Source organism: Pogona vitticeps, chromosome 3 (assembly GCF_051106095.1).
Source record: "Pogona vitticeps strain Pit_001003342236 chromosome 3, PviZW2.1, whole genome shotgun sequence".
NCBI lineage: Eukaryota > Metazoa > Chordata > Lepidosauria > Squamata > Agamidae > Pogona > Pogona vitticeps.
Window position 1 is genome coordinate 205,987,497 of NC_135785.1, and position 72,089 is coordinate 206,059,585.

General features: G+C 40.7%; 1 long non-coding RNA gene across 1 annotated transcript; it reads right to left on the reverse strand.

Moving 5' to 3' along the window:
* Positions 1–40,554: 40,554 nt before the first annotated feature.
* On the reverse strand, positions 40,555–48,448 carry LOC110076996 (uncharacterized). The gene is made up of 4 exons (XR_002300218.3): positions 48,199–48,448; positions 47,184–47,282; positions 43,120–43,185; positions 40,555–40,852 (listed from the first exon to the last, which is right to left on the reverse strand). It is a non-coding gene; the product is annotated as an uncharacterized LOC110076996 (long non-coding RNA).
* Positions 48,449–72,089: the final 23,641 nt, after the last annotated feature.

Below are 72,089 nucleotides of genomic sequence, written 5' to 3' on the forward strand. Positions count from 1 at the left end.
ACTGAGTCCAACCTCCTGCTCAGTGCAGAAATCTAAGTGCAGGGACTACACTGTGATTTATCCCACAGTTTATCCCTCTGTTGGAATGGTAGAGCACCAATTTATCTCCCATCTGGGGAAACCCGGGGAAACAACGATTTCTTGAGACTTCAAGCTGGCAGCCTGGGTTTGTACAGTCCTATGAAAAACTACTTCTTGCTGACCACCGTTCAATTCATGTGCTGAAAAAGGTATGTTTATCTAAGGTAATGTCTGGAGACCAAGAGAAGGGATGTGTTCCTCAGCTAAAATAGAACAAAGAAGTGCAAGAAGTGGGAACAGGCCTTTCTAACCCTAAACTGACAATGTTCTGTATGAACTCAAAGCAGGAATGTTTGGCCTTTCCAATGATTTTGGCTTCCAGAAGCCTATCAGCATGATCAATGGTAAGGGACTTGTAGTCTAAAACATCTGGGCTACATCGAAAGAGGATAGAAATAACACCAATTTAATCAGACTGTGTAGCTTACCATTAGGATAAGCTTGCTCCTTGGATTGATCTTTGAACCCCCAACTGGAAACCTTGATTAGATCCAGGACCACCTATTTACCATTATTAATGATGTTTGCTGACATACTTAATTGCAATGACATTATGCAAATATAGCAGTGCCCATGACACAATATATTTTGTCCTCATAATGTCTTATTGTATGCCTTTATACCCTGGTGCAGAAGATGTAAGATTCTGTTGACAAATGATGCGAACTACTATAATAGAATCAGGATTCTATAAATGTGTGGTAAGAGACAATCATGTCCATCTTCTCTTAATTTACTGGAATCTATTTATTTTTTGAAATGGGGCCTGCAATATCAAATGCTAGAACTGTTTGTTCAAGTTGGCAACAGTTTTTCTATGCTTAACCATTAATCATTCAGTGGTGCAGAAAAAGACATGGAAGCAAAAGAGGGAGAGCAGCACATGGTCATCACAGACATAACAAATAACGTACCAGGAATATGAGTCATGGGCCTACGTCACTGGTTATTTATTTCTAAGACACACACTGAAGAAACCCACTTAAAAAAATTGGCCAGCATTTGTATGACATTGTGAAATGTTCACAACACCACCAAATTAGTCCAGTTATTATGATAAGAAAAATAATGATTATTCTTCAACAAGTAACATGTGTGCATGGTGAACAACAGCAGTAAGTATTTGGCTGGAAAAGATAGCAGGTTTGTACTGTTGAGAATATTTTAACAGCCAATTTAAATATTTTTTCTTTTTGAGATAGCTTGATTTGGCAGTTAATTTTGAAAATGTTCTTGCACTCAAACAAATCTCCCCCCACTGAAGTTAGTTAAAATGCTGTTTTCGTTTGTCTGCTGAAGGCAAAACTTTAGATCATGCACACAATGTCCTCTTCAGTTTAAATATGTTTTGTGATGAATTGGGCTGTTATTAACATAGAATTAAATACTGAAATGTCTGCTGAGGTGCACCAACGCTTCCACTCCCCGCACCGTCACTCAAATGAGAATCATCATGATTATGTGCCATCAACTTACTTCTCACTTATGGTAACCCTTTTCAGGGTTTTCCAGACAGAAAATATTCAGAAGTGATTGAACATTCCCTTCTTCTGGGGGCACCCTGGAACTGTGCAGCTAGCTGGAAGCAAAGTGGGGGAACAGAACTCCCAACCTGCAGCTCCAAAGACAGATACCTAACTAACTGAGCTATCTGTCCAGCATATGAATGGGAATAAATGGAGCCAGAATTATTGCAATGTCTCACGGTATCTTCTTGTTGTTGTTTAGCCGTTAAATCGGGTATGACTCTTCGTGACCCCATGGACCAAAGCACGCCAGGCCCTCCTGTCTTCCACTGCCTCCCGGAGTTGGGTCAAAGTCATGTTGGTACTTTCGATGACACTGTCCATCCATCTCATCCTTTGTCGTCCCTTTCTCCTCTTGCCGTCACACTTTCCAACATCATGGTCTTTTCCAAGGAGTCTTCTCTTCTCATGAGATGGCCAAAGTACTGGAGCCTCAGTACCAGGATCTGTCCTTCCAGTGAGCACTCAGGGTTGATTTTCTTCAAAACGGATAGGTGTGTTCTCTTTGCAGTCCAGGGGACTCTCAAGAGTCTCCTCCAGCACCACAATTCAAAAGCATCAATTCTTCAGCGGTCAGCCTTCTTTATGGTCTAGCACTCACTTCCATACATCACTACTGGAAAAACCATAGCTTTGACTATGCGGACCTTTGGCAAGGTGATGTCTCTGCTTTTTAAGATGTTGTCTAGCTTTGTCATTGCTTTCCTCCCAAGAAGGAGGCATCTTTTAATTCCGTGACTGCTGTCACCATCTGCAGTGATCATGGAGCCCAAGAAAGTAAAATCAGTCACTGCCTCCATATCTTCCCCTTCTGTTTGCCGGGAGGTGATTGGACCAGTGGCCATGATCTTAGTTTTTTTTGATGTTGAGCTTCAGATTATTTTTTGGAGGTTCATGCTTGTTCAGCCACAGATGCTGCATGTTCCCTTCCCCCATCTCCCCCGGCTGGATCCTCCACTAACTAGCCGATACACACTCCTCTCCTTGGAGTATGGGCTTCCCTGCCCTGCCTCCTTGGCTGATAACCCACTCAGATAAGGAGCCAGGACAGGCAAGCCCGTGTTCCTGCCAGAGATTGGTGGAAAAGCTGAAGAAAAGGAGAAGAGGAGCACGCTGCAACTGGCGAGTGGGTCATTGGCCGGGGAGGCAGGGGAAGAGAACGCACTGTGGTGCCATACATATTAACCAGCACAAACCTCTGAACCAAGATTCGTGCCGATCTCTGATCTCAATAATTGTACAGACAATTCCATGAATCCCAAGAGCATCAAGCATGTGTTACCCATACAGTCCTTCCTCATGTTGGTTAGCAAATATCATTTTGAAAGTGAGCCAAACTGGGTCCGATAGCAAGTTTGAAGTTAGAAGGTGATAAAATATTCTCTCTGGATACATTATTTAAAACTGCTCTGATTGCACAATCAACATGCAAATGAAGCTTTGCATTTATCTCACCTTGAACCATCACCAAACCAAAAGCTAGCTAATTTGCAATTTATGGAGCTGTGAAGCATCATTGAATAATAGTAAGATGTCTTTTATTTCTTGATTCATTTTCTACTTCCAATTTCTAGTTCAGTCATAATGGAGGTCTGAAACTTTTTTGAGATGGAGCATGGTGACCAGATGCTTAAAGGGGAGAATATGAAAATCATACTGAACATGATTAATCTCTTGACCCTAGTACTTCAGAATCGTACCTCAGATTTCTAGTGTAATCATCACAAAGGTTTAGAGGGGGAAATATATCATTTAAAAATTTATGTAAAATATTCTGTTAAAGAGAAAGCTTGAGAAGTCTCGATGGACTGTGACCATCACTATGCTTTCAAAAAAAGTGAGAAGAATGGATTTCTTGAAGCGATTATGACAGATAATCAGTTCCAGTCTCATGAGACCTCTTTAGAGCATTCACAGTATTTTTTACTGTGAACTAGAGTACTTCAGTTCTTTTGATATCTTTATGTAATTCTCAGTACTCTTTATTGGGTTAGACCTCTTTAGAAAATTTTCCATATCAGTGAATGTGAGTTTTATCACTTTGTTTAGCTACAGAATAGATTAAAAATCGGTACAATGACTAGTAACTGAGTTCTCAGACACAACACAGGGGGCTGGCTAAATTGTGGTTTTATGAACAATTAATTCATCCTTGACTTAGTGATGGCTCTGCTGATAGAGAACAAGTTTCTATCTTCAATATTTCCAAAAAGGAGAAGGAGGTAGGCTGTCGGGGTGGCTGGCTGTGTGTGTGGGTGGCTGCCTATCTGTCACCGATCAGGGGGTGTCGGTGGTGGTGGTGGTGGAAGGCTAAGGTAGGGAGAGGAAGGGGTGGGAGGGTAGACTGTGGGGTTGAGTGGCTGTGGGGGTGGCTGCCTATCTGGCTGGTAGGCAGAATGGTGTTTTTTTTTTTGTTTTTTAATACGAAGGATGAATAAAAATTGGCAAATATTCATCCCTTTGTATTCGTGGGGGTCTCTGGAACCCACAGATATGAAGGGATGAATATTTAATGAATCAGCTATATTTGTCGAAAAAGCTGGTCCATTTCTATATTCATCCCCATCTCTACTCAGAATGGTGATCGTGGGGAACAATGAGGAAAAGGAAGAGAGAGCAAAGCGGGTGGGGATGAATGGAAAAGATTGGCCTAAGAGGAGGGCAGTCTGGGTTGTCAGTGAGACCTCAGGGAGCAATTCCATATGTGAGTGGATAGGTAGCACCAGGATGCATCCTGATACATTGAAGAACAAAGACCCAATATGGGTATTATTTATTCAAACTTCAACAACAACAACAACAACAAAAACACAACATGTTGACTTACAGCAACCCCCAGAAAACCTGGGACAACACCACAGTGTGGATGAGCCCTTTATAAGGCGTGTTACTGGGAAATTTCAGGGAAGTTGTGTGTATGTATATAAGAAAACACTTTGGAGGATAGAAATGAGTACTCTTCATTTTACAAATGCATCATTTGGTTTTAGTTAGCCTAGCCCAAGTTACTGGTGAGTATGCAGTATGGTATGAGGTTTTAATTTTTATCATGAGGCAGCATTGGTTTAAAAATGTTTATAAACATGGGTGTCTGTGTGAGATGTTATTTCTGCAGCAAATTTATTCTGCAGGTTAGGTGTGTAGTTGCCGATTATACAGCAGCACCTAATGTGGTCAGAGCTTGGAAACATTGCCTCTTTGGACTACAACTCTCAAGGGCTGGTTTGGGAATTTGGAAAGTTGTAGTCAACAATGTTTTCAACCTTTTTATTCGTGACCTGGTTCAGAGGGTGTAGGGAATGCTAATCAGATTTGCAGATAACACATAATTGAGTGGAATTCATAACACCCTGGAAGACAGAAACAACATTCAAAATGATCTAGATAGGCTTAAACACTGGGCTGAAAACAACAGAATGAAATTTAGCAGGGATAAATACAATGTACTGCACCTAGGAAAAAGAAACCAAACACACAGTTACGAGATGGGGAATGCCTGGCTCAGCAATACTACGAATGGGAAGGGTCTTGGACTCATCGTAGATCACAAGCTAATATGAGCCAGCAGTGTGATGTGGCTATGAAAAAGACATATGCTATTTTAGGATTCTGATGTTTAACATGTAACCCCAGATTGTTTTCCCCAAACCAAGGGCTCACGCTATGTCTTCCCACCAGCAGATAACAATTGGGACATTCCCCTTTTTTTTCACTGCCACCAGTGGATTTCCTTTATCCACAACATATAAAGAACTTTATTCAGACACTTGTCAGATTGCTGCCAACAGAACTGATTTACTGAAAGGTGTTGACTTTAATCAGAATCACATATGTTATTTATTCAAAGCATATAATCAAGTCATTCAAATATCATATATTTTGCCACCGTCACCACTTGCTCTATCTATCTGGACCAGCTTATCTCTATTATTATTTCTTCTCACTCTCTCACTGACTATCTCTCTATCTCTCTCAGCTTCTTTCTCTGCTTCCCTCTCTACCTATTTCATTTTCTCCTTGCCACCTTCTTATATTCTGCTTACTCCACCCCTCCACACTCTCATAGGCTCATGCAAATGAGGCCCAGACTGTGAGTGACAGGAGTGATGTGGAGCAACTGTCACAAGGATGCATTAACATTGACTATGCCGACAAAAGTTGCATAGTCAAAGCTATGGTTTTCCCAGTAGTGATGTATGGAAGTGAGAGCTGGACCATAAAGAAGGCTAACCACTGAAGAATTGATGCTTTTGAATTGTGGTGCTGGAGGAGGCTCTTGAGAGTCCCCTGGACTGCAAGGAGATCAAACCTATCCATTCTGAAGGAAATCAACCCTGTGCTCATTGGAAGGACAGATTCTGAAGTTGAGACTCCAATACTTTGGCCATCTCATGAGAAGAGAAGACTCTCTGGAAAAGACCCTGATGTTGGGAAAGTGTGAAGGCAAGAGGAGAAAGGGACGACAGAGGATCAGATGGTTGGACAGTGTCATCAAAGCTACCAACATGAATTTGACCCAACTCCGGGAGGCAGTGGAAGACAGAAGGGCTTGGTGTGCTCTGGTCCATGGAGTCACGAAGAGTCGGCAATTACTTTACAACTAAACAACATGAATATAATTTTCAAATCCTGTGAGGTACTAGTTCCCCTTTATTTGGCACTGGATAGGCCGCATCTTGACTACTATGTCCAGTTCTGGGCACTGCACTTAAAGAAGGATGCTGACAAACTGGAATAAGTTTAGAGGATGGCAACAAGGATGATTAGCGAGCTGGAAACCAAGCCTTATGAGGAGAGACTGAAAGAACTGGGCATGTTTAGCCTTGAGAAAAGAAGTCTGAGGGGAGATACAATAGCACTTTTCAAATACTTGAAAGGTGGTCATTCAGAGGAGGGGCAAGATCTGTTCTCAGTCATTCCCGAGTGCAGGACACGTAACAATGGGTCCAAGTTACAGGAAGCCCAATTTCAGTTGAATATCAGGAAAACCCTCCTGTTAGAGCAGTTCAACAATAGAATCAATGACTTTAAGGCATTCAAGAGAAGACTCTCTTGATCTCAAGACAACCGCCTGGCAAATATCCTTTGATTTGTATTGAGCAGGGAGTTGGACTCAATGGCCTTTTAGGCTCTTTCTGACTTCATGATTCTATGACTCTATAAACTCTAGATGTGGGTAATAAAATATCAGTCTGTATGTTGCTGCCTACTCATGACCTACACTTTCATGGTGCTGAGGTAGCAGCCCTGGTGCTTCTGTTACAGCCTGAGTCCCTCTGTTCTATCCAGCACTGCTGTGTAGCAGGTGTCCATCTGAGCTGCTCTGCACAGCTCAGATCTCGTACATTTCCCCCTGTCACATACAGCACTGATGGTACCTGTCTGTCATGGGTTTGGAGGGAAAGTTCCATCCTATGGGGAGTGGAAGGCGGGACATCAGGGGGAGGAGCTGTACTGTATATATATTTGGAACTGATGTGGAGAGTTAGGAGTGGGAGTCTGTGTGTCAGACTGAGTACAACTGTGTGTCAGTTAGTACATACCTGATAGGTTCAGGTTTCTTTATAGGTAGCCAGAACTGATAGGTTCAGGGTCTGTGCTTTACTTTAAAGTGTTCTGGGGGAACCAAACTGTTGTATGTATATGATTTGGACTATGCCACGTTACATTATCCTCTTTACCTGATCTTTTTATTTACCCTGTTTGTTATTTCAATAAACCTTGTTCTTTGGTTTAGTAAAATCCATTCCTGGTCTGTGTGACTCCTTATAGGGAATGGTTGGTGGCAGCTTAATTATAGGGTGGTATACTCCAGTAGGTCTGGGGTTGTCACATTGATTGGTGTCCAGCGTGTGGGATACGACTGGTCCAGTTGTCCAGTGGTTCAGCAAAGCCTTGGCAAGTGTGCCCAGAGCAAGGGGGGGTCTAGTCAGGGAAAATCTGAGAGCGCGTAGGTAATCTTCTAGGCTTACCTCACGGGGAGGTACGCTAGTGGAAGAACGTGCCAACTCAGATTGGGGAGACTAGATTAGGGAGCTCTGAGGCAGCCCGTTTTGGCGGGAAAGGGCTGAGGCAAAGCTCTGTGAAGTAACAGTGATTTAGCCTGTCTGCTGAGAGGCCTAGCAGAGGGGGTGAATTCTGCCTGGCAACAGTTGCAAGTTGGTGCTGAAGGAACAGCAGCAATCTATAGAAGGCTGTTTCTGAGGCAAAAGAAAAAAAGTCATCGTTTTATTTTGAGGCTTGACTTTTGAAGGCAGCCTGTTCTGGGGGGGATTATGCCCTTGACTCGAAGCCAAATGGCAGAAATGGGTGAAGTGAGAGAACCACAGGTAGACCAAGGTTCTGAGGAGGAATTTGGCTCAGTGCAGGATGAGAGCACGGGAGAACAGAACCCAGAACTCAGAAAAATGCTCCTAGCCCAACAGCATGAATTTAGGATGAAACAATTAGAAATGGAGAGGGAGAGAGAGAGAATGGCGTTTGAAAGGGAAGAGAAACAGGAAAGGGAAAGGGAGAAACAAAGACAATTCGAATTGGAGAGAGAGAGGATGGCGTTTGAGTTAAGAAAATTGGAAATGATGAACCAGAACAATAATAACAATAGAGATTCTGAGGGGGGCCAATTGTCTAAAACTGACCTGAAGAAATTCCCTGTGTACAACAAGGGAGATTGCCCTGAGGTGTTCTTTTCCCTCGTGGAAAGAGCGTTTGTGGACTTCTCAGTAAGGGAAACTGAGAAGATGACCATTATGCGATCTTTAATCAGTGGCAGCCTGGCAGAAGTCTATGCAGAGATGCCAGTGGAACTGCTGAAGGACTTTGCTGAGTTTAAAAAACTGGTGTTTGCCCGGCATGGGATAACTGCTGAACAGCTGAGGCAAAAATTCAGGTCACTCACCAAAAAACCAGAGCAGACTTTTACCCAAGTGGGGGCCCAACTGGTGAGGCTGCTAGAGAAATGGCTGTCTCAGGAGGGGACAGAGACCTTCCAGCAGCTCAAAGACCTGATAGCGCTGGAACAGTTTTATTCAGTCCTGCATGGGGAACTGAAGTTCCAGGTGAGGGAGAGGAAACCGAAATCAGTGACAGAAGCGGCAGAGATCGCAGATTTTATTTACCAAATAAGAAAGCCCTTCGGTGCTGAGGGGAAATCTGTAGGTAAACCCAAAGAAACCTACAGCAAGTACTCTCAGGGACCAGGGAAAAACCAGCAAGGGGGAGGGGCCCATGTTGAAGGGAAGCCCTCAGACATGAAACCACCAAGACCTCAGATTTTGGAGGGAAAACAAAAACCAGATGAGAAAGACTCCAAGTACAGCAGAAAATGTTATTTCTGTCAAGGAAAGGGCCATCTAATCTCAGAGTGTGAGAAATTAAAGCAGCTAAAGGGAAATTTGCCTCATGATTTGAGTGGAACCAAGCCAAAAGCTGTGTTCTGTGTCCAGACAGAGCAAAGCTCCTTGCCATTGAGGGAGCCTGTTACCATGGCTACTCAATCTGGACCAGTTACATCTGCTGATCAGGCTGGGGAAAATGGTCCTCTTGTGGAGGTCAAGCGCTGCTTACTAGTGAGGACAGATTCGCAATTGTTTGAGACCACAGGGGTGGACATAGGAATACTTGACCATCAGTACAGGGGGCTAAGGGATACTTGTTCCCAGGTGACCCTGTGCCATCCAGACATTATTCCTAGGAAGTATATAATCCCAAATGAGAGCCTGAAGGTGGCAGGGATTGAGGGGCAGGTGATCTCACTGCCAGTAGCTGAGGTACCTGTGAGCTTTCAAGGCTGGAGGGGAGTTTGGCGGCTAGCGATTTCATCGACTCTGCCAGCAGCCGTGCTCGTGGGAAATGACCTGGCTGAACATGTGAAACGGGTGCTAGTGATTACACGCTCACAAGCTACCACGGGGACAGTTCAGGGGGGTACTGAAGAGCCCGAGGCTGGAGCAGATGAGGATAGTCCCGAAGCTGTGGTAGAAACCTTAACCACAGACAGCAAATTTGGCCAAGAGCAAAAGGCAGACGCCACTCTCCGAAAGTGTTTTGAACAGGTGACAGACACCCAGCTAACACCTGAAACCCCAGCGAGATTTCGTGAGAAAAAGGGAATTTTAAATAGAGAGACCCTGAGGAATATCTCAAAAGGGGGAGATGGGATCAGAAGTCAGCTAGTGGTACCTGAAAAGTATCACCCCATGATCTTACAAAGGGGGCACTCTGACATGTTTGCTGCGCACTTAGGGGTGAACAAAACACAGCAGAGAATCACACAAAATTTTTACTGGCCTGGAATAGGGAAGCAGATCAAGGAGTTCTGTAAACAATGTGATGTGTGTCAGAGGCAGGGGAATAACCGTGACAGGACCAAAGCAAAGTTGTGCCCTTTGCCTGTGATTGACACCCCGTTCAAATGTATAGGAGTGGATATTGTGGGACCTTTGCCCAAGGCCACAAAGAGGGGGAACCGGTTCATTCTCACCATTGTGGACCATGCCACGAGGTACCCCGAAGCCATACCGTTGACTAACATCGAAACTAACACAGTGGCAGATGCCTTGGTGGGGTATATGTCCAGGATGGGATTTGCCTCCGAAATAATCACAGATTTGGGCACATCGTTTACATCAAAGCTCATGAAACGGTTATGGCAAATCTGTGGAATTAAACACAAGGAAACCACTGCCTATCACCCCGAAAGTAATGGGTTAACGGAGAAGTTCAATGGGACTCTGATGCGCATGATTAGGGCTTACTTGGCAGAGAATCCAAACAATTGGGACCAGAAGCTGCAATCCCTTTTGTTTGCTTATCGATCAGTTCCCCAAGCCAGTACCGGGTTCAGTCCGTTTGAACTTTTGTTTGGGAGAAGGGTGAAAGGTCCACTTGATTTAATCAAACAAAATTGGGAGCAGATCACCCAGGATGACCCACAAGATGTTGTGACGTATATAGACACCTTAATGAATGACTTGAAGAGAAACCTAGAGCTAGCAGCAGAAAACTTGCAAGCTCAGAAGGTCAGACAGAAAACCTGGTATGACCAGAAAGCCAGGGAGAGGCACTTTATCCCAGGGGAGGAAGTGCTTTGGCCTAGGCTCTGCAAAGAGAACAAACTGCAGCTGGGTAGCCCAGAAATAAAATACTTGGGTCACATAGTAGGGGGAGGAGTGATCAAACCCCTAGAGGCCAAGATAGAAGCCGTTCGTGATTGGCCCAGACCCAACACCAAGAAAAAAGTCAAATCATTTCTTGGGTTGGCGGGCTACTACAGAAAGTTCATCCCGAGGTTTAGCGAGATAGCGACTCCGCTGACCGATCTGACGCGGAAGAAGACTGATGACCGCATCCCGTGGACCAGCGACTGTGAGGAGGCGTTCTGGAGGTTGAAGGAGGCGCTCATCAATTATCCAGTGCTGCGTGCTCCAGACTTCGACCAGGGGTTCATCATCTACACCGATGCGTCTAACAGCGGGGTAGGAGCAGTTCTTTGCCAGGAGGATGAAAATGGTGACCAGCATCCAGTGTCCTACCTGAGTAGGAAACTCCAGAAAGGTGAGAGACATTTGGCAACCGTGGAAAAGGAGTGCCTGGCCATAGTATACGCGATTCAGAAGGCCAAACCTTACATCTGGGGAAGACATTTTGTTCTGTGCACTGACCACTCACCACTGCAGTGGTTAAAGACAATGAAAACCCATAATAGTAAACTTATGAGGTGGGCTTTAAATCTGCAAGACTTTGACTTTGAAGTGAAGGTGGTCAGAGGGTCAATGAACTGTGTTGCTGACGCCTTGTCAAGAAGACCCGAAGAGTGAAGACGGCGAAGAAACCATGGACTATGTATATTTTGGTGACCAAAAGTTAAATGTACCTGTTTTTTTTTTAACAGGCTTGGTTTGTATTAATAAAGGTAACTTAATGTATTGTAAATGTTAATGTTTAAATGCCTAATTGATATGTTTAACCTAGAGTGTAAGTATGGGTTATGGGATTGTGTTATAATGTATAACTGTTTATATGTTTTAATCCTGGTTGTTTTTTTGGAGAAAAGCACTTTAGCTTTTCCCCTGCAAAACAACTTATAAAGAGGGGAGGTGTCACATACAGCACTGATGGTACCTGTCTGTCATGGGTTTGGAGGGAAAGTTCCATCCTATGGGGAGTGGAAGGCGGGACATCAGGGGGAGGAGCTGTACTGTATATATATTTGGAACTGATGTGGAGAGTTAGGAGTGGGAGTCTGTGTGTCAGACTGAGTACAACTGTGTGTCAGTTAGTACATACCTGATAGGTTCAGGTTTCTTTATAGGTAGCCAGAACTGATAGGTTCAGGGTCTGTGCTTTACTTTAAAGTGTTCTGGGGGAACCAAACTGTTGTATGTATATGATTTGGACTATGCCACGTTACATTATCCTCTTTACCTGATCTTTTTATTTACCCTGTTTGTTATTTCAATAAACCTTGTTCTTTGGTTTAGTAAAATCCATTCCTGGTCTGTGTGACTCCTTATAGGGAATGGTTGGTGGCAGCTTAATTATAGGGTGGTATACTCCAGTAGGTCTGGGGTTGTCACACCCCCAATATGCTGAGCTTCAGTACTATCGTATGTTGTGCTGCCTGGAAACATTTCAAAGACTACTGCCTATCCAACATTTCCCAACTTGATTTTGCTTTGCTTACATGTAAGTGTTGCCTCGTTCCAGCGAAATCGCTGTAGAGTGAAATGCTCATTAAGCGAAAATAAAAAGCCCACTGAAATGCATTAAAACCCGGTTAATGCGTTCCAATGTGCTGAAAACTCACTGTCCAGCGAAGATCCTCCATAGGGGCGGCCATTTTCACTGCCTGTAAAGCGAGGAATCCATCTAAAAACACAGCGGGGAGCCATTTTACACAGCGGGCGGCCATTTTGAAGCTGCCAATCAGCTGTTTTAAAATTGTCGTAATGCGAAGAATCGGTTCCTGAAGCAGGGAACCGATCATCGCAAAGCGAATTTTTCCTATTAGAACATTGTTAAGCGAGGCACCATTGTATGTTATATACATATGCATAACCTGTGTAACAAACCTGTGGGCCAGCACTGTTTAGCATGAAGTAAACAATGTGACCAGTAAACAGAACATATACCAAAAGTGAACTTCCCAAGTTGTAGTAACTGAGTGTAAGTGGAAAGTAAGATTACTGTTACATTGTGGTTTCAATAATAATAATAATAATAATAATAATAATAATAATAATAATAATAATAATAATAATAATAATAATAATAATAATAATAATAATAATAATAATAATAATAATAATAATAAACAACTCAGAAATATTTTCCAGCACAGATAAAAAAGAACACCAGTTTCTCTTGCCTTTGGTTATTCAATTTTTTTTCCCTATCATGTGATTGGATTTTCATGTTTTAAGCAACAAACCGGGTAACAGGTTACTTTGATGGAAAATCTAACTATAGCATCATTTTGGAAATGTTAATATATAAAGCCCAAGTCTGGCAATATGCCAGTAGGAAACCCAGGTTCTACTGGGAGCTTTTTGGCTCGATCTCAAGATGCATCCAAGTCCCTGAGAGATATTCCATTGATAACAGTGAAAACAGACTTCGAAATTTCCATTATAGAAATTATGATACAATACATGCACTTAGCAGTTTCCAGTTATTTACTACACACTTGCATAAAATAGACACAGTAAAACAGTGTACAAATTCGAATGACCTGGATTCCTAGGACATTAGAACAGACAAAGTAAATGTCAAATGAAAGCATGACTATATATGGAATCTTCCTTATGAAATGATGCCATGTGTGTCATCATGTACTTAATGGCAGGTCATTGTGTGCTTGAGATGTTATGGCTTGATCAGTAAAAAGGCTGCCTATTTGGAATTTTGTTTGTAGGCAAAAAGTGATACCCCAGCAAAGTATTGATAATGAAAGATGCTTAGTTTTACAGACTGTCCAAGGAAAGCCAGTTTCTTGGCCTGTACAACATGCTGCAGAGCCATACCAAAGAGTCACACATTCACACAAATATATATTTACAAAGCAAATTGTAATAGGTGAAGTTCACAAATATATTACCCTTTTTGGTAGATTCACAAGTCTTGCTAAGTTTAATTCATTCTCTGCTATCAGAGAAAATAATACTCTTTTGGAGAGAGAATGACTTTCAGTGAGATGTAATTGGACTGCAAAAATTGAAAAAAAAACAGTTGCACTGAAGTTGTACTTTCTTGAAAGCTTTTCTGAACATTGCATGTAGTGGAATCAGAGAAACACATTATTACTGTTGTCACAATGAAGATAAAATGTTCCTATTTATATAGATGACAGAGCCAGAATCAGCCATATATAGTTGATCTCTAAAAGGGTGGTGCATCAAAATACTTTCATGGAGAGACAGACAAATTTGAACTCCCAAATTCCTCATGTCACTGAGAACTCTGAAAGGATTGACAGAGGGATCCCTGCTTCTAAACCAAGTCCCTAAACAAGAAGTTCCCTTAATTTTCCTTCCCTAATTTTCTAAAATTTCCCAAAAGCTTACAGATTATCTTTTCATACACTACCTGATCAAACAAAGAAACAAATAAAGAGAAACTGAAGGTTACTGGAGGTGTATAGTGGTCTTCTGGGAGTCCACAACTTCCTCTAAAATCTTAAGGGCCATGTAGTCAGGAAGGTCTACAAGCAGGACCTTACAATACCTCACAAAGAGGACAAGCACTACGAGAATTCTAGGGAGGCCCTTACGATGGAACTCTGGAGGAAGGGGACGGTGGTATAACTGACTATCAAAACACCAGGTCTTGTGGTCTATACTGGCATTATTCAGGTGTAGTAAGCAGATCATGTTTTAAGATGTTTGTCCTGTCAAAATCCACACTGTAAGACTGGGAGGATGAATAAATGTGCAAAGATGCATTTTAAAATTCCTGGGCATGGAATTTCTGTTCTTCAGTACAGCCAGGAAAAACTGGCATAACTTTCTGTCCTTTGCTCAGTCAAATCTATGAACGTAGAACTCAAATCACAAAAAAGGAGATTTCAACTAAAGGTTGTTGTGGGTTTTTCGGGCTCTTTGGCGTGTTCTGAAGGTTGTTCTTCCTAACGTTTCGCCAGTCTCTGTGGCCGGTGTCTTCAGAGGACAGCACTCCGTGCTCTCAACTAAACATTAGGAAAATTTCAACGAAACATTAGGAAAATCTTTGCAGCAATAAAAGCTGTTCCACAATGGAATGGATTACTTCAAAAGGTGGTGAACTTTCCCTCATTGGAAGTTTGTGAATGGAGAATAGGTGGGCTCTTAAACAGAGGCTGAATGGATTTCCTGCTTCTGCATGGGAGGGGACTCAGTGACCTTTGAGGTACCTTCCAGTTCCGTGATTCTGTGCAGCAAGCCTGCTGTTTTATATTTTCCATCCTTTTCCCCTGCCTTCACTTCCTCGTCCCTGGATCTGAATTTAGTGATCCTGTGGCCACAAGATATTGATGATTTAATTAACAACTTTGCAGCAGGGAAGGAAATGAAAGTTTGTGCCTAGAGCAAAGAAAACAGTCTCCTTTGTGTGCTTAGTTTTTCTTTTTAATTCCCTGCTTTTAATCATGACATGTGAATGGTAGATTTAACATGAAAGATCCATGGGGGTGTTGCACTGTCCCTTGAGTCCCCTGTTTGTTTGTTTGTTTGTTTGTTTAATATACTGCCCCATTAGTATCATGCACTATTCTGGAAAGTTTACAGAAAGGAAAAACATATAATCATAATAATATATTAAACAGGCAATTAAACGACAAAAAACTTCAAGAGGCGCAAATTGTACAAATAAAAAACAGGACATATAAACAACGATCAAACAGGAGAATCAAGAAGAGAAAAAACCCTGCATCAGGCAGAGTTGCCGAAAAAGGCTTCTCTGCAAAGCAGTGTTTTAAAGTGCCGTTTACATGTGGGGTGGGAGGGAGCAAGGCGCAGCTCTACCGGACGTTGCTTCCAGAGTATTGGTGCCACAGCCAAGAAGGCCCTATTTCGAATGGAGGATTTCCTGGCCCTCTTTGGAGCGACTACTCAGAGATACATGGCATGGGAGGACCTCACAAAGTGGGTAGATGACTTTGAGGAAAGACATTCTGACAGGTAACATGTTTCCTAAACCATGTATATAGGTGAGCATCAAGACCTTGAATCTGGTCCAGGATGCAACAGATAATCAGTGCAGGTGAGCCAATACTGGGGAGATGTGACTGAAAGCATAGTTACCTGGATATGCTTAAACGCTCTGATTAACTTTGTATTTACTCACCAGGCTGAAGATAGCTTACAAGTGTGCTGGTATACCTAGGCTCCAGAAGAAGTCAGTGTCCTACAGGAAGAAAACCTTCTGCCAACAATCATTTGATTAATACCATATAAATGCAGCAGAGATTATACCTTCATTACACCATTAAACAAAAACCAAACAACCAGCAAGTTTTCATGGGTCAAGTCTACTTCTTCAGGTCATACATTAATATTGCAGAAAAAAATTATAAACGAGACTCCCAAAAGTCGTGACAGAAGTCTCCCTGGTATGTTTCTTAAGGTGAGTTGAACCACTGGCTGCAAAGTGCCTTCAGGAGCGTCTGTGATTTCAAACCTGATTTTTTTAAAATGGTCTAATAAAAGTATCACCTCTCCTGTATTTACTTTCTGTAAGGACCACACAGCTTTGTTTCTTTGTGTGTGGATGAATACTGTACTGTAACTTTAGATATATTATCACAACCATGGTTTAATGTTATTGCTCCATTATGATATTATGATCTGTAAGACATACACTAGATTACATCATTATGTGGGTGCTGTTGGATCTGCCCAATGGTATGAATTTGCTGGTTATTCTATTCTTCAGTGTATGAAAGGATAGTATAAGGATAGAAAATGGCCACATTCTCCTTCATATAAAAAAGGAAATCAGTAGATTACAGAGTGCAATTAAAATGCTAAAGAGCTGGAAGTCTAGAGAAGGGAACCCACCATTTTGCCTATAAAAATACCTTTAGCAGGGCATGGACCTTGGGGATGAATAGGAGCTGACAGAAGACTTTAATTAGCTGTTCAAACAAACAATAGGACGGAATGATAAAAGACCCAAGAGGTCAAACTATGCATTATTGGCAATAGGTCATCATCTTTAAATTCTAATGTGTGATTGTCACAGCAAGAGCTTTTCTTATCTTCTGGAATTTGCAGATTAGCCCACCCAATTCTGAGATTAGTCTACAGAACATAAACAAATTGTTTGCACATCTGATTTTGCAGACAGGAAAGATTGCCTGAATAATGTTTCTAGTAAACTATTCTGATTTGAGGTCTAAAGGTGGGTATCTGTAACATATACAGAAAAGGGAACCAAAATGTAAGTCACATACAGTATGCAGCACATAATAATCTCCATATTTTAGGGTTTGTTCTATCTGCCAGCAATATGTGGTACTATCTGCCTGCCCTACGATTTTAGTTCCCAATGCCAGTTTTGTTATGGCTGGCTGGTAATGGCAGTGGGACCTTGACTTCTGAATCTTTTTCTGTTCCAAAAGTGAGTCTGCAACCGAGTCTAAACACATTAGGAACTGTACAGTTGCAAGGATCAACTGTTAAGGACAACTGTTTTCCTATGTTTATGTACTAGGTTCCTAGATGATTTAAGTCCTTGAGGAAGAAGGGCTACTGTATTAAGTTTGAGAGTGGTAGCCAGGGTAGTTCTGCTCCATCACATTCAGCAAAGAGTAACACTGTTTGAAAAGTCAGACTTATTGTATGCTACAACAAGCAAGTTACAAAAACAGGTGTTGCTAAATATCAAAATGCAGAGCTAAACCCTGATATAATTAACCAGTTTTACACCACTGAATGTAAACTTTGGAGGTGATCTCCCCCAAGAAATCAGCATGGACATCTGTTAGACACCAAATTGCATCACTTGGTAGACAATAAATAATGGCTATGATGATTTCTCGTCTTCAGGAAATTTGCCGGCAAATGTTATTCCATTGTGTGTGTGTGCCTTGCTAACAGGATTTGGCCACTGTGCACTGAATGTCACACACCTTAACAGATAATAACCACATGCAAGGACACATAGGATGACAGTTTCTTGAGAAAACTTTCACGCTTTCTGCCTCTGACAAAACTGGGGAAAAGCATCAACATATTCTTTTGTTTCTCATCCAGCAAAAGACTTACACTGCCTACACAAGCCTCATGAGGGCAGTCTGGCTACATTGAAAAGGCTCAACTGACCTAATGTTTTTGACGCAGAAAGATTTTAACTCTTAGAGGAAAGCTACACAACTTTTAACAACTACAGTAACCTGGAGGCAGCCCACCAGATGTTTTAATAACATCCTGCTTTTCACTTGCCTGCCCAGAGTGGCAAAACCAGGTTTAGGGATCCAGAAAGGTGGAGGAAGGCACAGATAAGAGTTGGGCTGGTTTGTGATTACCAGAATGTCACGCAGTCACTGGAAAATGGAACAAACCAGCGTGTTCTCAAAGCAGTCCAAACCATGGGACAGGGTGGCACCTGACTGCATACAAAGTATTGTGTCATCTATATGGCTATTTCAGACAAAGCTGCTTTTTTTAAAAAAACAGCCAGGCTAGTTTATTCTGTCAACAGTTCTGATCCCCACTGAGAGGAACAAAGTATTTACGAAGTCCAATTTTCAGTATCCTGAGCTACTATTATAGGGATGCTGAAACACTGATGCTTTGGTTGCTGCGATAAAGTTCTATAGGTATCCAGTTTATAGTTTACAGCATTTGGTATTTCAGCACATTGCTGTGGAATTCTATAAAATGTTTCACAAGCTACTGAAACCATGTATGTCATAAAAGGCAATGTAGCAGAGTTCAGAACCAGAAGTTTTTTTAAAAATGTTCCTCTATTTATAGTGGCACCCATTAACACACTCTTTGCTTGAGTGACTAATAAGCACCCTTGGGTTTGGAGGAAATATGTTGAACACTGTTGGATTCTTGCTAATGACCAGAAATACATTCCTCATATATTAACCTGCCATTTTTGCTGTTATTTTGTTCTGTGTTTGCATTTTGCCAGTCAACACTCTTTTAATAACTAGTGAATTTGAGAATCCAGGGTATGATCTCTCTCTAGAGGATCATATCCTGGATTCTAGAGTTCGTCAGTCTTGTAGTAATACTCAATATTAGGTATATTTTTACAAGACTTTTTAAAAAAATTCATCAACTCTTTTTTCTTCTTAAGAATGACATGCCTGAGACATTTTACAGACTGGCCCACACATACCTCATCTGGCAATGGCACTACTTTTGGAGGCCTCACAGCATGTTGACTCAAGTCCATGGCCACTCTTGCATGACAAGAGGCAGACTCTTTTACAGCACGCTTGAGTATTAGAACACCAATTATTATACATCAGCTACACGTTGGTACCATTTCCGTAGATGAGAAAACACACACAACGAAATACTTAACACCCCAGTTCTAAGCGTTCTTAATACAGTTACCTTTTGAGCAGAATGTATTTTAAAACAAATGTGTCCACAGGATTGCAGCCATTCTTAAGAATGATTGTTATTGGTTTTATTTAAAAGAAACTCATCTCTCTGTGCATTGGAATGTATGGCCATTCCAATGGCTTCCTGACATAACTAAACACATTATGTAATTCTGCTATAAACTATTGCTTCATTTCTTATTCAGAGGCCTGGTTTAAGGACCAAAAAGTTAAGGCTAGAGTCCAATAGGCACATACCTGGGAGTGTGTCCAACCGAACCTAGTGGGGATTATGTCTAAGTAGACATTTATTTTGCTTTAAAAAAACTTACTTAATTTATATACCACTTTTCTCCTAAGAGATATCCAAGGCAGCATACAAAAACACTTTAAAACGCTGCAGTGGGACAATAGAAAATACAATACTTTACAATATTAGGAAAACAATTAAGAATATTGATAATTAAAATTACTAAATAAAATCATTTTGAACAATTTTAAATTGCATTTTAAAAAGATGAAAAGTAAATTCTCCAATAAAACCCCCATTCCTAGCAGCAGCTTATTAAATTATTACTGCTTTGATTGGATTGTTTAGTACTACTTGTATTTTCCTCTCAAAGTTGACATTTTCTAAATTTTTGTATAATTGATCTTTGCCATAATATTCCCTGTTAATAGAGGACTCACCTCCCTTTATTACCATTTCCACGCATTTCCGGTCTTAAGACACGAGAATTAAGTGACAATTCTTTCTACCCTGGCCAATTACTCGCACTTGGATTATTTACTTTTGAGGATGGAAAACTTATAGAATTCCTCAGAAGGAATGGGCACTGGCCATTCATGGCTGGAAATTCTGAGGGTTACAGTCCAAACAAACAAACCCCCTGTTCCATGACCAGCGGATGCTTTAACAGTGGTTCCCAAGCTTGGATCCATAGAGGTTCTTGGACTAAAACTCCCAGAAGCCTTCATCACCAGCTGCACTGGCCAGGATTTCTGGTTGTAGTCCAAGAACATCTGGGTACTTTAAAACATTTCACTGCTTAGTACTTTAAAACATTTCACTGCTTAGTACATGGCTAAAGAGGCATATGTGCTTCCCCACATATTGTTGGACTCCAGTTCCCATTGCTCCTTGGTACCAATTAACTTGGCTTGTGCTGGAGGAAGTTGGAATCCAACAGCATCAGGAGGCAGGGAACATTTTCCCCACCTCGCCTGAGAACAAGATAGCACCAGCCATTTTGTTGGATGGAATAGATATTGAGGGATGGTACCAGACTCTACCCTGCTTATAATTTATCTTGTCATAAGGAGAAGATTTTGATTATTTCTTACCATATATTCCATCAAGTTGGCACACCCACCCACCCCAAGCTCCTGTCATTAATAGCCCAGCTTGAGTCTTGCAAACTCAAGGCCATGACTTCCTTTGCAAAGACAATCCATCTCATATTTGGTCTCCCTTTTTTCCTGCTGCCTTTGTCTCTTCCCACTATTATTGCCTTTTCCACTGAGTCTTCTTCTGTGTCCCCAAAGTACAGTAGCCTCAATGTGGTCAGTTTTGACAGTTTTGATTACTAATCCATGTTTTATTATTAAATCATTGTTGATAGTTTTGATTATGAAATCCACTAATGCCAAATTTCACGAGAACATTTTACTGCCATATTTTACAACAAAGCCTCTTTCTTGTCAACATTGCTGTGGTTTCCATTGCCTTAAAAATTCACTCACTTTCTCCAGACTGAAGGTGGCAGTAGAAGGCTTTTTTTGAAAGTTCATTTTTGAAAGTGAGACAGGAAATCCATTTTATCTTAGCCTGTTGCACTGGAGTTTTATTCCTTTCCCACCCAAATGATGGTAAATTTCCCAGAACCTTAAATTTTTATTGTCACCTGTGATGAAACATTAAAATATTATCAGGGCTTTTGTTTTTCTATGTTCACACTGTGGCCTCTGTTGCCATGATACATTCCCTTGGGAGATAGCAGTGCATAAAACCTATTTGAGAACAATAACAGTAGTTGTGGGCTCTCTTTGCTGATCTCATTTTTGGTTCCTGAAGGCTTACTTTGGTTACATCAAAAAGATTAAGTACTTATGATCATCCAGCCCCTTTAGCCTTTTTTGATAACATCACTCTCAAATTGCAGAGATATAAATCACTTGTCTAGAGATAACTAGTGTTTTATTCCCCACCCCCATCCCCTTTTGGCCAACCCATCTTTGCTTTTTCCTGTTTTTAAAGGGCCCAGCCTACAAAAACACTGCATACATGTTTGCCCTGTTCATGTGCAGGCAGAGTAGAACTCTTCTTTACATTTCTTTTCTTTCTTTCTGGCACAGAAAATCTCTTCCCACCCTGTGAAATCTAAGCATCTGCAGATAGAAATCCTAACTTGGAAATAAACTGCTGAAATCAGTGAGACAAAGTGCTGTCAGTAGCGCTGCTGCATTAATTAATAGAGCTCCTTTTGGAAAACTGTTTTAGAGCCGCCTTCCTCAAGCTGGGTTCTTGCAGAACTTTTGAACTGCAGCTACCCTCATCCCCAGTGATCAGTGAGGCTGGTGAGAGAGGCAGGACATACCTCTCGAGGGACCCAAATTTGAAGCAGGCTGTTTTGGAAGTATTCTTCCCACACACCTGCTTGTTATGAGAGAAACTGTAACTAACTCTGGGAAACCTTACACACTTCCTTACTACTATAGTACTTATTGTTCTTGTTCCACTGGAGGTTGGATATCATCATAGCTGTTCTAATTTTGGATGTGGCAGCTATCAAGAGTGACGTTGTCTTGCATCCAGACCAGTCTTCCAGATGCTTCACCCAATAGATTCATTTCTTTTTTGAACTTCCTTTCCCAGTTTGTATTTCCTGTTTCTCATTATATGACTGGAGTGTGTTAGTTGCCTGCATTTTACAGTTATTATGATTTCTTGGTCTGTTGTCATTCTCTTCATACTTCTTCACTGGCCTTCCTCTCCCTCCAAGAAATTCTTAGCACGTTGTGGTTGATAAATTTATATTTAAAATGTTGCTGATTTTTTTTACTGCCTCTTGGGGTGGGGTGGGGTATGAGGTACAGGTAGGACAGAAGAGCTTCTGGCCAGGGCAGTGGCAGTCTGCAGACCTGGGTGCACTGTTTTGCTTCCTCCCTATTCCCCCCCCCCGAGCCCCCAGGAAAAGGCCTCAAAGTAGATTCGTAAAGTAGTTGCCAGAAAGGTAATGGAGAAAACTTGCTCTTCCTTAACACTGCCTGGGGTCTTACCTCGTCTTGCTTTTCTTAGTTCTGTCTTTTTTTCTATCACAAGAAGTGTACATAGAAGCAAATAAGTCAGTAGTTTATTTCTGTTGAAAAAGATCTGTGGAAAATCCTTTGACCTTATCTTTACACTTTCCATCCTTTCTCCCTCCTTTCTTCCTACTGAAATTAGTGGTGCAGCAGTTTCCCTCCTACTGCAGCTGTGAGGACATATACAATACATGGGAAGGCTGAAGAACAGAGTCTCTAAAGCATGGTCCTGAGTAACTTAATCAACAGCAAGAAAGGCAGTGCATGTAGCTGACCTAAGCCCTAATTAAAGAGTGCTGCCATGATATAATTAGATAGTGCCCATGAGAGCATCCTAGATGGGCATCAGGCAAGAAGCCCTAGAAAACAAGCCGTCTCCCGCAATGTTGCAAGGTTAATTTACCACATTTTTGAAATATTGTACGTATGTTGAGATCCCCAGCCCTCCACCTCAAGGCCATTCAGCCCAGAATCTAACAATATCACTTAATAAAAAGGGGGCCACAAGTTCCTTACCTTCATATTTATTTGATTGAGACTGTCATCATAGCATTCATTACTTTCCACCACTCTTTTGACCACAACCAGCCTGTCCCAGGGCTTGGAAAAGTTTCTTTCTTTGGACTATAACGGTGAGCCCCATGTTATGCCATTACCTGGATACAGGGCTACTGCTGAATAGGACTAGTGACAAAAGCCAAGAGAAGGCAGCAGGACTACCACATAAAAATACATATATCTATCAAGGCTCTATAACAACAATTCTTAAAATATGCTTTGTCCCCATATTTTGGTTTTACAACCCAAAGCTTTTCCTTAAAAGAACCTCCATATTCAGAGGCAGTGATCACATGGTGCCAGGGATAAACAACAGAGGACAGTTATACCATGGCCTGCTGAGTTTCATAACAGTATCTGGCTAATCCCTAACAGGAAGAGAGTCCTAGATTAGATTAATTCTTGCTCTGAGCCAGCAAGACGATTCTCTGTGGAAGTTTTTTTAAATGCATACAAGTTAACGTATTGTGCTCCAGAACTCACGTTTTAACCATTTCACATAAAAACAAGCATTCCTCAGTCCCAAGGCCCATTCCCCCTACCCCCGATTCCTAATGTTTTTGCCACATAGAATGGACATATAGAAATTTGGCAGAATACACAAGGAAAAAGGAATTAGTCAAGTCAGCATCCAATTTCTGATGGGAAGGAATACCTACTAGAGCAGAAAAGCACAACACACTCAGTAAAAACTTCGGAGGTCAAACCGTGTATGTTTTTGTGAATGTGTGCACGTGCTCATGTTTGTGTGGATACATATGCATGCAGTACATGCTTTCAGATTGGCTGCTGAAGAGATTAGAGTTGACATCATAGGGGGATCTTCTTGAATTCACCATTAATGAGTTACTTAGATGGGAGAGGGAGGTTCTCACATGGTGTGTTGTCAACACCAGATACCTCCAATACAGAATAAAATAATTCAATGTCAGTCTGTTTCTCACACAAAAACAATGCTTACACTCTGTTGTTACATCATAGTCTGCTACATCTCTCATTCTATCTTTGAGTAGCATATTGTATTGAAAATTCTTATAAGAAACAGAACCAACATTCATCTGGGCCAAATATTCAAATGTGGAAGAAACCACAGGCTGTCTAAATGGAGCACTTAGTTATCCTTCTTGCATTCACTGAACTTGAAGATACATTAAAAGCGTTCCATGGCAAGGAGACAGCTGGCAGTTTCAAAATCTGCTAGAGTAGCACAGTATTTTGTATCTCCCCCACCCTCACCCAGAATGAAGTTTGGTGACTTTAATAGCCACCTGGAAACAAGAATGTCAAACAATGTCATTTTTCTCAGCATGGAGTGGTTTTGATATGGAGGCCTGTACTTGTTTAATTTTGTGTGGTAGTACTGGTCCATGCATTGGTCGTGTATGACAACTACCTTAGGTTGAGGGACAATGGTGGCAGGTAGCTACTGGTGCTGCATTTTAAATTTCAGTCCAGGGTTTCACAAGAAGTGTTTTGCACAGAATATTTGTTAATCTGAGTTGAACAGAATGTTTAGTAATCTGTTCAGGATGAATAAATAGCACACAGACCACACTTCCAATATGGGGCTTGTAGCGGAATCCAAAAAGGTGACGTCATTCCTGCTTCTCCATCACAGCAGCTAAGGGGGAGGAGTCAAGGATAGAACAGGAGGGGTGGAGCTAGAGTGACAGTTAGGAAGTTGGAAGAACAGTTAGAGACAGTGGGAGTTAGGGAGAGGTAGAAAGAGTCAGGGACCAGAAGATGTATATAGAATGTTAGGGTTTAGGAATAGATCAAAGGGGTTTAGGAGAGGAAATTGAAAGTATAACACATGGAACCAGCAGGAATGAACGTATAAGCATAACAAGAGAGATATAAAATTGATAGTATAGTGATTGACTGCATGATCCTAAAAGTATTAACACCTGGACCAACTCATATATGATTTTCCTGTTGAATAATAATAAAAGAATACTTAATCATAAACCCTGCTTCCTAAAGTATATGACCTTTTTGGGGTGGCAACTCCTGTGTGGGACTTGAAGTGGTATTAGAGAATACCTGGTGGCAGCGAAAAGGGCGTGTGTTCCTTTGTGAGGCCCAAAGAAATAGGGTCAACAAAGGGTATAGGGGCAACAAAGGGTTGATCGCCACAGGTCTTTGTCATGCCATGTTTGAGCAGTGTGGAGAAGAAGCACTTGCAGTGGTCTATGCAAGTGTTGTTAAGGTAATGGCCAAATGTATTTGGAACATTGCGTTTTTCAGAAAGAAAGGGGGGGAATCCCATCCTGGATTTGGACCTGACACAGTGCGCTTTCTTCATTATTCTACCCCCCTCCCACTGTACCAGTTTTGCCATCTTATGGCATGACTGCAGACTTACCAAAAGCAAACAGAACTTTTCCGTCAAAAAATACATTTGGAAAATGTGGGTGGTAAGTTATAGGTGGTCTTTATATAGCTGAGAGTTTACATTCAAAATATATGCTCTGGATCAGGAAAAACCCCATGGGTTTATAGATATATATATAAAATATATGTAGCAGATGTAAAACAGGGAGGATTGATGAAAGGAAATACTGAAGAAGAATACAAGGAGCTTGTTTGTAGACTTAAAGTTCCAATTGGGATCACTTAAAAGCAACAGGTGACATCAGTCGGTCAGAATCCATGTTGCAAAATGCATGCAGTTAGCAGGTGAAACTGGAAACGTGAGAAACAGAATCCATGTATTTGTTATAAAAACATCATTTCCCCCCCTTGACAGGTGCTAAATGAATAATTTTCCATTTGCACCATCTTTTTGAACCACGGGCACAACTAGAGGCCTAGTTAAGCAACTCTGGAGAACTTCAGACTTTTACACAGTTTTTCTCCAAAAGCTATATGTTACCTACTGGTAAAGAGGCCTGTTGGCACAATGGCCCTCTTTGAAAGAACTTGTGCATAGAGTCACTTCTACAACAAATTTCTTATCATATTCCTTAAATTCAGTATTTCTGCACAAGAAATATTTCCCCTCTTCCTCCATGATGTCCTGCAGTTCTTGGCTCTCTCATTTGCCCCCATTTAATGATGCCATGTTATTTTTTTCTATATGATATACAGTATATTCTACTCAAGATGCTTGGTGGAAATTCTAATTTATTTATTCCATATTGGGCTTGATTGCAGAAATCTTCTCCTCTGCCCTCTGTCCTCCTAGTGCCATACCTCTGTTTCTCATCTCTGTTCAGACCATGATCAACAGGACAATTCATTCTCCTTTTATTCACATGGTTCTTCTCCTTCAGACTCCCCCCCCCCCCAGGTTTCCTTCTGCTCCCAGACCCAGAATAATTTATTGGTCCTTACACTCAAAGTTCTCTGCAGCCCTTCCCCTTCTTGTGCCCATTGCCCAAGATCTTCATGTTTCCAGCTCCATCACCTTCAGACATCTAAAGCTACTCTAGAAGCTTTTTATTCATTACTTTTCTTAATGCACAGAACTCAGAATACTTACATGAAGCAACCTGTTTCTTCAGATGTCTCCTTGAAATCCAGCTTTTTCATGAGCCTTTGGCTCCATCCACAAATCCTCCTTCCTTTATAAAGCACAATTCATCAAATGAGCGTATACTAGTACCATATTCACTCCATTTCTCTACCTCCCACAATGCATGTTTTCACTTCTCTGTCTTGATTTTAAACTAAAGGCTACTTGGGTGATATCCACTCTTTTTGTTATTAGTACTTAGCAAACTATCAGATACCTTTGATGGTGTCCTATATAAATTACTGTGAGTTGTAAGATGCAATAACATGTAACAAAACGTAGGATGTAAAATTAATTTATAACTTTGAGGTTTTTAAATACAAATGATAAAGTAAATGCTTGCTTATTGTGGAATACAGAAAAACAATTTAAACAAATATACTTCTTAAAGTGGAGGTAGGGTGAGAAGACAATCAGTTTTCACTGAAACAGATTTCTGATGAAATCACACAAGTCTATTTAAAATATTATTAAATGAAAGAAATCTGCTCTTAATTGCTTGGAGATCTTAATAGTGCAAACAAAGCAGAACACCAGCTGTTTTAGACACGAAGGATTATGTGACCCTCATTATTGCACCTTAGTAATTTCTCTTCCACTTTATGTAAGAGAACACCACAGAAAAGGATTATCATAAAAAAAGAACTTCAAAACATTCTTTGTCACTGGCATTATAGTTTGTCTGGGATGTATTTAATGTTGCACTGTTGTTCTCTTGGCCATGAATGGTTTCCTTATAGTCCAAATCTTCTTTGCTTTTCCCAGACAATAGTTCATGAAAAAAAATTAAATGTGTGCTGTTTTGTGAAACTGTTGTAGTTTGGCTTTTTCTGGCTCTGTTCTCCCATCTAAATTCTTCAAAGTCAAGAATGTCTTTCCAAGGAGCCTTGCAAATGTTATGGAAATATATGGTTTCTTTTAAGTCTACTGTATGTCTCTATAGGACAAAAAATGTGACATGGAAGTGGGATAAAGTGTGCAGACATGGAGGTGGGATAAAATGGCAAGCACGGGCACAAGAACACAGGGGTTCTAAGCACCCAAGCCTTCCCCATGTGTCACCATATGACAAGGGTTGTAATTTAAACTGTATTTTCAGGGGAGCAAACTCAGGACATGGCTATTGTTATAGAGAAAATCCATGACCCAAGTAGTCACTATCATGGGTTTCCTACGCTTCACCAAATTACAAATAGATGCACCTTTTCCTCCTGAAAAGGCAAGGTGATTGTGACATGATATCATGTATAATGCTGTATGTAGATCCTCTGTGAATAACAAAAGCTATTTACAACTGTACAAGACAGAATGACAGTTAGAGAATAAATACCCCCACCCCATTAAAATCTGCACAGAAGCCAAGAAACCAGTGCAAGATAAAAACAATTTGTGTATCAGGTGGAAGAGAGCAGCAACCAAGGGGTTATATTCAGTTTTGTTCTTATGCTAGGTCAAAGATTCTACTTCTGTGCCACTCCCATTTTTATCTATGTGCTGGTATCACATACAGTATAATATAGATTCCACTCACGCAAACATGAGCACAAGCACATTCACAACTTAGTATTACTTCATTATGCTGCTTGTGCTAGTTGTTCCATTAGTGATTGCACAACAAGTAGTAAAATACTGTACCACTAATGGAACAATAGTATCTCTTGTGTTACTTTTCGGGGGAGGGGCATTATATTGGAAACAGCTATGAGTAGAGATGGGGATGACTCACCATTTTGGTGAGCTGTCCTGCTTTGTGAGTCATCAAAACTTGACGATTCATGAAGCATGGAGTTTCCCCCATGAAGCGATGAATATTGAAGTTATTTGTCAATTCGGGGGGGGGGGGTTATTTAAAAAAACACCCCACTGCCCCTCTTCCTATTACACACACACACACACACACACCACCATTCTGCCTAAAGGCACTGATCAGCTGATCGGTGGCAGATAGGCAGCCACCCCCCAGCCACCCAACCCCACAGCCAACCCCACCACCCCCATTCTCTCCCTACCTTAGCCCCCACCGACACCCCCTTACCTTAATGGATGCCGCCAAAGTCTCCTTCTGGCCTCCCAGCCATGCCATGTAAAAAGAGAGACTAGCTGCCCTTTGCAAAGATGGTGGCTGCAGCTTCATTAAGAGTAGGGAAGCTGCAGCTGCTATTTTTGCAAAGGGCAACCTGGATTCCCTTAATGGGTGGGGGCTAAGTTAGGGAGAGGAAGAGGGTGGTGGGGAAGGTTGTGGGGTTGGGTGCCTGTGTGTGTGGGGGTGGCTGCCTATCTGCTGCCGATCAGCTGATCAGCAGCTGGTAGGCAGAATTGTGTTTTCCTTTTTTTATTTTAAGGAAGGGTGTGTTGGTGGGGGTGGGGGAGGGCTATGGTAGGGAAAAGAAGGGAGTGGGGTAGGCTGTGGGGTTGGGTGGCTGTGGGGTGGTGGCTGCCTATCTGCAGCTGATCAGCAGCCGGTAGGCAGACTGGTGTTGTTGGGGGTTTTTTTGGTAATACTAAGGACGAATAAAAACAGGTAAATATTCATCCCTTCGTATTTGTGGGGGTCTCTGGAACCCATGAATAGGAAGAAATGAATATTTATCAAATCAGCTATTTTCATCAAAATAGCCAATCCATTTTTATATTTCTCCCCATCTCTAGTTATGAGTATCCAGGGAATGGGTCAAGGTGAGGTACATTTATTTATTAGCCAGTATCCTGTTAATGCCAGCATAACATGAAGTTACCCTGGTGTAATGCCCAGCAACAAGGAATCACCCTCTACAGTTGCACAACCTGTCATGAATCTCTTGTACAACCAACTGGACAATACGCCAACAGAAGTGCTTCAGGATAGCACTTCCGCCTTAGCACTAGCACAACTACCATGAGTGCAGTCTCAAACTGTGCGTGCACAATAGGGCTCTGGTCACTATTTTAACATAGATAGATGCAATATATTGTAGTGGCATGCAAATTGCATATAAGTTATGCTAATATATGACATGTTTATGACATATTTTGATAATTACAATGATGATTTTATATGATTATATTTTATATAATATAATATATAACTATTTGTAAGCCACCCCAAGTAGACTCTGTCTAGAGTGGCGGGGTAGAAGTCAAATAAATAAATAAATAAATAAATAAATAAATAAATAAATAAATAAATAAATAAATAAATAAATAAATAATATACCACTAGGCAGAACTCCATGCCCAAATTTTGTAGACATCCTTGGATATAGCTCAAAGTAACCTCTAAAATACTTTCCTAAATAACAGACTATTTCACTATTTCATGAATGGAGTTTGTTGGGCAGCATTATAAAGGTGATCCAAAAGTGTTTTGAAGAGGTAGACACTGTAGAGGACGTTGAGTAAAATGATACTCCATTAGCTATGTTCAGCCTAGAACATATAACATTATAAAGGCAAAATATGAAGATTTTGAACCAAGAAAGTGGAAACTAGTAGATTATTGGTGCAATTTGCAGAGAACTGGAGTAGTTCACCTCTCCACTTCATTCTCTTTTGCTTTCTCTCTGTGTTGATCAGACGGGTCTTTAGACAAGTTTATTCTGTCTAAAGAAGACAAGATAAGATGGTGATACATTGATCAAACCTTTGTGGTCCAAATGAAAAGCAAAGAAAACTGAAATATTACCTTGACACCATTCAACCCCAAATCAAGTTTACATTCAGTGGCACCACTGAAACGCCACATATTCCTTTCTTTGACATCCTCCTAACAATTGAAAACAATGAAGTAGTCATTATTATTTACAACAAACCCACTGATATCTACACCTCATTAAAGTTCAAATCCTAGAACCCTGAAAAACACCACCAGAGTTTTAGAATTAAACACACCTTCAACAACAAAAACAATTGCCAATGAAGAACCCACAAACTTTTAAGAAACACTGTATGCAGAGCATGCATACAGAAAACCAAACTAGATTCAGATTAAGAAGTGAAAATTCATGAAAGAAAAATCAATATTTTAAAATATGGAGATGACACATCATACAAAAAGCAGCAACGACTTGGAAAAACTTTTAATGCAAGTGAAAGAAGAAAGTGCCAAAGCAGGACTGTAGCTGAATGTAAAGAAGATGAAAATCATGACTACAAAAGGACTAGTTTACACAGCTTTAGCATTGATAGTGAAGAAACTGAAATAATTTTAGAAGAAGTTACTCTGTGCTAGCATATCAGACAAAAACAAAAGAAAAAAGAATACAAAATTGTTGTGGCATATTATAGACTAACTGCCATATTTTATGGTTGTTGTGGGTTTTTCGGGCTCTTTGGCTGTGTTCTGAAGGTTGTTCTTCCTAACGTTTCACCAGTCTCTATGGCTGGCATCTTCAGAGGACAGCACTCTGTGCTCTGATGTAGTTTGTTTGGGAGTTGAGTATTTATGGCTGTGAGATAGGCTTTTGTCCTTTTCAGGAGATGGGTGATTAGTGTGTCTTGTTGTGGGTGTATTGTTGTGATAAGGAGGAGAGATTATCTGTCACTGTGATTGATGGGTGTCATTAGCTGGTCTTTTGTGGGTAGTGATCCCCGGTCCAGCACCAGCAGAACTTCAACAAAAAAGAGTAAAGTTTGAAACTCAACAAAACTTGACTCCCAATTCTGAAAAAATACAGCATGCAAAATATCAACGAATTCTACCCAGCCACAAGGACTGCAAGGAGATCAAACCTATCAATTCTGAAGGAAATCAGCCCTGAGTGCTCACTGGAAGGACAGATCCTGAAGCTGAGGCTTCAATACTTTGGCCATCTAATTAGAAGAGAAAACTTACTGGAAAAGACCCTGATGCTGGGAAAGAGTGAAGGCAAGAGGAGAAGGGGACAACAGAGGACGAGATGGCTGGATAGTGTCACCGAAGCTACCAAAATGAATTTGACCCAACTCCGGGAGGCAGTGGAAGACAGGAGGGCCTGGCGTGCTCTGGTCCATGGGATCACGAAGAGTTGGACATGACTTAACGACTAAACAACAACAAGTAGGAGGAGACAGAAGAATTTACTATTTTTGTGACATTAGTCACTACCTTGTTTATATTCCTATCTCCTTATTACAACCATGAATAAGACAGCTATGTCCTGCATCAGCTGAAGTTTCCAAAACATGTTCCACCGTATTTCTGACCGGGTTAGAGCACATTCCGGTATATGATCCTGGATATTGTCACTTCTTCACTGAGTGGAATTAGTAATTCTGCTCCTACAAAGCTTATTTGAATTGCCCAAAATGTGTCTTTAGAAACTACAGGAAATCAATTTGTGACTTTAACATAACACAGAGCCTGCTCAAGCCCTCTCAGATTCTCTACACAGGGTGCCTATATGAAGCAGATGTTTAGCACATGGTTTGTGAATGCATGGCTCTCTGGCTATTATTGGACAGCCAATTCCCATCAGCACCACCAGCCCTACTTGGGCTGATAGAATTTGTAATCTAACAACAACCGGAGGGGTGCACTTTCACTGCTCTAGTGTAGCAGAAATCGTGTGTAATCTGGTGTGACCATGCTGACAGCAATTTGCACATGTGTTTTGGATAGACCCTGCTTTCCTTTCCTCCTGTTAATTGCTGCTTGACAACATCATTGGAACCAATGGGTATATCAGTGGGATCTGATATTCTCTATGAGGCGATGTCCACCATATTTTATACGCTGACCATTTTGAGGTATGACCTAGGCCAAAGATTCATAGTGTGCTATCACGTGAACAACAGAGCTTAAATCTATGAACAATAGAGCTTAAATCTAGGGCAGTGAAGTCTGGAAGTTACATACGACCCCAAAATATGTATGTTTGGCACTTCTGCACCAAGTCATCCATCCAGTGATTTTATTTGGAATTTATTTAAGTAAAATAATACATGCATAATTGTACCCTTCCTCCAAGATCCAGACTTAGGAGACTGTTCAGTGATGCCCAGGGTAACACGAGAGCTTGTATTAGAGGCTGCAGATTGGTGACATCTGATCCTTAAATACACTGAAGCAACAATTCTTATTGAAAGCAGCCCTTTTAGCAAAGCACAGTGGAATGAAAAAAAAAATGGCAGACTGCATCTGGTTTAAATATTGCTGAATAACGTAGTGGTATGACTGGATTAACAAGTGGAGAGAAGGAGATCATATTCCTTGAAATATGATAAATGATATTTGGCCAAGGGTTCTAGAGCTATAAAGCCACTGAAAGATTATGGTAAAAGTGCCATTTCATTCACAGATAAAGACGATAATGACTCAATACATAAATATGCCTGCATCAACTTCCATCTTCCTTATTGTGAAAGCAAAGTAGAAATGTTTGCCCTGGCCAGCATGTGGAAATAAACAATGGAGCGTAAATACCACTCTGCTTGTAGCTCCCACAAAGGACGGTGTTTGTATACAGTATGTCTGTCTGTCTGTTTCTCTGTGGCTCTGTTTGTGTCTCTGTATCTGTAAAACTCAGCTTGAGGCAACACTTGCGTATAGTATATTGTGTGTTGAGACCCTTCTCTTAGAAACTTGCCAGGAGTAATGTGAAGTTATACATTAAGAATTACGTTGAGGAGGGATCTTCTCGCTCAACTGAAATCTTCTAGAAAGGCATGGTTCAGTTCGTTCGTTCGTTTAGTCGTTTAGTCGTGTCCGACTCTTCGTGACCCCATGGACCAGAGCACGCCAGGCCCTCCTATCTTCCACTGCCTCCTGGAGTTGGGTCAGATTCATGTTGGTTGCTTCGGTGACACTGTCCAACCATCTCATCCTCTGTCATCCCCTTCTCCTCTTGCCTTCACACTTTCCCAACATTAAGGTCTTTTCCAGGGAGTCCTCTCTTCTCATGAGATGGCCAAAGTATTGGAGCCTCAGCTTCAGGATCTGTCCTTCCAGTGAGCACTCAGGGTTGATTTCCTTTAGAATTGATAAGTTTGTTCTCCTTGCAGTCCAAGGGACTCTCAAGAGCCTCCTCTAGCACCACAATTCAAAGGCATCAATTCTTCAGCGGTCAGCTTTCTTCATGGTCCAGCTCTCACTCTCATACATCACTACAGGAAAAACCATAGCTTTGACCATTCGGACTTTTGTTGGCAAGGTGATATCTCTGCTTTTTAAGATGCTGTCAAGGTTTGTCATCGCTTGTCATCAATTGGGTCAATCCCAGATGTCTGTAAGAACATTAGTAAAAAAGATAATTGGGGGCGGAAGAGGAAGAAACCACTGAATTACCATTTTCAGTGATTCGTATATGTTAAAGTTACCCCATTTTGTTATTCGAACACTGATTTGGATTACTAAACGGCTTGCTGAGGTTCATGAGATCTTTGACTCTGGCATGTGGAAAGAACCAGGTATGTGAAGAAATTTCAAAGCAGCAAATCTACCACTGTTGTCTTATGACTTGCCTGAGGATGAGAATCCAGTACAATTGATCTGTTTGCTCCCATTATCTCTGTGTGTGCGCTCAACTCATGTGAGTATATAAGCAAATAAACTCTGAAATGTTATATGCTCCTTTCTAGATGGATTCCATGTCAAGAAGACTAGCTAACTAGTATGTTACTGATGCTAAAATGATGTATTTCATACTTAGATGAGGAAGCCTTCGTGGAAAGCCCAGTATCACACAGGTTAGAGCAGTCCAGGGTTATTGAGGCATGAACTGATGTAGAGAATCAGCCAACACACACTTCCATCCTCACCTGCCCTTTCCTTTGTGAAATCATGAGAGCACAATCAGTAGTTGCACACTATAAAAGCAAGGTGTCTGTAACCTACCTTTGGCTATTTCTTTGACAACAAGCACTTCTACCCTTGAGCTATAAGACAAGCTAGCTCACATCCCCTTCATGGATTGCTGCCTTGTCGTGGCGAAGGGGCTTGAGTAATTCAGAGAAGCTATGGGCTATGCCGTGCAGGGACACCCAAGGTGGACAGGTCATAGTGGAAAGTTCTCACTAAGTGTGATCCACCTGGAGCAGGAACGGCAAGCCACTTCAGTATCTTTGCCAAGAAAACCCCATGAACAAAAACAAAAGGCTAAAAGGTATGATGCTGGAAGATGAGCCCCACAGGTCGGAAGGCGTCCAACATGCTACTGAGGAAGAGTGGAGGACAAGTAGCTAAAGAGCTACTGAAGTGGTTGGGCCAAAGCCGAAAGGATGCTCAGTTGCAGATGTGCCTGGAAGTGAAAGGAAGAATACTGCATAGGAACCTGGAATGTAAGATCTATGAACGTTGGGAAGCTGGATGTGGTCAGACAGGAGATGGCAAGAATAAACATTGACATCCTGGGCAACAGTGAACTAAAATGGATGGGAATGGGCGGTTATCATATCTACTATTGTGGGCAAGAATCCCATAGAAGAAATGGAGTAGCCCTCATAGTCAACGAAAGAGTAGGAAAAGCTGTACTGAGATACAATCTCAAAAATTATAGAATGATTTTGATTCGAATCCAAGGCATACCTTTCAACATCACAATAATCCAAGTTTATGGACCAAACACTGATGCTGAGGAGGCTGAAATTGACCAATTCTATGAAGACTTATAAAACCTTCTAGAACTGACACTAAAGAAAGAATGTTCTTCTCATTATAGGGGATTGGAAGGCTAAAGCAGGGAATCAAGAGATAAAAGGAACAACAGGTAAGTTTGGCTTTGAAGTTCAAAACGAAGCAGGGCAAATAAAAAAAAAAGCTAATAGAGTTTTGTCAAGAGAACAAGCAGGTCATCACAAATATTCTTTTCCAACACACAAAAGGTGACTCCACACATGAACATCACCAGATGGGCAATACCAAAATCAGATTGATTATATTCTCTGCAGCCAAAGATGGAGAAGCTCTATACAGTCAGCAAAAACAAGACCTGGAGCTGACTGTGGCTCTGATCATTGGCTTCTTATAGCAATATTCAATCTTAAACTGAAGAAAGTAGGAAAAACCACTGGGCTACTCAGGTATAATCTAAACCAAATCCCTTATGAATACACAGTGGAAGTGAAGAACAGATTCTTCACTTGTGGACCACAACAAACTAGATTTGGTGGACAGAGTGCCTGAAGAACTATGGATGGAGGCTCATAACATTGTAAAGGAGGCAGCAACAAAAATCATCCCAAAGAAAAGGAAATGCAAGAAAGCAAAGTGGCTGTCCAACGAGACCTTACAAATAGGAGAGAAGAGAAGGGAAATGAAATGCAAGGGAGATAGGGAAAGTTACAGAAAATGGAAAACAGACTTCCAAAGAATAGCAAGAAGAGACAAGAGGGCCTTCTTAAATGCAAAGAAATAGAGGAAAATAATAGAAAGGGAAAAACCAGAGATCTCTTCAAGAAATCTGGAGATTTTAAAGGAATATTTTGTGCAAAGATGGACATGATAAAGCCCAAAAATGTTAGGGACCTAACAGAAGCAGAAGACATCAAGAAGAGGTGGCAAGAATACACAGAAGAATTATACCAGAAAGATTTGTATATCCCGGACAACCCAGATAGTGTTGCTACTGACCTTTAGCCAGACATCCTGGAGAGTGAAGTCAAGTGGGCATTCCAGTTGAACTATTTAAAATCTTAAAAGATGACACTGTTAAGGTGCTACACTCAATATGCCAGGAAGTTTGGAAAACTCAGCAGTGGCCAGAGGATTGGAAAAGATCAGTCTACATCCCAATCCCAAAGAAGGGCAGTGCCAAAGAATGCTCCAACTACTGTACAATTGCATTCATTTCACACGCCAGCAAGGTTATGCTCAAAATCCTACAAACTCCCAGAAGTACAAGCTGGATTTTGAAGGGGCAGAGGAACTCGAGACCAAATTGCTAACATGCGCTGGATTATGGACAAAGCCAGAGAGTTCTAGACTTTGATTATGTGGACCACAACAAACTATGGCAAGTTCTTAAAGAAATGGGAGTACCTGACCACCTTATCTCTCTCCTGAGAAATCTATACGTGGGACAGGAAGCAACAGTTAGAACTGGATATGGAACAACTGATTGGTTCAAAATTAGGAAAGGAGTATGAAAAGGCTGTATATCGTCTCCCTGCTTATTTAACTTATATGCAGAATACATCATGCGAAAGGCAGGACTGGAGGAATCCCAAGCCGGAATTAAGATTGCTGGAAGAAATATCAACTACCTCAGATATGCAGATGATACCACTCTGATGGCAGAAAGTGAGGAGGAATTAAAGAACCTCTTAATGAGGGTGGAAGAGGAGAGCACAAAAATGGTCTGAAGCTAAAAAAACACACAAAAACTAAGATCATAGCCACTGGTCCCATCAGCTCCTGGCAAATAAAGGGGAAGTGTCTGAGGGAGAATACCATGTCAGTGGTGGATCTCTTAGCTTGAACTCCACACTGTGATTCTGGATAGACTCTGTCTGCAAGCACCCGGAGCCTCTTCAGCACAACACGGGCAAGCAGCTTCCCTATAACGCTGAGGAGAGAGATGCCATGGTAGTTATTGCAGTCACCCCTGTCTCTTTTGTTCTTGTACAATGTGACGATGTTTGCATCCTTCATGAAAAGTTGACAAAATAACATGGGCCAAACGAGGGGGCATATGTATATTACTCATTATAATACATTTTGGTAGTAGGAAGAATTACTTATTTGTACTACATCTCCTAACCCCCCCAGCAATTATGGCTGCTAGGTTATGGTGGCTGGAGGATTATTGAAGTTGTAGTCCAAAAAGTAACTATTCCAAAGTTTAAATAATATACAAATACTACATGCCAAGTTCTTGTGCTGCTGGTGAAATCTCATCCTGTATGGTCATCAGATATACAAACCTCTGTGGTAGTTCATGGGAAACAACATTGCCTAACAACTATGGTTTTCAGATGTTCTGATATTTTGAGCAACAAAACAACCATTTAGCATGGAAACATTTCAATCAGTGCATTTATGACTAAAAGTAATTTTGACGAATGTGCTGATAAGCATGATTAACTCATTTACTTTAGTGGGTTGAAACATGTTGTTGGATTGTGGCTGCTGTTTGAAAAAAAACCCTCCTTTTTAAGGCTGCATCTTGAGAACCAGTTGAATTGCTTCTAGGTAACAACTTCTGTCATCCATAATGACTTCAACACATCTGGATGTAGGCTACCAACGCCCAGATCTGAACTATGGCCAGAAAAACTGAGAACCTGCAAGACTGTGATGAGATATAAAGGAGAGATAGGACATAATACCCCCAGGGCTGTTTTGCATATGTGAACACCCCATTTATTTTTTTCAGTGTGCAACCTAGGTTCATTGCAATGACTCCAAAAAGTGCTGACACCTTCTTGGATATGGCGATTGTGGAGTGCTCATACAAACAGCCTGGTGCATGGTGTAATTGCCTAGCAAAGTTCATGTAAGGAGAGTTAGCACAGGTTAACTGGTTAATTTCCATACACAATTGCAGAAGAGCAGCACCTCCATGTTGTTGCTCTTCTGCAATTGAGGTATTGCAGAACATTTATGTGCATCAGTTTGATGTGTGGCAGTGAGCCAATGAATGATATCATCAAAAGTTGTGTTTTTTAAAAGAAAATCTGAGAACTGTGGCAAGGCAACATTTGTCACTAAATATATTCAAGTAAGCCGCAGAGGAAATTCAAACAGGAGCTATATGCCTGTCCCAACTATTCTAAAGGACTCCAACTGTGACCAAAATACTGTGCAGCCTGTAATTTTCCTGTCATTTTTCTTACCTCAAGTGAAGAGGCAATGAGAAGTCACTCCACATTGTACTGTTGCAGAAAACCTTGCTTGGAATTATTCTTGTGCCATATTCCATCAGCCCCTTGGTGTGCAATTGTGAGGTGAGAGAACTAATGATGTGACTTTGTGAGTGTTCTATCAGTTTTCTGGCTTTCTGCATCTACCTGGATTGTTCACATTGCCAGTTCAAGTTGCCATGTGTACCTCATCTCCCAGCTGAATTTATTGTGATATACAGTATTATGACAAACCACTATGCTATTTAACAATTTTGATGGAGTCTCAGATGGCAGCACAGACTAAGAAATGGTCTTTCCAGAATTTAAAAAAAAAAAGTAGAAGAAAGGTCTAGATTAGACAAATAGGCGAATTTACCTTATTGGTTAATATTGGGTGCATCATAGGAATTATATGCAACCCCCCCAAAAATCCAAATAAGTAATACTCAATTTGGAGAAGAAACCAAATTAAATACCTAAGAAAAGTTCTGGCCAAACGTGAGATTGCAAAATTTAATAAACTGCTGGGTAGCTCAGTGGTTTAGATATTGGCTTTGGAGCCAGAGGTTGGGAGGTCAACTCCTCATTGTGCTTCTTGGACAGGGGCTGGACCTGATGATCCATAGGGTCCCTTCCATCTCTGCAATACTCAGATGATCATGATAATGGCTGTTCTGCTGTTACAGGCAGCGCGGATGAGCGGAGCCTCTTTGCCCCACCCCGGGATTGGGCAAGACGCAACAGCAGGTTGTGTCACCCAGTAGGGGTGGGCATTTGTAGCACAGTATTCAGCCATGCTCCCCCTCCGTTACAGCCTCTTTCCGAAGCTTTCTTCCCAACCATCCTTTAACCAGTGTGAGTCTGACTGGTCACCTATTTGGGAGCTGGACAGGAATTTTTCCCCTGCTACCTAAATTGGCCGGAGGTTGCAGGTTTTTTTTTTTTTTGCCTATCCCACACTGGTGTAGGTTTTGTTGTGTTATAGTTGTTCGTTTATTATAAGTCACACTGGTGGGTAGTTCGGAAAGAACAAGTTCATGGAAGCCCGTGAGGTCAGATGGCTCTGTCGATTGTGAGGTTACAGTGCTGGGGGGAAGGATGTGCTGGGTCTTGGGTTGCCAATGGGAGGGGACTTATAGGCCCAGGGGGTGGTCCCATCAGGTGCCGGTCAGAGGGACCGCACAACAATGGGGCATGGGACTTGCCCGTATATGGTTAGGGGGAGGGTCCTGTGAGACCTTCAGCCTCAAACCTTATCCCACACTACCGCAGGCCCAGTTTAACCCATCACCAGTGTCTTGCCTCTTTATTCTGGGGTGGGGTGGGACAATGATAAATAACCTTTCCCCTATTTCATCTGACTTTTCCAGTACTTCATCTGACTATTTGAAAAAGAAATGGGAAGGAAAAGTGGAAGAAGAAATGTTGGTGTTTTGAAAAGGTTTCTAAAAGTTGCAGCTGAAACCTTCTATAGAATACTCTGTGCAGTTTAGAAACAAAAAGGCCTAAGTGAAAGAGGACAGAACATGGGCTGGAAAAATAAAAGAGGTTTATTATTTGTGAAATATGTGCATGCTGTTTCTCCCTGCCTGCCTGTTTTAAAGGCTGTACTTATTAAGGGCAGGAATGTAGAGTTTATTGTCAGTGTGAGAGTTATGTGCATGGTAATAGATCTCTCGAGGCTGTTTTATTTTAAGCATATGAAATGCAGGGAAAGCAAGATTTATAAATTCTTATCATGGAATGTAGGGGACATTAATAAACCATTCAAGGAAAATTGATTGCGTTCTGCAGTGTACAAATCTCAATGTTTTTCTTGATGGGACTGGACTAGCAGTGATGGACCAGCTCGGAAGTCTCTTTTGTCATCCGTTTGCATCATTTTCCGGAAACTTAGTTCAGACAAACATTTCCATCTCTGTGTTCAAACCACCATCTAAAAAGGCATCAGATAAGAGAATGGTATGCTGCCTGATACTGATGTCCGCAGTTTATTTGTCCAAAACACTATTTCGCAATGTTTACCAATGACTGCTGTCAGGATTTTTCCATGACTTTTTTTTCCTGGATGGGGTTTCTTTTTCAGTTCTATATTTTCATTGCCAGGAATTTTAAGCATGTGGTCGGATCCAGTTTGAGGAGTGCGTTTGAAAGTCTGACAAAGCAGCTAGCCTTTTAAAGCACTGTTTAGCCAGGTCAGAGCTGTTTGCGCACATATGGAGAAGATATCACCTTGTGAAGTTTTGCAAATGCTTTACTCATTTGACCCTTCACGCAACACCTCATCAAAAAAAGCCCTGAAATAAAAATTTTAATGCTCTTATTTAAAAGCCCATTAATAGAACCTACTAAACAAACCTTGCAAGGACACACATAATTTGCATTCTGTTAATCTATCAAAGTCTTTGCTAACTTGGTACTCTCCACAGTTTCTTGGACTGTTCAACCAAAGTTGGTCCAGTCTTTGGGCATGCGGGTCAGAGATGATGGAAATGGCAGTCGCACACATTTGGAGAATGTCACCTTGGGAAAGGCTGGTCTAGTTGACAATGAGTTGCTTCTGTCCCGTACAGGATGTGTTTCCCATGGCATCTGGAAATCAAAGGAAAAATATTTCAAAGTGTAGGTTACAAAATATCCCCACCCATTCTCAGTGGTGCCAATGGTAGAGGAAATGCTGCTGTCTTCCACTGTCCACCCTTTTGTGCTTGCTTGGAAGTTGAACTAGAATCTTAAGAGTTTTATTCATTTTACTGATAGGATTCCAGGGACAATGTTTCATTCCACTGTTGACCAAGGGCTCTGCAGAGCTTAACAGTAATAAAATAGGTAAAATGGTTTGGCTCACAATTGCTCCTGTCTCCTTTTTTAAAAAACAAATTTCTATTTGCAAACTTTTATACTTCTGGAGAGTTAGCCCAGAGTGAAGGTACTTCATTATTTTGCAATACTTGGAGATTTCATTACATAGGTAGGTAGGTATCATATATGAGTTGCATTCTCAACAGTGCTCATTTCAGCAAGCCACAAATGCTTGAGAAACCCCTGTAGCTGTTAACTTTTAAAGGGCAGAGTACAGACTATTTCTGTCACTTAATAACTGTATATCCAGAGCTTGCAGTATTACTTCCTAAAACTAATTTGCTACTCATCACCTTTTCTTTTTTTTAAAAAAGTAACATATTGATGTTACAAATAAGTTATTAACATTCCTAATTGCTGGTGGATTGCTTTAAGCATATTTTTCAATTAAAAAAAATTAAAGTGGCGTAATTTCAGGAGTAATAAAGAAATATTTGTTGCTGCTGTTATGTGCTTTCAGGTCGGTACTATAGTGATCCTAATAGGGCTTTCAAGGTAAGTCAGTTGCCAGCTTATTGTTCAGAAGGTCATGGGCGACCTAAGCTTACATACACATACAATTCTTCGGAAAGAAAAAAGGCCACAACTTTATTGGTTACAGCAGCAGTCCTTGTTCAGTACTGAGGAACTGGATCCTGTGTATCAGGCTCCCTGAGTGTGCACCACCATACATCTCAGCAGCTGCTGAGGATTCCTCCAAGACTAGGAGTATGTGTATATGCCACTCCATGATTCTCTGCCACCTGAGGGCAGGACAGGGCTCTCAGGCCCTGAGCCATGCCCCTGGCCCATCAGCTCCCTGTACTATTCCTTTACCATGCTGGGCAAGCAGGCTTCTATCTGCTACTCTCATACCATCTGGATCCAACTCTAATGCCCCAGACCACCAGCTAAGTTGTGGCAAAGGTAATACAAGAAACACGAATGCATAGTACCCTGAACGCCCCTCGCTAACGCCTGCTACTCATTCCATAACATTCATTGTCCCATCACCAAACGGTAGGGGTGGGAAGTGGGGTGGGGAAAGCTGGCAAGCCGCAAACTGGCTGTAGCAGTCTCTTTGCTCTAGCTGAAGTTCCAGGACAGGCAGACTGGACTGAAAACTCTTGTTGCACTTTGGGAGTGAGGCAATTTATTGTTTTGTGGACTTTAGTACATAAAGCTTATAGTACAATAAATTTGCTAGTCCTAAAGGTGTCACAGGACTGTTTTTTATTTATGCTGAAAAAGCCTAAAATGGCTTTCCCTCAGGAAGTTGTCCCAGGAAAGTGACTCATATGTTTGTCCTTCAGTTGGCTTTTTGGCATATTCAGGATATAAACTCATGGCAGCTGAAATAACACCGGCTCTGAATTATAAGGTGCCGAAGTGTAAATGATCCCCCACCTCCAATATCTCCTAAATATAGAAGTGGTCCATAATCTGATTAGGGAGAGGAAGAGTGCTTCACACTTTGGGGTGAAGTACTCTCCTTCATAAACCACCCTCCAAACCTCTTAAATATAGGATATTTATGGTAGTGAACAGCATAAGCAAATAAGGCAATTGTGAGTAATTCCCTGGTCTGAACACCAAAGAAATCTCAGACTTAAGAGAATTTTTCCAGTTCCAAATCTATTCTGTGAATTCTCTGAGAACTTGTGTGACTGCTAAGTGATTTGCATTTTTTGAAAACTCTTCTTAATCTAAGGTCATGGCTTCCAAATATATGAGGCATCCTTTCCTTTGGGAGCTGACATAGCAGCAAAGGAAGGCATAGCTTACCTGAAGCTCACAGAGACCAGTATTTTGTACAGCTGGCTCACTCATATCCACCAAATACTGTATATGTCAGGCATCTGTCTTTATGAGGAATCACTTCTGAAGACTGCACTGAATGTTTACTTGTCTTGATTTTTGCATTAAAACTAGTAAATTTTCTCTTCCCTTGATTTTCTTTCTTTCACTCAAAAAGACTTTTCTGAGAAGAATATATCCTTTAAAAAATCCTGTCTTACCTGATCATTTTGCTTGTTGCTGGTTTTGCATCACTTTCCTCTTCTAGCTATTGCATGATATACTTCCTGGATTAATCAAACGGGCAGATCCAGTCAAATAGGGAGCATACTGGAAACTGATTGTTGCCATGATATGTAGTTAATCATATTGACTACCTGTTAACTGTTGCCTACCTGTTACCTGGACCCATGACTAGCCACTGTAAATTCAGAATGGCAGCAGTGCTTTCTAAAGAGCTAAATCAGATCATGGTGATGGTACTGATTAAGCATTTCAATGTGGGCAAACATGTATACGAAAGCAGAGTGGCTAATTTGTGCTCAGCTTGGCTTTCACCCTGCTCTCAGTCTGTACTAGTTCTCTTTCCCTCCATGTATACTAAACATTCTCTGAGAAATTTACAAGCAAAATAATTTAAACTAAAATATAGAAATGCTATGTGAAGACATAATCTAAAACAGAATGAAACCAAGAACAGATTAAAAGCAGGGTAGAGCCAGAGTAGAAAACAGCACCATAAAATAATATCAGTATAATAGATATAAAAGGCACTAGAACAGTGGTTTCTAATCTTGGGTCCCCAGATGTTCTTTGACTAAAATTCCCAGAAGCCTTCAGCATGAGGATTTCTGGGACTTGCAGTCTGAGAACATATGAGGACCCAAGGTTGGGAACCACTGCATTAGCAAATTTGTGAGACTGAGAAGCTCAGATAATACAGTGGCTATCACCAGGTGGCCCAAATACCATAATAAAGCTGCTTGGAAGATTTGCAGATTAAGACCACGTTAAGACCACATTTCCCTTCCAATGACCAGTTACAAAATAAAGCACACTAAATCCAAGGTACATAAGTGATGAAAAACATGTGCTACAACATATACTCTACTGCTTGCAGATGCATCCCTGAAAAAACAACAAAACATATGATCTTGTTTGATCCAGAGATGGCAAAACACTGTAATAAACCAATCATGCTTGTTGGTCCCTGTTAATAATTTTCTTATGTTATTTCTGTGAACACCTCCTGTAGCAAGGGCAGAAGCTGGCATTTGCCAGGCGTTGGTAAAAGGTTATGATGAATTTATCGACTGAAAACACAGTAACTACATTTAAGATAAATACTGATGTGAATCAGGAATAATCAATGCACTATGTATTATATAACTGTTTTCTCAACAGAACTAAAGTAATGAGTACAGCAAGTTAAAAATCCTTCATTTCATGGACTTTATGCTTGTTTGTGTTATGGAAAATACAGTCTAGGTTATTCATTTTTTTTTTTTGAAAAATGCAAGGACTAGTGATTACACAATGAAGAGGAGTACATGACAATCCAATTAGATTACACATCTGACAAAGTGTAGTTAGGATACATGGGCTGAATCAGGGAATACCCACCGTCTGGACTGTAGCAATACAATGGTGCCTTGCAAGATGAATGCTTCGCAGGATGAAAAACTCGCAAGACAAATGGGTTTTGCGATCACAAGATGACTTCTTCTATGGCCATGCTTCACAAGATGATTTTTTTTTTTGCAAGACCGATGCCTCGCAAGACGAATGAATTATTTTTGTCTTGCGAGGTTCCAATAGAAATGAATTACATTCATCTTGCAAGGCACCACTGTATATGGAAGTGGATGATTTACAATTATACCTTGAGTAATGCAAGGAAGAAGAAATAGTCTAGCATTATTTATTTTTATGCAAATAAAGTGTTGTCCTGGAATTCTGAAGGCATGCCCTTTCTTAATTTTTTGCCTAATCTCCTAAAATCAGTTTAGAAAACCAGTGTCTAAGAATATGTGTTGTCAGGAAACAATGGAATAAAAAAAGGCAACAGCATACAAATGCCTTAGGGATGAAGAGAGGATTAGGCCTGGACTATAATTTGTCATAGAAACTGTTCAGAGAAGCCTATCTTGATCAATGGCACATTTATCATACAGTTCTCAGCACATTTATTGGAAGCACATTTCATTGAAATTGTGGGGAAGCTGCTTCTAAGCCAACATGTTTCAGCTCAGGGCATGACCAGAATTGTTGCCAATTAAATTAACCAGCATTTATTAATTCCAAAGGAGTCTAGGATTTGTGGACTTATGGCAGATCACCATCTGACATAGGATAAAGGAAAGGTCATGTTTATTCACATGCTTGAGAACACAACAAGCTCCTTTCTGATTTAAAAATGAAAAAGAAATGGTGCATTAATTAGATACACAGCTTGAAAAAAAAAACATGGAGAACGCTATTGTCTTATACAAAGTGCCTGTCTTGAACACCCAACGTGTCCAGGCAGTATGTGCACTAGGGTTCCTAATTGGATTTGCCAACTGTCAACTTGGGTATCGTGCATCTCTCTTGAAATGATTCAAAGAAGCAAGTGTGTGTTCAGCTGTAGCGCCTTCCATACCCATTGTTCCACCCCTGCCTGTCACAGATGTTCCTCTCCTCCATTGCGAAGTAAGATTTCCTGCAGCTGGTGGGAGAGTGGGATGTCAGAGTGCTGTTGGAAGAGTGCTATGAAACATATAGCCATAGAATTAGCATAATTAGTCGGCATTGTCAGGCACTTGCCAGGCCCCACTTCTAGGGCTGTCACATAGAACAGTGGTCCCCAACCTTGGGCCTCCAGATGTTCTTGGATTACAACTCCCAGAAGCCTTCACCGCCACCTCTGCTGGCCAGGACTTCTGGGAGCTGAAGTTCCAGAACCTTTGGAGGCCCAAGGTTGGGGACCACTGACATAGAAGATATTGCAAAATCTTGTTACATAACTTTGTGCCCAGAGCAACTTGGATCAGGCAAAGGAAAACATTTAACATGCATTAATTAAAAGCTTCCAATCTGCCCATTCTAGGTTCTGAGGGCCTCCCAGGTTCTGTCTGGCCTAGGGAATTCTTGGGAGCCTTTGGATGGGGTGGGCAAGGGCCTTTAAAAGTTTTAAAAAATCAGTACAGAATTGCTGCCACTGTGATGAGGACTGTCACTATTGATCTGGTTGTGATCTTCGACTTTTAAAAGCTCTCCCTCAATAATCCCAAGGTTCCCCAAAACTTCTCCAGGGCAAAAGGGAGGCCAAGGGAGACCTAAACAAAGATGGGGGTAGGAAGTTTGCAGTTAATAAAAGAAGTTGACTACATGGGTGTTTAGACAACTGTTTGATCTACTGCAGAGATGGACTGTTTTGCTCCTAAAGATGGTGATCAGACGAAGTCTTTGCTGGAGTGAACCAGCCCCCAGAGTGGGTGCTACCCACACCCTTCTGATCCCTGTCAGGGGCTTCTATGTTTTTGGTGTAGGTAAGCTCATTCTGTTTTGTTCCATTTCTAGCACATGTAATTGCTGGAAACAAACCAAAGCGTGCCTTCCTCTTTAAATTTGCCAGTATTGTGAAGAGAGCCACTTCTCGATATAGGCAAATTAAATATTTCCTCAGCTCCATGGAAGGGCTGAGAAAGTGAAGCAAAACTTTTTTTAAAAGGGTGTATTAGATCAGTGAACACATGCTGCATCACTTTAAAAGCAGCATTCAATATGTGTATTACAAATAAAGTTTGTGAATCAGGTAGGTATGCCTAATACACACATCTAATGCATATACCTAATACCATGGAGTTGAAGAAGTGTTTAGTTTACTCATATCAGAAAGTGGCTCTCTTCTTAAGCACTGTGCAAGAGTAGCATGCTGTTTTTTGTGCTTCAAAACTTTTGGAGAGCTGAGGATTCACTGCTATAGATCTTTGTGTCTCCCTCACTGAGAACTAGATTTTCTTGGAAAGAACTAACGAGTGTTAAATTGATTCAAGGAAGCAATCAGGAATGGTGCCTAGAGAATAAGCTTTCTTGAACTTAGTAGGATTTTCTTCCAAGGGAAATCAGAATGAGTTGACCAGCCACAGGGCTAGTTCAGAGCTGTGGGTAAAATATCTGATGTGTTGAGCTGTTTCAGCAGCCATGGAAATACAGATGTGGCTATTATGGCATGTCACAGACTGAGTTGTTGATTTCAACCATTAAAGCATTAATCAAATATGGAGCTATTTGGTAAGCTCACCTCTAAATCAGGTTGGTACATGCTAGAAAAGTTGCATCAACAAATATATGGACCCCAACCATTTAGAGTCTTGTATCACCTTCAGAAACTTGCATTAGCCTGGGAAAAAAATAAGCAGTGAGTGAAGATCACAGATAATAGTATTTATATGACTCCAGCTCCGTGAGCTGCTGAGCATCAGAGTTGGGACTTTCTGTACCAACTAAAGCCTTTGAATTATTTTCGAAAGCAGTCCCATGTAGAGTGCATTGAAGCTATCCAGGCATAAGGTGCCATCATTCAGGATAAACTGCAGTTGGCAAACTATCTGAAAATGAATGTTGGTACTCAGTAACAAGTGAATCCAACATATATCTATGTATAATTGGCAATCTCTGTCTTCATCTCTAAATGCAGGAAGGGAATCAAAGGACATCATGATCAATGACTATGGTAAAGCTTTTTATAACATAGTTATGAAATGCAATCTCTACATCCTTAACGGAAATCACCCTAATGATAAACCGGGTAATATAATTTTCTTTGCTAGTTGGGGAGGAAGTGTCATTGATTACATAGTGATCTCCTCTGACTCGATCCCTTATATAAATGATTTTTAAGTAATCTGTCAACCAGGAAGTGACCATTTTCCTATCTATCTATCTATCTATCTATCTATCTATCTATCTATCTATCTATCTATCTATCTATCTATCTATCTATCTATCTATCTATCTATCTATCTATCTATCTATCTATCTATCTATCTATCTATCTATCTATCTATCTATCTATCTATCTATCTATCTATCTATCTATCTATCTGTCTGTCTGTCTGTCTGTCTGTCTGTCTGTCTGTCTGTCCTATTGGTGGCTTATATGGTGTACCCACCACAGGAAGAAAATACTAAGAATATCATTAGCTTTAATCTTCTCAAAAGAATTAGATGGTCAGCTCAAACAGAACACCAACTGCTGGGAATATTTTATGATAAAAAAGATTTTCAGCTACGTAGCAAAATTACTTATTACTTACTCTGAAGCAGGTTTTGAGAAGACACAGAATTGTGAGCAGGAATGAGAATATTTGTTCTTGGTGCTATCAAAGGAAGTAATTCCACCAATGGAATGACACTGCTGGATCCTGCTCATAGGAAGTAAAACGATTTGACATGCTGTAAAAAGGTTGGAATGATAGGAAAGAAAAAAAATCAGATTTGATCCAGAGCAAGAATTAGAAACCTCCATTGAAATCTGATTCTGTTGCACATTATCTATATCTAGATTTGTACAATATAAACATAAAATACAACTATTGAGAGCAGCCAATAGTTCTTTGTACTTAATTGAGAATAAAACACTGTTTTTATGAAACCTTCTGTCAATGAATGCATTGTGTTAGCTGCAAAGCGAAGAATAATATGAAAATCCAAGTCCATTAGATCCATTTCATTCAATGGACTGATGCTGCTCATGTGTCAGATCATTAATTTTCATTCTTTTGTAAGGGGAGAGTCACTGGAAGGTTTTGTTTAATCTTTTTATTTTAAAAGCCTGTTGTGTTGTAATGTGAGTATTAGTTGAATGATATGCCAAGATTGGACACTTACTCTGATGTACAAGTGATGTGGTTTTGTTCTAAGGATCCATATGCATTCCATAGCTCAGTGTCTGAAGTAAAATCTTAAGGAAAAACACACCTCCGTTACTAAATGTAATTATTTCTTCAGAACTGGCATAGGGCATTTGTTAAGCAAGAAACAACTGTTCTCATAGCTATTCTACAATGATGGGATAGGGAACTATATAAAATGAACAGTGTAGAAACAACATTCCCCCTCAGTATTGTGGAACAACTTGTGATAATAAGGCTTCTGAATTGGGATACATTCATTATAACTTAGATACCAGCAAGCTAGCCTTTGTTGCTGAGAAATATGCACAAACAGGTTGTGCAACAAACAACCATGAAAGGACTATCCAAACCTTGAAACCCAAACCAATAATCAGAAAATTTTGTCTCCTCATACGTATTATCCAAAATTATAGAAGGGGTTTCTTGGAGGCTGCTCCAGGTTTTGTCAGTCCCTGCTTCAGTAAGAGCAGGCTGGTTGCCTGCCTGTTGTCTTCTTGACAGCCAGCAAAGAAGGGGTGATTCCACTGGCAAACATGAAAATGCTTCTGGATTAGAAAAGAAAGGATCTGCATTATTTTCTATTGACTACATGTAATACAAGTCAATGAGAATTAGTCCAGAGTTAACAAGACAAGGTTTGGAGGCAATAATTTTGAACTTTGGGAGTACAGAGACTTTGTGGGACATTTCTTCAAGCAGCTCCTGAAATGGTGCCTTTCTTACATGTAGAACAGAAATGCCTTATGTAAAGCTGGGTATATTCTTGCTGATTTGTGGTTCATTTTTTTTAATGTTTATCCTTGGAACACTTCTAATTGTATTTGCAACATTCAAAAACACTTAGCCCCACAAAATTCTTGCTTTCTTCTGGTCTCTCCTCCTACCCCTTTAAATCCTGTATTTCATGTATGCTGATGTTGTGCAAGTGAAAGACACATACAGACACCTTACCTCTGATAGTCTTTACCCTGGTGCCAGGTAGGAATGGATGGAGATGCAAGACCAGGCTTCAAATCCACCTCACATAAAACAAAAAGAAAATGTCCTCTTTTTCTAGTGGTGCTCACCCTGAGATTTATCTCCCTATCTCGTGACCTGTATGGCAATTCAGGAAATACTCAGAGACCTGGCAATAGTACCTACACCATAAATATGCAGCCATGGAATGTAGTATGTCTGCAGTGAAGCAAGCAAGCAAGAAGCATTCATGTTAATCATGAGGCAGAAACATTGTTCTGTCCTTATGCTGTTTGGTAACCACTAGTGGAACAAGTCTTATGTCTTCATTTTTGTAAAATCAACCCTATCTGCCTTTCAAACCATAGGATTCAGTTTCTTACTACACTTGACAACTGCTCTTGTTTTGTGATGTAAGATTGTCATGGTGTCACCATAACAGATGGAGGCAACCACTTAAAGGCGACAGGATGCCTAGAGATTTGTATATATAAGAAATATAATTTTACTGAGTTCAGTTCATATTAATATCAAGTGCTGTTTCATGGAATCATTTGGTACAGAGAGCAATAATGCCGTTTGACATGCTTTTAAAAGTTTGGAACCAAATAAAAGAAAAATCAAATGTTGCCCATAACCAGAAGACTCCATTGAAACCAGATTGTGCAGCACATTATTTAGAAGAAACTTTCCACCAAGAGAAGTGGCTTCATTTGGAAATCAAAAACACTTTCTTTGCTGAATTTCAGATCTAGGCTTTAATCTGATGCAACATGACTTCTCTGTGTTTCAGTTAATGGAACTAAACTGGATTATTAATGCCAAGGAACTGTCCCTAAGTTTTTGAACTTCCCAGTTCTTAATTTGAAGAAATCCTTTCCTCCTCATTAATGCCTGCCCTTTGATACTCCTCCTTGGTTGTTTTCTGGAACCATTAAGGGATTTCCCAAATTCTTTCTCTGTTAACTTGCAAGAAAGCAAGGGATATGTGGTAGCAACTGGACAAAAATAGCTTACAATACAATTTTACCCATCACCACTCAGAAGTAACCACCACTAATTGCAATAGATCTTAATTCCATGAAAGTATAGGATTCCAGTCTAAGAGGACTGAAAATCCTACCTCTTAATTTGGAAGATACCTGCCTATTATGGTCAAACTAAATAACACAGGGCATGTCTGTAGGCTGTTTATCCTAGCAGTAAGTTGCCTCACTCTGCATGTTGCCAATTAGCTCATTAATTGCCAGCTAGAAATCGTGGAATGTTATGCCATTTGTCTTCCACAGGCATAATGAAGCAACAAGAGTTCAGTTCACAGACTGGAGTCATGACCGTCAGTGGCATAGCATGGATTGCCGGCACCTGGGGCACCCTCTAAGCTGTGGACCATCAGCATTCGCTGAGTGCTGATGGTCCTCCTAGCAGTCCAGTATTGAATCCCTTACCCCACAAGCGCATGTACTGTATTTTATGAAAATACTAATCTATTTAAGGTAAAATGTATTTAATGCTAGTATACTCAAATATATTTAAAATTGCCTGGTTTTAATTTGTGCAGACATTTCAATAACAATATTGAAATCTACATTGTACATTGAAATCTCTCTCAACTGACAGTATTGCTAGGTTGCTCTGTCTTCCTTGGCTCATTGTAGATCCCTAATCTCCAGGGCCACTTCCTTGGTGCCTCCTGCATCCACACTGCAATCACAATCTCTCTCATTTCCTAACTGCTGGCACTCACATCTTTCTTTGCTTATTTTTGTTTTCTACAAGATGTCACACAATCATCTATCTGCACAAGGGAGATAAGCGTATTGTGATAATGGATACCATGCCCATGGAGGGTGGCACATGACATTTTCATACACATTCCACACTCACAATCCTTCTTTCCAGCTTTCTTCTCCTCTGCAGACATAGCAAGTGGGGCTGGCACAGCTGGCATATTTGCCTCATAAATGTGCAGGAAAATGCAGAAATAGGTCTTGGGTGTCCCTAAACTTCACAGCGTAAGCATCCTTACAGCCTCTGACATTAGAGTAATGGTAGAATGTACTATTACCATAATTCACCTCTAGTATCCCATTCATAGCATAGATTTCTAAGACTTTTCCCAACTGCAGGAGCACTTGGGGGCATATTTGCCACTACCTCATGCCCTACTCTGCATAAAGACAGCTACATGCCAACACTGCTAATTAGGGTTCTGGGCACATTGATGCTGGGATGTGGCCCTGCAAGAAGGAAGTCCAGTAGGGCCGTTCGACCAGGGCCTCACCTCAGCCAAGGGGCATGGTCCTCCACTTTCACACTGAAGTGCCAAAAATAAAGCCAAATAAAAATATACTGTCATACATTCTACTTTTTTTTTTAAAAAAAATGACATGCTATTCTTTACATTTTTTAACCACTCTCCCCAAACAATGAGGGTCTTTCACCATGTAATATAGCCTGGTCCTCCTCTGAGCTCTCAAGAGTCCTTCCCCACAATTGCAAGGCAGCAGGCTAATTTGGGATGGTGGTGGTAACACAAGGCAAGAGTGCCACCTGATAAGCAGGCATTCCTGTCTGCCAACTTTTGGAGAAATGCAGCGGGGGGGGGGAGCTCAGGATAAATGCTTGGGAGAGGAGAGGAGAGGCAGCTTTGCCTGCCTCAAAACTTTCTCAGCATCTCATCCTTGAGGCAGCAGCCTCACTTGCATAGCGGAGCCCTCTTAACAGTTTGCCAGAAGAACCAACTAATTTGGTATAAGCCAGCTTTAGGTAGTTGCCTGTTCCTTGCTTTACAGAAGGAACAGGCAACTTCTTTATGATGAAATATAGGTTCAGCATATATTCTCTGACAGCTGTCAGGAGGGAAGGTTTTGCCTGTCTCTGTCACCAGTGTCAACACTGCCTCTGCAGTGATAAAATGACCCAAGATAGCTAAGAAGTGGCTGCTGGCTGCTTTTCCTAAAACCTATCCCCCAGCAAGCATTGCTTATAGTCCGGCTCACTCTGAGCTAGGCTCCCATTGGTCATGCAGGGGGGAAGCGTCAAATCTTTCTGAGGCCCAGGAGGAGCTCCTACCCAGGCGTTTGGCTCTTAAATATTCATATCAGATCGGAGTGGGGGGGCAGGAGGAATGAGGCAGCTGGGCAGAGATCCTAGAAAAGGAAGAGGAAGAGGAGAAGGTATTCTTCCTTCTATCTCTACAGAAGGCTGCCTCAGCCCTTGCAGGCTCCCTTCAGGCACACCCCTCTCTCCCTCAGGCTGCATCCTGCACACCCCTCCTCCCTCCATCATGTCAACCCCACCACCTTGAGTCCCTAAAGTAGATTTGTGTGGAGAGGAGAGGAGAGAGAGAGAGAGAGAGAGAGAGAGAGAGAGAGAGAGAGAGAGAGAGAGAGAGAGAGAGAGAGAGATACCAAGAAGAAAGTCCTAGCAGCTCCTCCAGGTCCTTGCTTGCTTACCTGCCTGTCCGCGCTTTCTCTGCTCCCTCTCCCCTTAAGTTGGGAGGCACTTCAAATCTGAGAAAGGAGGCATGACTTCACTTTCAGGAGCTACTGCCACCCACCCCCTTTTGCAGCCTCTCCAGCAACCATCCTCCAGCACCTGAAGGTGAAGAACACCCAAGGTGTGCCTTGGCTGGTGCTCCAGGCTCAGAACCACCACCACCATCACCTCTTGCCAGTAGTTTGTTTGCTGTTTGAAATTTGGCACTCCCTCAAAGAATCTGGCATCTGGGGCAATGGCCCCTGTTGCCCCCCCCCCCAGGTACACCACTTATGACTGTTGAAGTGGTATCACACTGCTTTAACTGTTCCATGCACAACTAGTGTCAACATTAAAGAACAAGACATATTCTCATGCAAATTGTCTTCACAGACAGTCAGACAGATGTCACACCATCTATAAAATACAAGATGGTGTCCACTTTAAGACAAACATTAAGCTATTTGTATAGTGGGATCAAAGCACTGTGAATGGTTTGATTTAAATTTGTTTACTTCAGAGTCGTGAATTAATTGACTAATTTGGATATCTAATTAATTCAACTAGCTGCTAGATATAATTTGCCCATGAGAAATAAAAATACTTCCTTCAAAACACGACAACAAGATTCCCACTTATAATAAGGGAGTGATAGATTTAAATTGGCCCTAAGACATCAGTTTGATAGGTAAGTATAGCCACAAAGTGTATTTGTCTCATTTCATTGTATTTTATTTCTATGCCGCTTTCCTCACATTTACTGGACACAAGGTGGCTCACAAATTATTAAAAGGCAAACCAGCTGAAAACAATATTTACAGTGATATGCAACCACCTAAAATTAAAACTTTTCCTTGCCTAATTAGCTGTCAAAAGTGTGCCTTAGAAATATGGTCTTCATCTGTTGCCAGAAGGAAAAGAGGGAGGGAGGCAACCTAGCTACCCAGAGGAGGGCATTCCACAACCTGGATTCAGCCACAGAGAAGGCCTTCTTTTGTGTTCCCATCAAATGTGCCTGAAAGGGCAGTGGGACTGAGAGAAGGGCCTCCCCTGAAGAACTGAGAAGGGTCTTATGGGAAAGACACGGTTCTTGAGATTTTACTACTGAAATATTTTCCTTTTTGCACGTGACAGTCTTCTGTTGGGTATGATGTTTTCAGCATTCTGTTTATACCCAATAGCTTCAAATACCTATTGGAAATAGATTTAAGGATGTGGCAGAACTGCCAAAAGAGAAATAGCTGCCTAATAGATACAGTATTTAAGTAAACGATTTCCACAAAATTAAAATGGAAACTTTGGCCATATGTGAAGATAGTAGTTTTAGCCATGGGAATCCCTCAGGAATGGTCTTCTTTGAAAAATGCTGATACCTTCATTTTCTACCATGTCTTTACTCAGTAATTTTGCTGTGGTCCATTAAAGACCCTAGGAACAATTTTAGACATACTTTAAACATTTCCAACCTCTGTCATAGCTCTTGCTATGTTTCTGGAACATGTTTTTAATTAAACAAAACAATCTGGCTTTTAGTATATATGGCAAGAGAACCATTGAAAAAAGAAGGACGAAAACAAATATATCTCCAGCTTTTATCCACGTTCCACTTTTGGTCGATCTTTCTTCTTCCTCAGTGAAACCATTCCAGTGGTCTACTCATAAACAGTTTTGCCATATTCAGCCAATATGGATCCAGGCTTAACATTCTTTACAAATTCACACCTAAGTCTCACTAATTACTATACATCTACTCCATATGCAACATAATCTGGATCCAACCCTATACCAGCTAGAAGTTACTGAATATTATGCTGTTTGTTTTCCATAGGCGTAAGGATTTCAGTCCATAGGTTGGAGCTGTGGCAGTTAAAATAGTACCAAACTACTAATAGTGGCAATGCTCATTTTTCATCTTCACTAATGATGAGGATAATTGCTCTTCCACTAGAACTACAGGGTTGTCTCTCTCACACATACACTAGTGATTGGTGGTACCACAGCATTTATTCATCACTGTTGGTCCATCACTAGATGTTTTATTACTTAGAGCCACTGGCTGATAGTCTAAATGGACACTGAATATCATGCCTAAAATGTGGGTGAAACCTGGCCAAGCTAGCAGCTTGGCAAACCTATTAGCCCTTAACTTCATATGCTGAGGTCCAACAGACATATTTATGTATTTTAGCCTGCTCTTCCGTGGAATTGGCTCCTAGAGTGCTTTACATCTTAGCACAGGTAAAACATACTACCATTATGTTTTATTAGTAAAAACAAGACCAGCTTTGCCCAGAGGCATAAGGTCCAAAAGCCATAACAAAAATGAAAGTGGGTTGGGGAAGAAACAGGATTTTTTAAAAAAACACACACCCTTAAATAGCTATTCCATAATGACCAGTGAAATGGAAACATTTTGTGGAAAGCCAAAGCATAACAGTCCTTCTTGTGGTAGTGCTGGACAGCAGGCCCATTCCAGTCTAGTGGAATGACTGCTGGCTGATAATAGTTGAGGGAAAGAAAACCCAGTGGAGCTGGCCTTCCAGCAGAGCTGATGGAATTACCCAGTTCCTCCTCATGTCTCCCTTTTACCTGCAGCGCCTGGCTGACAGCTATTAAAATGTGTCCTGGTTTTGAAAGCTTTGCAGAAATTATTTCTTTCCTCAGCAGAAATGGTCTCACGGATGGTACTGGAAAAATAGCCCTTTTCTTTTTCCCCAACCGACATTTTAACAGGGGGAATTACAGAATTGTACGGAACATGATTTAATGTCTCCTGCAGGCAAACAACCTTAGAGTGCCAGTGTTCACTGAGACAGGGTGTACAGGAATGCCGAGTACGTGCAGAACTTTCATTGGCACATAGGACCATTTTTTAAAAAGAAGGTTATTGGGGGAATGATGATGAAATTGTCAAATCTCCTTGAAACAAACATGTTTGATTTAATTTCTTTTAGGAATAATCAGGGTTGATAGGGAAGGGAGTATAAATACACACAGAGAGACAAGCATGATTAAATGTTACTGGTCTTGATCAATACATCATACTTTAATATATAAATGTTTCCATTAGGTTAATTTGTCACCACAGTCCTTGAATTATAGATGAGAATAATTTATGACTGCACTAGAAGAGAATATTGGAGAGATAAGAAGGGTAGAGTGGGAAATCTATGAGGCTGGTTATGGAAAAAAGAGTAACTGGGTCAAAAACTAGCTAAAACTTTACATTGATATGTTCAAGGAAAAATGAAGTGAAAATATAAGCACAGAAAACAGAGACAGGAAATATCTTTAAAGCACAACAGCAGCTGATTTATTTAGCTCCTTTTGAAGGCTGAACCACAAACCAGTTTAGCTAAAGAGACTGAGGAAATGCTGGAACCAGTGTTATTTATATATAGAACCAAACAGAATTCAGCTTGAACAACTTTTATGTTATGTTTCTGTACAGCAGAGCAAGTCAACATTCTATAAGCCAAGTCTAAAAATGGAGTCAGATGAAGCGAAAAATATAACTTTGAAATGGTATTTCAAATCAACATCAGGTTTGACACTGGTGTAGTGGACATTTGGACCAAGGGGACATTTGGGCCAAGGGGCCTGGAGCTATGATTTTTTAAAATAGAACTGTTTGACTACCCTGTGCAGAAACAAGTACTGTAGTCCTAAATGTCCCCAGATTTAAAACAGCTGATAGAAACTGAAAAGACAAATCTTGCTTATCTTGAAAGCGAATGGGTAGCCTTGCCCCTTTTTTGTTTGCAAACAATCCAGGCTCCAAGGGTTAAAAATCTTGACATTCAAAAATGGCTCACCGGCAAGAACATTTCAAAGTAGGTGCATTGTTGCAGCTTTGTGGGCCAGAAAGGGAGATGTTTGGAGGGCAAAAAAAGGTCACAAAAACAATCAAAAGACAGGTTTTCTTTGAAGAACAAACAAAATCAAAACAAAAAGCTCCAAATGAGGCTTGCTTTAAATAAAGTAATGGAGTGACATTTCTCCAGAAAGGGGGATATTTTCTCATGTATCTCCAGGGAATTAGCATACAATATTGTAATGCATACTCAAAATATTTCTACATTACAAAAACCCAGCGTTACTTTTGTAATGCAAAGGGAATGCATATTCCCTACAATTAGATTAATCCATTTTCCTTTCTATGAGATCTCCTTAGCAATCAGACTTGAAAATTAAGCCTCTCTTTACCTTACAACAATGAGTCAAAATGTAAAGCAATCTAAATGAAGGAGAGGAAAGAAAAATTGCATGCTGTGATGAGCATATGTTTTTCACCAAGAAGCATTTTTGGAAACAATGTGATAAATATGTCATCACTCACCCACTCCAAATGGTCACATCATGAAGTTCGTGTGTTTAGTCGTTTAGTCGTGTCCGACTCTTCGTGACCCCATGGACCAGAGCACGCCAGGCCCTCCTATCTTCTACTGCCTCCCGGAGTTGTGTCAGGTTCATGTTGGTTGCTTCGCAGACACTGTCCAGCCATCTCATCCTTGGTCGTCCCCTTCTCCTCTTGCCATCACACCTTCCTAACATCAAGGTTTTTTCCAAGGACTCTTTTCTTCTCATGAGATGGCCAAAGTACTGGAGCCTCAGCTTCAGGATCTGTCCTTCAAGTGAGCATTCAGGGTTGATTTCCTTAAGAACTGATAGGTTTGTTCTCCTTGCAGTCCAGGGGATTCTCAAGAGCCTCCTCCAGCACCACAATTCAAAGGCATCAATTCTTCGGCGGTCTGCTTTCTTTATGGTCCAGCTCTCACTTCCATACATCACGACAGGAAAAACAATAGCTCTGACTATTCGGACTTTTGTTGGCAAGGTGATGTCTCTGCTTTTCAAGATGCTGTCAAGATTTGTCATCGCTTTCCTCCCAAGAAGAAGGCGCCTTTTAATTTCAGGGCTGCTGTCTCCATCTGCAGTGATCATGGAGCCCAGGAAGATAAAATTTGACACTGCCTCCATATCTTCCCCTTCTATTTCCCAGGAGGTGATGGGACCAGTGGCCATGATCTTAGTTTTTTTGATGTTGAGTTTCAGACCGTTTTTTGCACTCTCCTCTTTCACTCTCATTACAAGGTTCTTTAATTCCTCCTCACTTTCTGCCATCAGAGTGGTATCATCTGCATATCGGAGGTTGTTGATATTTCTTCCGGCAATCTTAATTCCGGCTTGGGTTTCTTCCAGTCCAGCCTTCCGCATGATGTATTCTGCATATAAGTTAAATAAGCTGGGGGACAATATACAGTCTTGCCGTACTCCTTTCCCAATTTTGAACCACTCAGTTGTTCCATGACCAGTTCTAACTGTTGCTTCCTGTCCCACATATAGGTTTCTCAGGAGACAGATAAAGTGGTCAGGCACTCCCATTTCTTTAAGAACTTGCCATAGTTTGCTGTGGTCCACACAGTCAAAGGCTTTCGCATAGTCAATGAAGCAGAAGTAGATATTTTTCTGAAACTCTCTGGCTTTCTCCATAATCCAGCGCAAGTTAGCAATTTGGTCTCGAGTTCCTCTGCCTCTTCGGAATCCAGCTTGTACTTCTGGGAGTTCTCGGTCCACATACTGCTGAAGCCTACCTTGTAGGATTTTGAGCATAACCTTGCTAGCGTGCGAAATGAGTGCAATTGTACGGTAGTTGGAGCATTCTTTGGCACTGCCTTTCTTTGGGATTGGGATGTAGACTGATCTTTTCCAATCCTCTGGCCACTGTTGAGTTTTCCAAACTTGCTGGCATATTGAATGTAGCACCTTAACAGCATCATCTTTCAAGATTTTAAATAGTTCAACTGGAATGCCATCACCTCCACTGGCCTTGTTGTTAGCCAGGCTTTCTAAGGCCCACTTGACTTCGCTCTCCAGGATGTCTGGCTCAAGGTCAGCAACTACATTGTCTGGGTTGTCCGGGATATCCAAATCTTTCTGATATAATTCCTCTGTGTATTCTTGCCACCTCGTCTTGACGTCTTCTGCTTCTGTTAGGTCCTTCCCATTTTTGTCTTTTATCATGTTCATCTTTGCGCAAAATGTTCCTCTAATATGTCCAATTTTCCTGAACAGATCTCTGGTCTTTCCTTTTCTGTTATCTTCCTCTATTTCTTTGCATTGTTCATTTAAGAAGGCCCTCTTGTCTCTCCTTGCTATTCTTTGGAAGTCTGCATTCAAGTTTCTGTAACTTTCCCGATCTCCCTTGCATTTTGCTTCCCTTCTCATGAAGTTCAATTTTCAATATTTACTCCAGAATTGTGGATTAATTCAGCTGTTCTTAAATTTTCCTTTATTCTAAAGTACTTTATAGTAAAGAAAGTATCTATGGTTGGAAGAAAGGTAGACCTTGGAAAAATAAAACATACTTATCTCTGCATCATTATCCTTTTCCATCCAAAATACTGTTTGTGAATAATCATAATGTAGGGGATGGGGAGATAAAGATGTAAATGCAATCATTCTCATGTTGCTTTGGCTGTTCCACTCCAAAGTGGAATTCTGTAACCATTTCAAAGTATACCCTTTTAATCATATATGGTAGACAGCAGACAGATGAGATAACTGCATTAGAGTAGGCATTCAGTCTAATATTGCGCCTGTAGTATAGCTGTACCGATTTCAAAGACTGAAAATTCTTCTTTTAGTATTTCTTGCTGCCTTCAAACTTAACTTCCTCTTGTACATTAAAAGGGTTTTCACTGGAACTATGATCTCTGTGTCAATGTCATGCTATTCCTATTAACGTAATGTTTTGCTCAGATATAAAATAGAGCCGTCATAAATATTCTGTTCAAAATCATATGCATTTTGCAAAAACTTCCCCGTCCCGACTTGAGCTAATAAAGATAATGGTTCACAGCACTTCTAAATCAGGATCAGAAATGGCTTTCTGTTTGTTTTCAAGTTTCACTGTGCAGTATATAATAAAAAACCCCTAAGAATGCAGCCTTGCATTCTCAAATTGTTGTGAAAATTTCAGAAAAACTATAACTTAAAAGAGCAAGCACTAATTTTCAGTTCGGTCTAATTGTCTGCTACAGGCCTTTTGCTTCTTTTTTTCTTGTAATTGATGTCTGGCACTGATATGCTATTTGAGACAGGATACAGCAACAGAAGGGCCATTAGGCTGATCTAGGATAACAATTTCTAATCAGCCTCTTTTGACCACAAAACTGTCTAAGCAAGGTTGCTCATTTTGTTTCACTATGTATTCTCACTGATCTTAGCGATGGCACCAGTGTCATCATTAACCTTCTGTAATTGGTGCTTTTACTGCTGCTGCCACTGTCAGTTTGGAGGGGCAAAATAATGCACTGGCTGTTTTACGCTTTTTGTCTCAGAAATGTAGACAGACCATTATATAAATGGAATACTACTAATATTTCTCCTAATGTTGCTCCTTTGCTCCTTTTGGCATAAATAAGGGTACCTTGTGTGATAATCAGGTGATCATGACTGGAAATGTGAGAAGTCTAGGAGAGTTCCCACTTGCCTTCTTCTCTATAAAACCTACCTGCATGAGCAGCACCGGTGAGAAGAGATTGTAGACAACTTCACTGCTGCGCACTTCTTAGCACAAAGGTCCCCAGGAATTTTCAGAGGAAAAAAAAAAGGGAAGTGGGTCCTGATACTGGGAGATCCAGGCTAATTACATGACAAACTCAAATTTTATTGAAAAAATTTATTATGAAAATATGCACCTTGAAGTCAGCCTACAGATTATCAATAGACTGTCACTATAAACTAAAATCAATCAACAGTTCAGAGGCTTGATTCTAGCAGGTCTTCAATTTAAATCATAGGGTGTGATCTGAGATGGATTTGTCCTGCATTTTGGTCCAGTTTGAGGACAGGCTAGTTCACTCTTTCTCCCAATGACTACTTGATGTACGGCCATTGCAAGTCAACCTCATGCCGATCTGATCCATGTCTGTTTTATTTTGTGTTATGTGAGAACAAGCTGGAAGTGTCTTAAGGTAAAGGTAAAGGTTCCCCTTGACATTTTTAGTCCAGTTGTGTCCGACTTTAGGGGGCGGTGCTCATCCCGTTTTCAAGCTGTAGAGCCAGTGCTTGTCCGAAGACAGTTTCCATTGCCACGTGGCCAGCGTAACTAGGGAACACTGTTTTACCTTCCCACCGAGGTGGTACCTATTTATCTACTTGCATTTTTTTACATGCTTTCGAACTGCTAGGTTGGCGAGGAGCTGGGACAAAGTGACCGGAGCTCACTCCGTTGCATGGATTCGATCTTACAACTGCTGGTCTTCTGACCCTGCAGCACAGGCTTTTATGGTTTAGCCCACAGTGCCACCACTGCCTTATAGAGACTCTAATACTGTACAGCTTTTGAGATAAATGAGACACTTAAGGTGTGGTTTTACCAGTCACAAACCACAAGTGAGCTTCCATGGCTGAATGGGGATTTGAACCCTGGCCTCCTGGTCTGCCGTTCTATTCACTACATCATTCTGGGTATCCTGATCCATGCTTACCTGCACATTTTTGGGACCGTGTTAAAGGCTAGTAGTTTTTTGGTGTGGTTAGGATTGCTCCATTTTGATTTTGGTTCCAGCATGTGTGATTGCCAGAACTGAATCAAAATGGATAGATTAAACTGTCGTTTTGTTTAAGCTACTTCACAGTCTTGGGAAATTGAAAGCCTGTGGAAAGGAAAAAGCAAAGGTTGCTTTTTTTTATAAAAGCTCTTGTAAAGCAGTGCTGATGAGCTATGCCACTTAGAAAAGCAGCCCAGAGGAGGGGACAAGGAGGAGGATCTTGCTTTCTTCTTGCTATTTTTAATTTCTTTTCTTTTCTTTCTCTTTAAAGAGAGGAAGAGCCAAATAGGGTAATTTGAGGTACAGTGTGGTTTTCCGCCCTGAAACATGGATGCAAGGGCTGCTGCAAATGACACACCACACCTCTGACTAACTGGGTTTAGCCCAATCTAGCTCAATCCTGACCAGAATATGTTGGCTGTCTAGTTGCACCTATGTTTGCAAATGAAGCCTGTGTTGACCTCCCAATGGCCGGTTACAAACCAAATCAATCTGATTTGCAAACTGTGGGGGAGGGGAAAAGTTCCTGCTATCACAACCAGACTTTGCCTTACTTACGGAATTTCTTCTTCTAAAGACAGTTTATATGGAACACTCAGCTTGTCCTCAGACTCCCCAGTTCTGAACTCTGTAATATCACTCAAACATTTTTGTTATTCTAATTGCATAACTTTTCCTGGCAAATGGGTGCCACAACAACTCACTTAGCGGGACGAACCAAGTCAATCGTTGCAATGAAATGGTTCGAAAAGCCAGCAGGATTCGTCTTTACATGAGCAAATAGGTTTCTACTTGTAAACAGTCTCCATCATATGGCTTAGTCAAAAGCTGAGTGCATATTGTTAAGGTGAAAAAGCACACGGGGTGGACATAGATCCCGAGCCTTTGTTATTAAACGACCAGGTGTTTCACCAGGGCAAGAAAAAGCTACTATTGAACTGTGAGCAAGGTTAATTTTCTGTTTATTAGAAGAGGAAGAAACTGAAGACCCTTCAGAAAAATGTGCAAAATGCGGAAATTATGACAAGGGATAAAAGGAACACAGCCACTACAAAAGAATGTCCAGATAGATCCACATCCAGATAGATTCAGGCTAATCTGTCATACTCAGTTTTTGACAGGCAATCACATGGATGAAACAGATGGCACACTGGAAAGAACAGAATGGAAATCAAACTCAGGAAACTACAATCAACAGAATGTTGAGTCTCTAAAGATTGCATTAAATGATCACCAGCTGGAAAGAAAGTCAGAGAATTGTGCACAGAATGAAAAACTTGTGTGAACATCTATGAGGCCTCTTAAAAAGGATGGGTTGTAAATTTTTTACTGGTAGAAAGGAAACAGAGTGAGGGTATATTCCCTTAAAGAGATAGATGATGAAAGGTACCACCAGATGTGCACTAAAGTAAGGTCAGTGTCCAAAAGAGACCAGCGATAGTAAACCGAATCTCCAGGCAGAAACACACATTATGGATGGGCTTTGATTAGAGAAGCAAAATCCTTTACCAGTAAAAAAAATCTGAGTGTCCCAGCAAGAACCTCTCTCACTTTTGTGAGTATGCAGATTAGTTTGTCTTATAGGGTGATCGGTCTTCTTTGAAGCTTGGGATTTCTTTGAAGTCAGATTTCAAAAACCTGAAAGTCTGCAGAACTCACCTCTCTCCCACATTAACATGTTTTAAGGTCTTATCAGCCATTTTCAGTATGTTTCTTTCAAAAAAAAAAATAAAGCCCATGTATTCCCCACTCCAGAAAACAAAGTCTAGAGAATAGGAATCTGGTGGTCAGAAGTAACAATTTATTTATTTATTCATTTAAAATATTTTTACCCTGCCTTTCTTCTTAAAAGGACACAAGGTGGGGTAAAAAGTCCAGCACAATTTGACTAAAGGAGGTTTTGCCTACAATAATGTATTCAAGTTGTACACTGACTCACTTTCAGACTGATTTTGTTATTGTGTGTCATCAGGTTGCTTCTGAATTATGGCAACCCTAATAGGGCTTTGGAATGAGATGGTCATGCTGTATTTGATTACTGACTCACCCCTGCCCAGCTCCTCCCCCGTGAGTTTCCGTTGTGGAGTGCGGTTTTGAGCCCAGTTTTAACATTCCAATACTCTCTACACTATACCACACTGGTTATAAAATATTAAAGAATCATGCTTCAAATATTATTAATACTATTATATTGGAAGAGAAGGAAAACAGTTGACACTAATACACCTGAGACAATGTGAAGTGATACATAACTTGTATTTGTGAAGGCTTTCATGGCTGGGATCTAATGGTTGTTGTGGGTTTTTCGGGCTCTTTGGTCGTGTTCTGAAGGTTGTTCTTCCTAATGTTTCACCAGTCTCTGTGGCCGGCATCTTCTTTTTTGATTATGCCTCCAACCACCACCCACAGCAAAAAAGAGGCATAATCAAACACTGGTAGACTGCGAAAATTGGAACGTTGAAGCTCAGTTTCTCAGGACTGAACTCAACCATCTGAATTGGGCCCTACAGGCAAATGGCTATTCCAAAAATGAAATCACAAGAGCCATCAAACCAAGAAAACAACACCAAACTGAAGAAGACAGCCACCCACAAATAAAGTATTTCTGCCATACATCAAAGGGGTCATGGACCGCATGAGGAAACTTTTGAAAAAACACAACCTACAAACAGCATTCAGTAAAGGTAAAGGTAAAGGTTCCCCTTGACATTTTCAGTCCAGTCGTGTCCTACTTTAGGGGGTGGTGCTTATCCCGCTTTTCAAGCCGTAGAGCCAGCGCCTGTCCGAAGACAGTTTTCTGTTGTCATGTATAACAAATTATATGGTCAGCAAAGGACAGAAGGGACCCCCTCACCACTGCAGTAGTATACCGGATACCATGCAGTTGTGGGCAGGTATATATTGGAACCACAAAATGAAGCATCCACACCAGAATCAAAGAATATGAGAGACACTGCAGACTAAAACAACCAGGAAAATCGGCAGTAGCTGAACATGGTCTAAAACAAACTGGACATGAAATTCTATTTCAGAATACTGAAATACTGGACATCATCAACAATCATTACGTCAGACTGCACAGGGAAGCCATTGAAATCCACAAGCACCAGCAGAACTTCAACAAAAAAGAGGAAAGTTTGAAACTCAACAAAACTTGGCTCCCAGCTCTGAAAAATACAGCGTGCAAAAGGTCAACGAACTCTACTCAGTTACAAAGACTGGGGATCAATACACACAAAAGATCAGCTAATGACACCCATCAATCACAGTGACAGATAATCTCTCCTCCTAACCACAACAATACACCTACAACAAGACATACTAATCACCCATCTCCTGAAAAGGACAAAAGGCAATCTCACAGCCATAAATACTCAACTCCCAAGCAAACTACACCAGAGCACAGAGTGCTGTCCTCTGAAGATGCCGGCCACAGAGACTGGTGAAATGTTAGGAAGAACAACCTTTAAAACACGACCAGAGAGCCCGAAAAACCCACAAAAACCATGACACATAACTTGTTAAAACTGTGTTATTATTCCTACTTCTAGATTCTTCAACTGTGGCTATTGTCAGTAATATTATATTGAATGAATGTTAATTTTATGCAGTGATATACGAAATACACTTGTTCTTTGAAGATCAAAAAGTATATTTTTGTAGTACTTTATTTTTATGTTATTATTCATTTCCACTCAAAAGAGGTGATGGTGGTAATTTGGATCTATTTCCTTGTGAAAAGCCATTGATTGAAACACATGGGTAATTCTTTTAAAAATACATATTGATACTCTTTCAACCACTATATTTTTGTAGTACTTTATTTTTATGTTATTATTCATTTCCACTCAAAAGAGGTGATGGTGGTAATTTGGATCTATTTCCTTGTGAAAAGCCATTGATTGAAACACATGGGTAATTCTTTTAAAAATACATATTGATACTCTTTCAACCACTAACTTTAGGCTTACCTTTTTCTTCTACATTAATGTTGTTAGTGAAAATATCTTGTGTTAACACTTAGCAACACTTAGAAGAGGTACAGATCAAGGGAAACCATGGTCACAGCAAAACCAAGCATAAAAAGGAAAGGGCATCTCACACATAATTTGCCCACCTAATTAGCTGATCTTCACAGATGTATTTTCATGTGCATTGCAACAATTTGATTGGCCTCTTGCTATTTCATGAAATTTTACCTACAGCTAGTATTTTGCTATTGTAATGGCAGTTTCTGATTAATATATAAACACTTTTGAAGGCTATTTCATTATATATTTTTGCTTCAGGTTTTACAATTTTATATAAAAAATATGATGTATATTGGAATTTCTTGTTCAAAAGGCTGGTTTGGAAGCCAAGAACATGCTTTGGCTAGTTTCTGTTTGATTATTTTTGAATTCAGAAAAGGATGGGGGTGATTTAATTTCATGCTTTGCAAGCATTTCTGGACATATCCCATATGTTCTTAGAGAATGAGAAGAATGGACTATTTTTAAAATGCCAGAGTTGTCTTAATTCTTTAGCAAGATCAGATTCCTTGGGCTGGAATCATAGAAGACCTTCATTGTGAAAAACTGAAGCTTCATTGTAGTAAAGCTTCATTATACCTCCAAGAGGATTCATCAGGAAGACTTACTTGGCAATTTTCAGCTCAGTCTAGAAGGGTTTCAGGAGCTGCCTTCACTCATGCATTCTGTCTCCACTCTAAGATCAGACGCCCTACTTGGGTGTGCAACTAAGCTAGAAGGCACATGGGACAAGGTCTTGTCCACAGAAGGTGGCCATGGATGGAATCCCAGTTTCCACCAATGCAGGCATTCAAACAGGCCCTAACATTCCACTTGCTTGGCTTGTAACTGAGTGATGATTCTACTGGGGTTGTTGTGTAAGTGATGTTAATCTGGCTTTAGGTGTAGAGTTTGATTTTACATTGTTATTGCTTTATTCCTTTATCTCTTTAAATGTTCTTGTATGCCTCCTTGGGAGAGTTACCCATAAAAGACAAATTGCAAATCTTTGCTGTCATAGCTATAAAAAAACTCCACCCACCCCACCCATCCCAGATAGATTCACAGTTAAAAATTGGGGGAAAGGTGACATAACCGAACAGCAAATTGGCTGTGGCATGTTGCAGATCTTATGAGAAGGCAGATGGGATTTGGGGGCTCCATAAAACAGTCTCTAATGGGATTGTGTGTATAAGATCTGTGTGGTGTAGTTAAAATGCAAAGACTTGGTTGGGAGAAAAAAGAAGAAAAATCCATCTGAGATAGAAAAATTAGTTATGAATTTGCTCTCCTTGCTATTTGAAGATTAAGTAACCCAGGTGGTCTATTCCAAATAAGAGAATAAGTCAGGTAAACAAAAAGAGAAACACATCGGTAACTCCATCTGTCTCAAACACTGCTGCCCCCTGTAGGCACAAAGTATTATTGCATATTTCTTCACTTCCAACAATCTCTCCTGTACAGCAAAAATTTGCTGAGAATGGAAGAGTGGCCTTTATGAAGATACTGCAGATTCTCTCTGTGGATAACTGTGTGAAATGGTTATGGGTGCGAATTCTGAGTAGGAAAGATACCTTGTTTCTTTATGGCTCCACATTCCTTACAAGAAGAATGTCTTTCATCCTAAAGCTCTCGTTTTGGGCAATACAGTATGATTTAGTATTATCCTCAGAACAAAACATCTGAATATATAACCTGTTGTTGTTTAGTCATTTAGTCATGTCTGACTCTTTGTGACCCCATGGACCAGAGCAAGCCAGGCCCTCCTGTCTTCCACTGCCTCCCGGAGTTGGGTCAAATTCATGTTGGTAGCTTCGATGGCAGTGTCCAACCATCCCATCCTCTGTCATCCCCTTCTCCTCTTGCCTTCACACTTTCCCAATATCAGGGTCTTTTCCAGGGAGTCTTCTCTTCTCATGAGATGGCCAAAGTATTGGAGCCTCAGCTTCAGGATCTGACCTTCCAGTGAGCACTCAGGGCTGATTTCCTTCAGAATGGATAGGTTTATTTTCTTTGCAGTCCAGGGGACTCTCAAGAGTCTCCTCCAGCACCACAATTCAAAAGCATCAATTCTTCGGTGGTCAGCCTTCTTTATGGTCCAGCTCTCACTTCCATACATCACTACAGGAAAAACCATAGCTTTGACTATGTGGACTTTGTCGGCAAGGTGATGTCTCTGCTTTTTAAGATGCTGCCTAGGTTTGTCATCGCGTTCCTCCCAAGAAGCAGGAGTCTTTTAATTTCATGGCTGCTGTCACCATCTACAGTGATCATGGAGCCCAAGAAAGTAAACTCTGTCACTGCCTCCATATCTTCCCCTTCTATTTGCCAGGACGTGATGGGACCAGTGGCCATGATCTTAGTTTTTTTGATGTTGAGCTTCAGGCCATTTTTGGAGCTCTCCTCTTTCACTCTCATTAAGAAGTTATTTAATCCCTCCTCGCTTTCTGCCATCAGAGTGGTATCATCTGCATATCTGAGGTTGTTGATATTTCTTCCGGCAATCTTAATTCCGGTTTGAGATTCCTCCAGTCCAGCCTTTCGCATGATGTATTCTGCATATAAGTTAAATAAGCAGGGAGACAATATATGACCTACAGTCCACAAAAGCTTACCCCAAATAAAACTTGTTAGCCTTTAAAATGCCTCAAGGCTCCTTGGTTTTGCAGCATATAGGTAGCCCCCCAGAAATTGTTCCAAAATAATTAAAATGTGGGTTTACCTTTTCAGTATAGGAATTTCTTCATCATAATATCAATCTTAAATTATTGGACATCTAAGCACATGCTATTTTAATCCATTTATGCATTTTACGTGCTCCTCATCAGAAATACACCAGACTCAAAATTGCTATAAATGTTTATTTAGAGAGAAGTAAGTGAAGTAAGAATAATTCTTTAGTAATCTTCACTAAGTCACATGATGAGCAAGAGGAGTAAATATCATAATTAGCATCTGCATTTGAAAGCAAGATGCTAACATTGCTGTAGGACACTTATTTTACACATCAAAGTGTCAACATCTATTATGACGTTATTAGTGTCATCATCTATAATTTACATAATGGTTGTGTTTTCCAGCTCTCAGGCATAACACTGCTATTACTTTAATTTGGTAATTATTTTGACAATTAAAAAGACTTCCCAGATGAATAGGATGATTATTCTATTAGCAAACAAGGAAATCCAGTTTGGCGTTCTTGAAGTAAAAATGTTAAATAATAAACAAATGGTTCAAATGATTTGTGGGACTGTTGGTACTTCCAGCATATGATCTCAGATATCAAGCTCAGTTTGTGAATTTGCAAATAAAACTGTCAGGCAATCTGACTCAATTTAAGGATTTTTATATCTCATTGATCTTTACTTTTCCAATATTTTTAAATAGAAATGGGCCCAAATTATGCTTCAGCGGTGTGGCCCAGTTTGGTGTGGCACCTGCACAGGCGTTCTGTATGAGCCAGGCGCTCCTTCACACATTCACCCACTCACTGGCAGCAGTGCACGCTTCTCTCTTCTGTCTCCTCCGGCGGCTGCTCACTCAAAGGGCAACACAATAACAGTCTGACAACAGAGGAGAATTAGCTGCATTTGGGAGAGTGCCAATGAAATTTAGGTCTGAATGTGAAGAATGCCACTAGCTATAAAAGGATAGCAGTGCTATAAATCAGAGAACCAGGACCGGATAGTACAGCTTGTTGGCCACCCTAATTATTCTTTTACTTTTAAGTTCCTAATGACACTACTTTCTTGACTGATTGTTAACATATTTTCTTTGTTACAACTTTATGAGAACAGAGATATGCCAGCCCTTTGTTGTACTAATGGACAAGATAAACTTGTCATGTTTTTCCTTCAGTTTTTCTCTGCTAACATTAACTGCAAATTGCCCAGAATAGTGGTTCAGCACCAATTGGGTGGTATATTCAACCAACCGACCGACCGACTGACCGACCGACCGACCAACCAACCAACCAATTGTCACACATCTAAGAAAGATGAAGAAAGGCCAATTGTTGTCTGAAAATAGAAATTTAAATGCTTGGCTATTGGTAGTTCCTAATAGGAAATATTGATGAGAAAACATCTGAGTAGGAAGTGTGAAACTGGACAAATGCCTACATATCTAAAAATCTAGAACAATTTATTCAGCATCTGTTTCATCCACAACATCTGTCAGGATCCAACAAAATGGAGAATGAGAACATAAGAGGAGCCCTGCTGGATCAGGCCAAAGGCCCATCTAGTCCAGCTTCCTGTATCTCACAGTGGCCCCACCAGATGCCTCTGGGAGCACACGAGACAACTAGATACCTGTCTCCAGATACCCCTCCCCGGCATCTGGCATTTGGAGGTACCTTCCTTCTAAGCCTGGAGATTATACATCTCCATCATGGCTTGTAACCTGCGATGAACTTTCCCTCCAGAAATCTGTCCAATCCCCTTCTAAAGGCATCTAGGCCTGATGCCATCACCACTTCATGTGGCAAGGAATTCCACAAACTAACAACACACTAGGTAAAGAAATATTTTGAGGTCAAGAACACATTTCCAAAATAAAATAAAATAAATTTAGCACTTGTATCTGCCTCCCCCTCGCCCAGTTGGTGCCTTCAAGATACTCTGGACTACAAGTCCCAGAGTAGCTGCCCATCAGCCACTCTGGCTGGGACCGATGGGGATTGAAATCCAAAACATTTTGACGGTGCCAGGCTGGGGAAGGCCAGTGTTGATGGAATTTTGTCTTGAATAAAACCCTGTTTTCTTGATTTCAGATAAAGACAAACCTGCCAAAATAATTGGGAAATGCTGGCTGAAACACAAAGGGAAGGGGAGCCTGATGGAGAGCCTGCTGAGTGACTAAACACCTCCCTACCTGCATCAGAGGCATGTAGATGCCCATGATCACAACTAAATAAAAAGCATATGATGGTGCTTGCAATAAATCTTTCTTATGAACAGAGATTAAAAACTGGTGCCTGCCTTTTAACTATAGACTAGATCAGGGTTTTTATCGCTGTTTGGCTCACAGAACATGGGAAATAGCATCGGTGAAATCAGCTGGAGGCGAATACTTTTTCTCTCTCTCCTTTGTTCTCAGAACAGTTTTGGGTGAAAATCTAATTGTTAATCCCAACCAGAAAAAGAAAAAAAAACTAATCAAAACAATGAAGCCTAAATAAGCATCGACGTCCCAAGTTTCCATGTATTTAATAAGCCATTTTATCTGGGACAAAGAAATTGGATTTAAGCCTACGTATGTCATTCATGCCCTCCCCTGATTCAGCTCTTGAGCTCATTAGTCTTAGTGATGTCATGTGAACATTAATCAAGTAAAGAAAATTAACTGGCATTAAGACTGAAATGTAAAAAATTATGAAATGAATTTTGCTATGTGAACGGCTTGTGCAAATTTTTAATTGTTAGAGTGTTATACTAAAGAAACTTAAAATCACTGTGCCCCAAAATTGCCACCCCCCTGAATTATTACTAAAAAGTAATGAATGAAATGAATGTAAAACAATATCGAATTAATTAATTAATTAATTAAAGTCCCCATCTGGGATTTTAGAAAAGCTATATTGTCTCTGACAAGTAAAATGGCACATCTCATTTTTTAAATTAAATTTTTATTTAACTATAACATAAACATAAACTACATAAACGAAAATACAAATTAACTGTGTTCCTCACAGTCGGGACCTCTTGCAATAATCTTCTTCTTCCTCCATCTCCTTCTATTATTGTCCTCTTCTCCAGAACTGCATTGATTCTTGATTTGGAGCTTTCCCTTTTCCTCTTGCTAACACATTTTCCAAAAATCTGCCCTATATATCATAAAAATTCTTTTTCAACTCTCCTTTCTTAACCTTTAAATTACAAGTTAGCTTATCATTTATAGCTTGTCGTGCACCCCCAGTGTCCCCTGTTTGTTTCCCCACTCACAGAGGTTCACCTTCGGACACGACTTGTTCTTTTCACCCTTTTACGCTTCCACCAGAGGATATTACCCTCACTGTACCAATTATGAATCTCAGCCTATTGCTGCCTGTCAGCTTCTTGCTGTTTAATGTGCAGAGGTTTGATTGAAGAAAAAACACACACACGCTCTTCTTCTACAAAAAGACACGTGTATTAACAAATATATACAAAAGTAGCAGACTTTCGGCGTGGCAGGCAAAAATATAGGCAAAGTAGCATGGAGGATAGAAGCATAGAGGAAAGAAGGAGATACATTAATGTCCACACTGTTCCCTTATATACGGTTAAACTGATCCTTCTGTCCA